The 72,089-nt window shown below is 27.5% G+C and overlaps 1 protein-coding gene across 2 annotated transcripts; it reads left to right on the forward strand.

Annotated features, from left to right (window-relative positions):
• The first annotated feature begins 888 nt into the window (after nt 1–888).
• On the forward strand, nt 889–38,427 carry LOC100212991 (lysine-specific demethylase 2B). Of its 2 annotated transcripts, XM_065807580.1 has the most exons (18): nt 889–1,068; nt 4,354–4,498; nt 9,104–9,182; nt 10,675–10,724; nt 17,849–18,021; nt 19,402–19,511; nt 20,453–20,546; nt 22,227–22,380; nt 22,541–22,656; nt 22,753–23,079; nt 35,045–35,143; nt 35,212–35,631; nt 35,966–36,157; nt 36,308–36,364; nt 36,502–36,621; nt 36,708–36,830; nt 37,056–37,103; nt 37,468–38,427. In XM_065807580.1, exons 1-18 carry the CDS (start codon nt 1,045–1,047, stop codon nt 38,293–38,295), a joined length of 3,159 nt encoding a protein of 1,052 aa, XP_065663652.1. In that variant the 5' UTR covers nt 889–1,044; the 3' UTR covers nt 38,296–38,427. The 2 variants fall into 2 exon arrangements, with proteins under 2 accessions (XP_065663652.1, XP_065663653.1); XM_065807581.1 differs by lacking the exon at nt 37,056–37,103.
• The last annotated feature ends 33,662 nt before the right edge of the window (nt 38,428–72,089 follow it).

Raw genomic sequence — 72,089 nt, forward strand, 5'->3', positions numbered from 1 at the left:
TAACAAGATAGGTGATGCGAAATCTAAATATGTAAAAATAAAATTTGCAATATATTGCAAATCCGTAAGTAAAAATTAGCAAAAATAGTAGTAAGTCCGTCAGAGATGAATATAAATACGTTAAAATACGTTAGCTTTTCTACTTTAATATAAAAAGTAATACATTACAATAGTTATTGTAATTATTTTCATCAAAACAATGCAATAGTTATTTTAATTTTATTTCATTAAAACAATACAATATAATACTTCTCGAATTTTATGGTATTGTTAAAAAAAAAAACAATACAATACTTATTGTAATTGTTTTTCATCGCAGCAATACAATACCAAAATAAAATTTTTTTATTGTTTCTGTATTATTAAAATACAATATTATTGTATTGTAATGTGTAGTTGTATTTAATTTTTACAATTACAATTACAATAGTCCTAACCCTAGTCTCCCCTACATAGATAATATATTAATTCATGATCTTAAAACACGACAGCTACTATGTAATTTATTAGAATTGAAGTGTTTTAATTTCAAAAATCATATGTTTAGCATCCAAAAAAGTTGGTCTTTTTAATTTTGTCAGATGGCACCTTTGTTTACTTAGCCGTTCAATTATGTTGACTTTTTTTAAAAATTTAGGTTACTAAGATATACACATGCATAATTTCATATGCCTGGAGTCGCTCTAAGCGTATTTAAAAATTTGTGCACTAGTAAAGTACTTAAAAATTATAGAATTTTGTTTGGATTTTTAAACTTTTTAAAAAAATGTCGTTAACTATTGTCCAGAGATGAAAGATGAAAAAAATTATGGAAGATGAAAAAAGAGATGAAAAAAATTATGAGATGAAAAAAATTATGGAAAGACATGGTGCGTCTATTACCATCTCAATTCACAAATCAAACAACCCGTAAAAGACGGCCCATAATACGGGCCACACACACAAAAAAAATCTAACAAAGAAAATGAAAAATTTAACAAAATATTTATTTCTCTTAACTCAAATAAAAATCTGATTTAACTATAATTTTATTCATATATCCACATGGATGGTTTCGGACGTAGTTTGGTAACTATTTACATATTTTTTAGTTTTATCATAAATTATGATAGAGTTGATTATAACAACGAAATTTTTTTAAATAGCAAAGGCTGCTTGAAATTAAAAACTTTCTAAATTTTTTTTTTCTTATTATTAACTTAAGTTGTTGTAATCAATTTTTCAACCCTTAATTCTTTACTGTCTAATATCAATTTTTTGTTGAACTTATTCATTTATCATTACCTCTTTGAAGGTCTTTATCTTGAATCTGAAAGCAAATATATCTTGAAGCAAATATCTTGAGTCTTAAAAAGTGTGTTGAGGCAGAAAGAAAATGTTATTGCTGAAGCTCTGTTGTTATGTTATCCCTTGGAAATTTTAAGGGCAATAAAAATCACGAAATAAAAAGCATATGTCTTCACTGTTGATTTATGTATAGATTATGTGCACTACTTATTAGAGACATAGCAGATCTAAATCAAAAAAATTATTTTATAGTTAAAAGCAATTTTTCACTTTAAATGTAACATAACCACTCACTTTAAGCAACTATTGTAATTTTTAATATGTTGTTATAATAAATCAGTAAGTAGTTAAATGTTCTTTAAAATAATAATTTTATTTTAAAAAAATCAAACCTAAATTGCTTGTTTTCTTTTTGTAAACAGCATAAATCTTCTCTTAAATATGTTTTTTTTTTCAAAAGCATATTAAAGAGAAGTTTTAATTGAGTAGTAGTAGTTTGAAAATTATTTAATTGAGATGTGTAGTGGTAGAGCGCCAATGGCCTTAGGAAGGTAAATCACTATTAAAAAAATCTGTTTCAAAAATTCATTATCCAAAATATTTTCTGTAATTTAAACATAAATCAATAGTTTTTAGTCACTAAAAGCATGCAGCAGATTTTTCAAATAAATCTACTGTGAGTTGGAAATTAATTATTTTACTCACGTCACAGAAAACCTTCAAAAATAGCAAAACTTGAATAGTGTCAGACACAACATAACCCTCCTACCTTACTTACTAAGATGAATGCTGGATGCTATGGGATTTGCTTGTGTCTCTTATAGAGACTACCTATTAGTACCTTTTAAATATTTTAAACACAGTGCAAGAAGCTGATTTTATCAACAAATGAATTAATTTCTGTAAAAAATGGAGTATTAACAGTGCCATGTTGTGTATTGATGGTATCCCTATTAGTGCTTTTAGTTTACATTGTTAATTCCACATAAGGAGTCCTTTGTCGCATCTTTACATTAGAAAAAATAAGCTGCTATATTTATGTAAATTATTTTTTAATATTTTGATGTTACTTTCTTCAAAATTCACCAGACCTAGCTTGTGAGAGTAGCTTAATTTATTTTTGAGTTGTTAGTTTTAGTGGGTAAATTGTCAAAGGTTCTAATAATTAGATGCATAAACTATAGATGTACTAATATTTCAATTCACAAATTTTGTGTGAAATTAAGCTTGAATCATCTGGCTATTCTTTTTATGTGCTTTTTTCTACATCTATTTTACTTAATCACCTTTCTCTTTGTACTTAAGCATTCTCCTTTTTCTTAAGACTACATTCTTTGTTATTTCTGATCAAATTGATCCTGCCTTTTCTCTTTATCCATCGACCAATACTTTTGTTATTAGTGACTTAAATACTCATTGCATTAAATAGCTCTAGTACCATTGAACCTGCCAGAACTAAAGCTCACAAGTTTATTTTGGAAACCTAATCACTTACTTTTAAAGAGGAGGCTGAATAAGTGCGAATTTCATAACTGCGAATCTGCATAAGTGCAAAGCAGTTGCAAAGACTGGCATCAAAGAAGTGCGAACTGGCACAAGCGCGAACTGGCATAAGTGCGCCGAAAGAATTTGCAAACATTGGCATAAGTGCGAACTGGCATAAGTGCGAACTGGCATAAGTGCGAACTGGCATATGTGCGAATCAATTGCAAAAACTGGCATAAGTGCGAACTGGCACAAGCGCGAACTGGCATAAGTGCGCCAAAAGAATTTGCAAACATTGGCATAAGTGCGAACTGGCATATGTGTGAATCAATTGCAAAAACTGGCATAAGTGCGAACTGGCACAAGCGCGAACTGACATAAGTGCGCCGAAAGAATTTGCAAACATTGGCATAAGTGCGAATTGGCATAAGTGCGAACTGGCATAAGTGCGAACTGGCATAAGTGCGAATTGGCATAAGTGCGAACTTGCCAATTCGCCACTTATGCCAATTTGCACTTATGCCAATGTTTGCAAATTCTTTCGGCGTACTTATGCTAATTTGCGCTTGTGCCAGTTCGCACTTATGCCAGTTTTTGCAATTGGTTTGCACTTATGCCAGTTCGCACTTATGCCAATGTTTGCAAATTCTTTTGGCGCACTTATGCCAGTTCGCGCTTGTGCTAGTTCGCACTTATGCCAGTTTTTGCAAGTGATTCGCACTTATGCCAGTTCGCGCTTGTGCCAGTTCGCACTTATGCCAGTTTTTGCAAGTGATTCGCACTTATGCCAGTTCGCGCTTGTGCCAGTTCGCACTTATGCACATTCGCTGTTATGAAATTCGCACTTATTCAGTCGCCCCCTTTTAAATAACCTTTTGGTTTGTATCTTGTTTCTGTTTTTTTTTTTTTTAATTTATTGTTGTTAAGTTCACCTCCCCAAGTCAAGGAGGCAACACATTTTATTTATATTTGTAACTCTCTCCTCTAAAACATAAACTTTATTAAACAAGGCCGGTGTACTGAGAAACAGGTTAAACTTGGTACTCCCAGAAGCAAAGAGTTGATTTGAACCTCAAACCTCTTGATTGTGTGCTGAATGTCCTAGAGCTAGTCTACTTTACATTTCTTACACTTCTTACAACTACATTTAGGCAGACTGGAATACTTTATATGATTTCCTTTGTGATGGTCTTTGTGCTGATCGAAAAAAAAGCATACGTACTTTATGGACGACCTTTATGGATCTCCTGAATCATTCTGACTGATGGGGTCAATAAAAAAACCAGTCCAAAAAATTATATGTGCATGTGTGTGCATGTGTATATGTATATAATGTATGTATATATAGTGGTATAATGAAATATTTGCATATAAAAAGTAGAAATAAATATTTATGCATTAAAGAAATATTTAATAAATGATTGTGAAAATTATTTTGATCGATTTTGAATTGATTTGAATTGAGTTGAAAAGCTTAATTTATAAAAAAAAAAAAACAAACACCCTTAAAAAATTAATGTTTTTTTTATAAATAAATAGTTCATTCAATAAATACTTAATCAAATGATTTTTTTGTTTCAGAGAGCAAGGGAGGCAAAAGTTTACAATGACACTAAAATAGATGATGTGATTGAGGGAAAGCGGCAGTTCTGTGTTGAAGAAAAACTTGTAGATAAAAAGTTTAATGAAAATTTGCATGATGTAATTTTAGAAATGGATGGTCAAAGTAAATTTTTTTTTGTTAATATTTTTCACTTATTAAAATAACAAAAATATACAATAGCTTTGAGTCCTTGATGATCTTTTTTCCAAACCAGACTAATGATTTTTCCAGGTTTAAAAAAATCATTATTCAATTAAGCAGGTTACTATAAGAGTTTAAATTTTTTTTTTTATTAGATTTTAAAATTATATAATGACACCAACAAGAATATTTTGGAAAATAACAATAACAAGATTATAATTATTTAGAGTAATAAAAATTATGATTATAATGTTAATGATAGTGTCACTCAGAAGGGCATTTCCAAAAAATCACACACAGAAACTTTAAAGTATTTTGTCTATTATTTTCATAAAAATAAAACTGGTGATCTCCAATTTACTCTCATTTAATTTAAATCTATATAAATATTTGGTAAACAAAAATTGTTATACATTTCTAATGTTATCAAAGAATAAATTAAGTTTAAAGCATAATCACGCACAGAACAGAAAAACGCAAGTTTTGCTTACTAGATAAATAAAATTTAATTCCTTGGAAAATATAAGTTTCAGCAGTATACTTTTTTTTTTTAATAATATTTCATACATTAGTAAAGATTTCTAGAATGTTACAGGATTGCGCTATGTATCATAGAGTCACAGCAATTGTTTAAATGCAGAATGATCATGCACGGAAGTCACTCACAGAAGTTGCGAATTTTTTTAATTTCATGCAGTAATTTTTTTTATGAAAATAAATTGCTTGTGAGTATCTCAAGTGAAATATTATATTTCTATGACTCATATTTAATTAATATATATAATTAATATATATAATTAATATATTTTTAATGAGAAATGGCAGTCATGAATTATTTCTAGCTAGAGTATAACGTTTTGAAAACGATTGTATATTTTTCAAACTGTAGCAATATTATCATGCAAAAAAAAAAAACAAATGATAAAAATTTGTATATTTAATTTATTCAGGTAGCCTAAAATATGATAAAAATATTTTTGTCATGATTGTTCTTTTAAAAAATCATAAATAGTATGCATATTGATTTAAGTCCCAGGTTCTAATTGCTAAAACAAAGAAAAATAAAAAATCACGCAAGGAAATGGAAATGCCCAGAATTCTAATCAAAAAAGTGACACCAATATATTAGAAGTGTGCAAATATAGTTAAACACTTTTTAAATTTTTTTTATCTTACTTGGTATCTATATTCATATTATACTTACGCCCTACATCTATATTAAAATATTATGCATATAAAAAAATAAAGTTTAATTTAAAAAAATAGAAGAGTGTTTGAGCCAATTTTTAAACAGTAAAGTACACATCCTAATGTCGAGCAGAGCCACATAATTCTGCTGCATATGCAGAACTAACCATATAGTTCTGCATATGCAGCAGAACTTATGAGGTTATTTTGTTGTTCTGTTATGTTCATTTCAATCTTTTATAAAGAGTGCACACAAAGTTATTCAGGTATGTTATATTAGTATTTAGCTAAATTATATAAATATAGCATTAGTCATTAATAAATTTGAAAGTGTCACCCATGCAAAAAAATATAAGAATAATTGTGAATAATATCTACAAAAATATTACCTCATGAAATGGCATATTGTCAATTTCTTTTTCTTAGTTAGCAATGTTATTATTATAGCCAATAATCAAACTACTAACTTGGTATTATTTTTTATTTTTATGTAGCTAATGCTATTATTATAGTCAATAATTTTAGTAGATTGTATTACTTTTCAGTTAAATATTATCGTTAGACTGTTTTGATTTTTAATTTACTATTATATTATCAATCATCAAACTTTCATCAAATTAGTTTTATAGTAAATAACCTCTGTTGAATTGTTTAGAAAAGTAAGTTAATTTGCTATTGATATAGTTCTGTCATAGTAGTTAGAGAAAACACACACTTTTTGAACTATAAATAATGGAATAAATATCCACTTAATAATATTCAAAAACTTCTTGCTATTGCAGACCTTATAACAAGGCCATGTGCCTTTAAAAGTTGGAGTTGCGGTTGGAGGACAAACAATAGTTGGTTGGCAAACTTGCAATAGATATATTCCTGTAAAACTTGCTTCCAATTAGTGATGAAGTGCTGAGAGTCTTGGAATAACATGCCAGGAAAAAACCCAGAAACCTGAACAAAGTTATATGATAAACTATGTTTAAAATCAGAGAGCAATGGGGAAAAGCCAATTTTTCCAACATTGAGAGTTTCCATATTCAGGAAAAAGTGTGGAAACTACATAATGAGTGCCAGCCCTTAAGAAATCCAAGTCCTAAGAGTATGGAAAGGCAATGTAACTCTGAATGTATTTTTTTAAGTCAAGCTGAAAAATTTGTTTAATATTACTCATCAGGATGCAATGTAGTTGAAGATCAAAGAACACCGCCACTTTATCAATCTTTAAAAATGGCATTGGTGAGAAGAAAAGATGTTAGCTACAAAGAATGGGTTGACAAAAAGAAAAGAGAAGGATATAGAAAATGATAGAGCAAAGATATTAAACCAGGAAAAAAATTATGTCAGGGCATAATTGCAACAGTTCAGTAGGATTCATTGCACACTTTATCAAGTACACTCTATAAAGTCCATGTAGGTCTCCAGTCAAGAAATTTTGCTGAAGTACAAAGATAGTTGTCATTACCTCGATTGAAGTTGCTGTAGCTCTTGATCTAAGTCAGATTAACAACTGAGGAGTGGGGAAGAAATAATCAGATATGTGTAGTTGTTTCATTTGCCTCAACAATAAGGTCTAATGTGGGGGCTAATATATCTACGGACATTGCATTAAATATTGTAAAAAGAAAGTCACTGAAATAAAAAGGTTCTTTACAACAATAGTTTCTCTGACTGTCCACCAAGATAAAAAGCTAATGCCAGGGCTAAAAAGCAGAAAAAAGCAGATTAACTCCCTATTGTTTCTGGAAAAAGAGTTCTCATTGGTTTTAGAGGTATGAGGTGGCAGGGCATGGGGTGGCTTCAGTTCAGGAGTTCACAAGAGGTAAGAGGACCAAGGCAGAAAGCCTTCCTTAAGTAGTTGATTAAAAGGAACAAGTACAATACTGCAAGAAAAAAACCATGGAAATTAAAAATGAAATTTAAACAAAAAAAAGAAAGTTTTTACAATTCAGAATACATTTTAAATAAAGGCTATATTAAGTTAAACTTTAAATGAAAAATAGGCATTAGGTATTTAGTAAATGACCAGGGCCCCGGTCATTTACTAAAAACCTAATGAATCAGTTTGGTTATTTTACATTTTCTGAATCAGCTCGGTTATTTCACAAAATATTCTTGTGATTTAATTCTAAATCAGCAAAAATGCGAAATGTGCTTTTTTTTCTAAAAAACATACTTGAGGTGGCTATTATGAACTTTTAGTTAAAATTTTCCAGATTTTACAATGAAAAAATCCAAAAAACTTCTAATCACTAAGTTCAAAAATAGGTTCTATTATTGATTTTCAAAAATCAAGTATTTAGCATTACTAATATTTTGCTACAAAGTTGTGATGTAAAATAAATATTTAAACATTTTATCATTTGTTTTGGAAATTTTTCCTTGTATATCATTTACATCATAATAGTTTTTAGAACAAAAACACAATGCATTTCTATTGCGTTTTACAAACAGGTAAGTTTTTACCTTGAAGTTTGCCATCCATGTTGAAATTACATTGTGTGATGAAAAAAACATCAAGTTTGAATTAAGTTTTTAAAGAATTATTTAGAAAATTAATAAAAAAATAATTAGATTGTTTTTTTTTTTTAATTTTAAAAGGTTTTTTTTATGCTTGTGTAAATCGAATTACACGAGTTTGTAGGTAAGTGGGTGAAAGCCTGCTATTCTCAGCAAAAACTGTTAGAATTAGAAAAAAACTGCATAGTTGTATATTTATCAGCCCTCTGAATCAGGGTTCGCATTCGGGAATGTCGACCTAACTGCTGATCTAGAAGTGTTTGAGTTCGGCAAAGTACCGCCGACTTCATTTCTATGTTTTATAGTAAAGCCTTTGTATCAAATTTTTTTGCCAACCTGATGCCAACTTCTAGCAAGTTAAGGTCGGCAAAGCATTGCCGATCTCATTTTTCCTTATTCTGATTTATAACATCCAAATTTTGTCATTTTGTTATTTAAATTATTCATATAATATAAATTATGTATTAGGAGTTATGTGCTAAATTCCTTTTAGTATATAAGTTATATAGTAAATGTGAGTATAAATGAACATTACTTTTAAATTTCAATAAGTTCTTTTAAGTTTGAATGTTTTTTAGAGAAAAATGAGTTTTATGATATAATTTTTTTTTGAATAACTTAATAATTAAAAAAAAACATTTTGTTCACCTAAAAACTATATTTTGAATATCTAAAACTACATTTTTTTTTCTCTTATAGAACCAAAAATTTCTGAAAATGTTCCATCGATAAAAATATTAAAAATCTATTATAAAGAAAATTGAATTTGTTTAGTTTAAACCATTGTTCAGTTTTACACACATTTTCTCTATTAAACACATTTTTCTCTATTATCTGTGTATTTAAATCCATATCAGAGTAATTACTTTTTTTTTTATAATAAAGATTTCAGTTTGAAATATATTCAAGAAAATGGTTTCAACATGCCTATACTCTTCAAACGCAAAGATGGTCTTGGACTCAAGTAAGATTTATAAATTTAAGCATAAAATCTTTGTAATTAAACTTTCAAGAATAAACTTTACGATGTTATATAATATAAGTTTTAAAATTTTATTTGCTATTAAAATTGAACTAAATAAAGATATGGTAATTAAAATGAATAATAAACTTATTAGGTATGTTAATAACAAAAAGTTTAAATTTTAAATTTTTGATATGAATTTTAATTATTTGTTGTTTTAAATTTTTTATTTGTAAGTATAATCTTTTAGTTGATTTTAACTATTCCAACAGTCCCCTTTGTCAATTTGTTGAATTTTAACTACTCCAACAGTCAACAATCCCCTTTGTCAATTTGTTGAATTTTAACTACTCCAACAGTCAACAGTCCCCTTTGTCAATTTGTTGAATTTTAACTACTCCAACAGTCAACAATCCCCTTTGTCAATTTGTTGAAATTTGAAATTTTGCCAATTTGTTGAAATGTTGAAAACTTTACTTATTAATTTAAGTAATTTACTGGTTTAAATATTTGACTGGTTCCATGTTATCTCGTGTACTCATTGAGTTTTTACTATTTTTGTTTTATTTGTTCTTGATTTTAAAATAAAACATCTAAAGTGATTTTTATATTGATGAAAAACACTAAAAACTAAACAGTAAAACACTATTAAAGTCTATAAAATGGAAAACAGTAAAACAGAAAGTATATAAAATAATTATATTATAGTTAAAGGTAAAAATGCATTTTTTTTAAAAATCTATTTACAAGAAAAATATTTAAATAGGATAATATGATCAAGTTTTGCATTAAGTAACCACTTGCTGAATTTAAGTATTAAGTAACCAACTGTTGTCCTAATAATTGAATATTAATTCTGAGTAAGAATTGGTTATTACTCATTATCAAGTTTATTTTTTTATTGCAAATATCAATAATAATAATACTTTTTTTTTATAAAATGTAAAAGAAAGTTGTTAATATACAGATTGTTAATTTTTAATTTATTAAACTTAAAATTACTTTTGTATTCCGTGGCTTTTAGTTAATATTTGCTTTTATGTATGATGTTATAATTCCTAATTGTAATAAACATTCTATAAGAAAACATGTCTACAATGTTATTCTAACATTTACTTGTAAAAGTGCATGCAATTTAGACATGTTTGCTTTTAGAAGATGTCAAGAAGGACTATTTATGATTTAATAAATTAATTCGAAAAAAAGGATTAAAAAGTCATGCACACACACAAAAAACCCGAAATGTGCAGTTTTTTAAAAGCAACTTGTGAAAAAAAAGTAACTTGTTGAAATATTGCTATATTAGTCAGTAAACTCCATCCTATTAACAAATACTAAATGATATTTTGTTAAAGTAAATCACTCCATAGTTTATCATTATATAGATTTATCTCAATATGCAGATTTGTATAAATATAGTGGTTCGTTGGATGGAGCTTAAACATTTTTTAATATTTAATTTATATAAAAAAGAAATTCAATTTTTATTTAGAATGCCTGATGCAAATCTTTTTAGTGTGATTGATGTGAAGAGTTACGTAGGTATTGTTTAATTTTTTATTAAACCTAAAGCTAATCTTTTTAATCTAATTTATTGTTCATTTAAAGTGTTTATATCATTGTTCTGAGTGTTCTTTTAAAGGGTTTATATTATTGTTCTGAGTTATTATTATTAGTTTATATCATTGTTCTGAGTTATTATTATTAGTTTATATCATTGTTGTGAGTTATTATTATTAGTTCTGAGTTATTATTATTAGTTTATATAATTGTTCTGAGTTATTATTATTAGTTTATATCATTGTTCTGAATTTTTTTCATAGCATAACATAGTTATGTTATGCATAAAAATTTAGAAGAGCTGGCATAAGAATAGAGGTAACTATAGATAAGAAGTAATAATAGGGTTTGGAACTTATGCACATATCGGCGAATATATGTGCATACCTTTCAAAAGTTATGTGCATAATTATGCATATAATATGCATATGATGGGCATACAAATTTAACAGATAAATGGTATATGAAATTAAATATTGTCAAATATAGAAGAAAATGTTTTTTAAATCAAACATAGGTGACTTTAAATTAAAAGAAATAATTTTTCATTTCATTTTCTGTAATTAATTTTATTTGTAAATATTTCAAATTATTTTCATGATTTTTAAACAAATTTTTATATCACAAAACTTAGCAATTTAAAAACTCAAACTCGCTAAGAACTGAGTAATTCTATGTCAATTGAGCCAGGCCATGTCACTATACATCTCAAATTTTTCTGAATTTTATACAGTTGAGAGTACTTAGTAAAACAAGAAATTCTAGAAAACTTTAGCTTCTAGCTCAAAGAGGATCCTGAAATATGACCATTTTATTTTCAACTGATCTTAGTCAGGCCCCTCTTGTCCTCTCAGAAATATGACCTTTGTTTAAAGGTTTCAAGTCACATAGCTTTAAAAATATTTGATATTTTGACTTAAAAATTTGTACCTGACCATTTTCAGGGTTGAAGAATCCAATGAAAAAATCAGTATTATAAAAAAATATTTTTAAGTACCTGTAATTATCAATTTAAATAAATTTAGGCAATTTTTTATATACCTGATTTTGATGCTCAAGAAACCCACGTGGTCTCGATGATATCAAAAAAAAGTATTTTACACATTATTCTAAATTTTATGATTTTTCACAAAACATAAGAATTTTGATCTGCAAGTATATGGATTTCTATATATGGATAACGGGGCACTGGCCTCACTTTTTTGTAGCAGAATCTTGCAATACATTTTGCACTACCTTTCAGACTAGCTAAAGCTATGAAAATTTCTGTATTTATATAGTGTCGATCAACGAGCATTTTAAAATTATAAAAGGGCCCAAGACACTAGGGGAGGGGGCTGGGGGCATGTGCCCCACATTTTTGAGCAGAATCTTGAGATGAATTTTTCACTATCTTCCAGACAAGCTGCAGCTCTGAAACTTTCAGCATTTGTGTAGTCCTGATGAACATGCGTTAAAATTGTTTCAGATCAGATGACCAGATAGTCCATGGGGCTGGGGCACCTGGGACCATGCCCCACTTTTTTTTTCAAAAAAAAAATTTTTTTTTTTTGAGAAAAAAAATCTATTTAAGATAACTTTAAAACTATTGTCTTCAAATTTTTTTTTAGATTTTCATTTTTTAACAATGTTAAACATTTCTTTGAAAACATTGCTTCCCAAATTTTTGTGATTTATATTTGTTCCATTTGGTTTTGATTGTTTTATGTTCAATAATCTTTCTTAAAATGTTTTAAGAAACTTAATGTTTATAAGAATTTTGATTTGCATGTATAAGATTAAAAACAGTCTAAAGTAATGATTTCAACAGAATTTTATTTTGTATAATTTAAAATTTGAATTAAAAAAGATTAATATATTTTGCTAACTCTAAAATGGTAACAGCAAGTTGTTAACAGAAACAAAAAACATCCTGTCATTACACTAGTATAGAAGAAATTTGTTACCTATTAAAGTCATCATTAACATTTTTAACATTAACAAATTGAGTATAATTAAACTTTGTGAAAAGGAAACTTTCTTTTTGTCAAAGTAAGATAAAAGAAATCAATCACTGTTTAGTTTTGTATTACCATGGTGATTGCTTAAGTTGCTTTCATTAAATTAATTACTGTTGGTTTCTCATTTTTAAATTAATCTCAAATTGTTTTTAGTGTTACAGTAAGTAACACTAAAAACAATAAGATTCATGTGATTTTGAAAAAAAGTTAAATGATACTTGTCATAAACTAAGTTATTGTAGAAAGATTGATTTAAAGCAATTTGATTGCTATAGAGAAGATGCCAGAGAAAAATTTATTTGGAGATCTGGAATAACAGATAATAAAATTTTAACAATCTGCCTTCATCATGCAAAGATTTTTGGTACACACTTTGAAAAGAAGCACACAAAATGTTGTAATTTATTGGATAAGCATAAATCAAAAAGAAAAGCAATCAAAGATAAATATTGTTGATAAAAAATTATTGTAAAATCTTTTTTGAATAATGAAATTAAAATCTACTAGTTTATAAAAGTTTGAAAAAAAGCTGATCTGGTTATGCATTATATATTGAAATAAGTACAAATAATTTTCTTATTGGTAGGTAATTACTAAAATCAAATTGTTCTTTTCATTTCAGGGAGTCATGTAATAACATTAGACATGGCAAAACAATTAAGAATTAATTTTCCAAATGTTGTGCCTGGATATCAACTTTTTCGGAGCTGCTTTGATGCTATAATCAGTAAATTTCATGAACAAGATAATTGTGAGCTTGAAGAATCTATTTCATGTGGTACTTCTGAAAAGTCACGAGAGGCATTAAATGTTAGTTTGGAAACAATAGGTGTATCCCCATAAAACTTCATGGCATTCCAAAGCAACAACGGTTATCGTGCCTTATTTTACATAATCTTAAAGAACTTTACATTTCTTTTAAAACTAAATATCCTCAAGAAGTTATTGGATTTTCTAAGTTTTGCAGTTTAAGACCAAAATGGTGTATAACTGTTGGAGCATCAGACACTCATTCTGTTTGTGTATGTACCCTCCATCAAAATGCAATACTCTTGACCAATGCTATACAAATAAAATGTACTTACAAAGATCTGATGACAAAAGTTGTTTGTTATGTGACAAGTAACGAGTGCATGGTTCATTGATGTCCGAACTGTCCAGGTATAGTTTCTTTAAAGAAGTTTCTGGATGCACAACTAATTGACAATGACGAGATGTCATTCAATCAGTGGCAGAAAACAGACAGAACAACATTGATCTATCAGACAACAACAATGGAAGAATACAAATTGATGTTATCAGAGGCAATAAACAAGTTAACAGCTCATTTCAACATTGCAAAATGTCAAGCAAGATACCTAAAGCAACAAAAGGAAAATTTAGCCTGACAAGACTGTCATATTGTCTTAGGTGACTTTGTAGAAAATTTCACTTTTGTGATTCAAGATGAAATCCAAAGTTACCATTGGTGCAAAAGTCAATGCACATTGCACCCCGTTGCCCTCTATTTATTAAACGAAAATGAACAACTTGAAGAAAAATCGTTTTGCTTCATGTCAGAAGATAATGAGCATGAAACTGGTTTTGTGTATGAAGTTCAAACACAAATAGCTAACTATTTAAAAGAATATCATCCTAAAATTTCAAAGATTCTTTATTTTTCTGATCCATAAAAATGATTTTGACATTGATGCAGAGTGGACATTTTTTGCTACAAGTCATGGTAAATCACCACGTGATGGTATTGGTGGCACTGTAAAACGATTAACTACAAATGCAAGTCTATAAAGGCCCATAAATGACCAGATATTGAATTGTAAAAAAATGTTTGACTACTGTACTAACAATATTAAAAGGATTATTTTTTTCAAGATTAAAAAAGAAAGACTGACAGAATTGCGCACCACTTTGAAAACATGTTTTGAGCTTATTCCTGGAACTAGCAGCTATCATCAGTTTAAACCAGAATCTATAAATACTATTAGCTTTAAACGAAAAAGTGAAGATGTTCATATAACAGGCATTTTTTCTTTTTCTGGTATTCAAAGTTCTCAAAATGATCAGCAAATTAACATTGATGCCTTGAAATTGGGTGAATTCATTATGTATAAATATGATGCGTTTAATTGGATTGGTATGATCAATGAAATTGATAATATAGAGCAAGATGTTATGGTAACGTTTATGCACCCGGACGTTCCTTTTAATAAACTTTTCTGGCCATCTAGAGTAAATGAGTGTTGGGTGCCAATTACCAACATAACTTGTATAATTGATGCACCTGTAACAACACATGGACGTTTTTATATTTTGACCGTTGATGCATCTAAGCTAACCTTAACATTATCTTGACTTTCTTTTTTTTGTATTTTATTTTGTAAATAATGAAGTAAAATGGAACAAGTATAAAGCAATAAAAATTTTTGAATACAATATTTTCAAAGTTATCTTACATTTAAGACATTTATGTGTTTAAAAAAAATAAAATGTTTTTTGAGAAAAAAAGTGGGGCATGGTCCCAGGTGCCCCAGCCCCATGGACCATCTGGTCGTCTGATCTGAAACAATTTTAACGCATGTTCATCAGGACTACACAAATGCTGAAAGTTTCAGAGCTGCAGCTTGTCTGGAAGATAGTGAAAAATTCATCTCAAGATTCTGCTCAAAAATGTGGGGCACATGCCCCCAGCCCCCTCCCCTAGTGTCTTGGGCTCTTTTTTAATTTTAAAATGCTCGTTTATTGACACTATATAAATACAGAAATTTTCATAGCTCTAGCTAGTCTGAAAGGTAGTGCAAAATGTATTGCAAGATTCCGCAACAAAAAAATGGGGCCTGTGCCCCGTTATCCATATATAGAAATCCATATACTTGCAGATCAAAATTCTTATGTTTTGTGAAAAATCATAAAATTTAAAATAATGTGTAAAATACTTTTTTTTGATATCATCAAGACCACGTGGGTTTCTTGAGCATCAAAATCAGATATATAAAAAATTGTTTAAATTTATTTAAATTGATAATTACAGGTACTTAAAAATATTTTTTTATAATATTGATTATTTCATTGGATTCTTCAAATAGAAAATAGCCAGGTACAAATTTTTAAGTCAAAATATCAAATATTTTTAAAGCTATGTGACTTGAAACCTTTAAACAAAGGTCATATTTCTGAGAGGACAAGAGGGGCCTGGCCAAGATCAGTTGAAAGTAAAATGATCATATTTCAGGATCCTCTTGGAGTTAGAAGCTAAAATTTTCTAGAATTTCTTGTTTTACTAAGTACTCTCAACTGTATAAAAATCAGCAAAATCTGAGATGTATGGTGACATTTTTAAAATTTTCTGGCTCAATTGACATGGAATTACCCAACTGCTACTTCTCTAAAATGTAGCCATTTTTGCCGTTTGTATCCATTAAAACACTATTGATATATATGAACGCGTAAAAAAACTAATTTTTTTACGTGTTCATTTGTCAAGAGATTTCTCAATTGTAAATGAGTAAATCGAAAAATCGACCAAGTTCTCTCTGCTGTAGCTGACGAACAAATCATTTCAATAATAGATTTTGCAACTTCAAAGACTGGACAGTTTTTATATATACCAATACTGTTTTGATAGATACAAACAACAAAAATGACTACATTTTAGAGGAAGTAGCAGTTCTTAAGCTATAAATTTTTCAGTTTTTTAAATTAGAGTACTTTAATAATTAACAACTTAAAGTTATGAATTATAAAAGTGCTTTAATTAAAGAGATTTAATAGCGGAGTTAGAAGTTGTTAACTTTTAATTCCACTATTAACACTGATGATTTTTTATTTGTTCCAAAAGCACATTAATTAAAAATTTCATGAAAACTAGAATTAAAGTTTGTTTTGGTCTGTCTGTCTTAAAACAATTTAACTGTTTTTAATGATTTGAAATTGAAAAAAGTTATGCGCATAATTATGCGAATATATATCGCACAGTTTATCGACAAATATCTGTGTAAACATATTTTTCTGAACCCTAAGTAATAAATATAATAACATAACAAGAAAAATACTGAAGAACAAAAGATGAGTTTAGATTTATAAACAATAAAAGGGCAAAAAGATGTTTTAGAATTAAAAAATAAATAAATAAAAAGAATATAATGTCTATGCAAATGTTTATTCAAGTATTAGAAAGGAGAAGATTTTGAAGTTATAGTGGAAGTTAGGAATGAAGTTTGCTTGCAATAAGGTAAATATCCTACTCTTTTGCATTCACACTCTTATTGGATGGTGCATTCTAATAAAAGTATTTATCAATAACATCTAGTTTGGTTATAGGCCAGAAAAAAAACAATAGTTTGCAATATTTATTGTAAAACAAGTTCAAAAAAGATTTAAAAAAAAATTGTGAATGACAAGGTCAATAAAACCTTGAAAACACTGTTTAGAAAATCAAAAGATATAGTGTGGTGGTCTTTAAGGTATTTTGGTGTTGAGAAATGGCTGGTAGCAGTTATGTGGTGAAGAATGGCTGGTAGCAATTATGTGTTGAAGAATGGCTGGTAGCAGTTATGTGGTGAATAATGGCTGGTAGCAGTTATGTGTTAAGAAATGGCTTGTACCAATTATCATCACTATGTATTAAAATATTATAACAGCAATCAAAATAAAGAAAAAAATGATAATTTTTAAGTAAAGGTTGATGTGCATAAGAGCCCAGTGCTTAATGCCCAGTGCCCTTTGTTTTTTGTTTTTGTCTAGGATGCTCAAATGAATTTAGTATTGGTTTACCATATAACAATACCAATATTACAAATCAAACTTAAAGTTTGTTTCAGTTGACTATTTATTTGTTTGTACTCAGATCTAGAAAGTTCATTTCAGTTCACTATTTATTTGTGTGTACTCAGAACTAGAAAGTTCATTTCAGTTGACTTTTTATTTGTGTGTACTCAGAACTAGAATTATTTTACTATTTTTATTATTCTATTTAGAAAGTTTTCTTTATTAATTTTTTTTACTTATTATTTTATTAAAAAGGTTATTTAAAAAGCATTTTTTTATATTTAAAATGTTTTTTTTTGTTAATCTTATATAAATATTGTTTAAGTTTGATGAAATTTTTAGGTGCTCGTCGAGTTTTAGATGTATTTGATTGTGACACACATGAGTCAATACAAATGAGTGTTCATCAATGGGTCAAATACTATATGGGTGTGGAGAGGGAGAAAGTTCTGAATGTTACAAGTTTGGAATTTAGTCACACAGGACTTGACAGGCTTGTGAAATGTCCAGATGTTGTAAGTAAAAAAAGTTAATTTTTTTCTAGTTTCTTGTTTCTATTTAAATCTTTTCAGTTTCAATTCAAGTCTCATTCTAACCCATAATTTTCTCCTTGTTGTCCAACAGTACTTTTTATTGCTGCAAGAAGTTTATGCAAAACGGTATTGTCTGATGCTAAGGTTTGTTTAAGAAGTTAAGTTTTAGATATTTTTGGAAAATCTTTACCTAAAGCAAGTCTAACATTTTATATCTCATACATAAGTCTGATCTTATTACCTTTTTAAAGAATAAGGCCAAACTAATTGCAAAAAAACTTTTGCTTATATTTCTGGACAAGTTATGTTCATAATACCTTTTAACATTGAAAGATTCTTTAAAGTATTGTTAAAAAAACTTATATTTTAAAGCTATAAAGAATTTATTAAAAAACTTTATTAAAAAAAAAATTTAAAAACTATTTTATTAAAAAATTAAAAAACTATATTATTAAAAAAAAAAAATTTTTCTTCAATTGTTTTCATAAATTTTAATAAAATTGAAATTATAAACAATAAAATGAAACCAAAGTACTAATTAGTTTTATTTATAGTTATAAAGTTTTTTTTTATCAAGACCTATCAAAAGAAAGCAAAATTAGCAATTAAGCAGAAAACTCATTACAATTGTTAGCTCAATGACTGTTATAATTAATAATTCCCTAAGTGTGTTATCTATGAAAAAATTAGTACTTTTTGCATATACTGTTATAGTTTTTTGTATTTAATTTAGTAAATTTATAATTAAAATGGTTAATTTTAGATTTAAAGTAAAAAAGGGTAATTTTAGATTTATAATTAAAATGGTTAATTTTAGATTTTGGTTGCATTTTGATCTCTAATTTTTACTCTAACTAGTTATTGACAAAACTGAGAGTTAAGTAAAGCTTGATCTGATATATCAATTTCAGATGATATGCTTAATTATCGTCTTTTCTAAATAAAATCCTCAATCAATTTAATATATAGACTTTACTATGCATATGTAACATTTATATACCTATGTGTAAGCAAGATTTGTTTACAAATTCACCTAACATCTTTCTTTTCAAGTTTTATATTTAATGTTTATATTAATCATTTTATATTTTATGTCCATTGATGAGGGACAATGGTCGCTTTTCTGTCCATTTTATTCCAAGTTTGTTGCTATACTGCAAAACTAAAATAAAACTATAAAATTAACTAAAATGCTAAAGTATAAAAGTTTATTACCTAAAAATATATTAAAGATCTTTAATTCTTAGAAAAATTAAAAGTTACAATGTCTGATAGCAACTTTTGAAAAGTGGTAATAATTAAAATATAAAAGCTTTTCCAATATGGTTAAAATGTAAACTATTTTATAAAATTGATTTTCAGGTCGAAAATGATCTTGATTGGGTGCAAATGGTTTGGCCAAAGCATCTTTTATCGGAACAGAAAGACACAACTAATGTTATTGAAAATATGAAGTACCCAAAAGTGCGCAAGTAATTATTTTTCTTTTTAGTTAAAATTCAATAATCCGTTTATTTTTAATTTTAAAACATTATTCAGCAGCTTTTTTATTTATTTATTTAATTTTTTGTGTTTATTTATGACAATAGTTCTTAGATAAATGTGTTACCCTTTGAATTTGATTGTTAAAAAATTTGTCTGATTTTAAAGAACTGTTTTTAAAAATGAAAACAATAAAGTTAACAAATATGACATATGACAAATACTTAAATAGCAATAAAATTTATATTTTCTACATAAAGATCTTTAATGGAAAAACCACAGGCCACAGCCAGTTTAAATAAGCTTCGAGTTTGCATAATTTAATATTTTTAAATATAAATTTCAATCTTATATTTTTAGAATATTTTATTTATTAGCTTTTATGTTATTCTTTTACTTTATATATAATTTTTACTATGCTTATGTATTATTATTATTTTTATGCTTATGGTCTTATATATATACATTCACCAACACTTACTAGTTTTACTATTATAGGTTGTAGCTTACATCATATAAGTTTATTATAGGTTGTAGCTTACATCATATAAGTTGTTATTGCTTTCTCTCTAATTTGGTTTAAAACTTGAGAATTGTAATTTTAAATTATATTTTTATAAATTGTACCTCAAGAATACTTCTCTGTTAACATTTCCCTTTCGTAGCAAGTGAAACCATATAAAGTGTCATTTTAACAAGCAGCATTCTTTTCCCATTAGCTTTTGAGCGAAGTAGTTTTGAAAAAGATTAAGGTTTTCTGCAGTTCTAACAATTTTGTTTTATAAAAATAATAATATTTTTATAAATAGTGAAAATCAAAATAGATAATTACAGTATCATGAACCAACCAGAAAGTAAATTGTTTTTGTATTAACAAATTTAACCTATTAAATGTGAATAATATATTTAAATTTAACTTTATTTAACAAAGGTACTGTCTCATGAGTGTTGCTGGTTGCTATACCGATTTTCATATCGATTTCGGAGGTACTTCTGTTTGGTATCATATTCTTAAGGGAGCAAAGGTAACATTATAGTGACTAAAGTTGGTTTTGACATTTTTTTATTGACTACTTTTTTTATGTGTTATTAAATGTAACACATAGTTTATATCATTATTTGTTAGTCTTGTTATATACACACCTCGTCCACAAGTTTAATCCCACTTATGTATCTTAAATTCAAGACATTTTGAATATAAAAAAATTTGTCAATACAAACAAGTTAACACCAAGTTTAATTAGGTTACGAAATGAGATATTTAAAAAACACACCAATGCTAATTTAAAAGTACAGTGAAAATGATAGCCTTTCAGTATATTATTATTAAATAGTATTAATAAGAAAGTTTGTTTATTTATTATTGAAGATAGTAATGCATTATGCAATACCACCCAGTCTTTATAAGCATTAATGACTATTCTATTAAAAATAACAAACATTTCTTTTCAATCAAAATTTCTTAGGGCTTGCTCTTAGTTTAAAATAATTTGACAATAAAGATGGTTGTGCAAAAAAATTTTTTTCAATTTACGATAAAGTTGAATTCAAAGAAAATAATTCCTTCAAATCAAGTTTTACGCATGGCCATAACCTAAAGTATTCTAAATATATTCTTCAAAGGTTGTGAAGAAAAAGTCATATCTGACCAAAGTTCATAAACAGAAACAATTGAGTTGGGCTGAAGAACACAAAAGTTGGACATCAGATGGCTGGAATAATGTTGCGACCAAGTAGGAAAACTTGTAAAAATTGATGAAAAATGATAAAAGAGGTCTATTTAGATATTTTGGAAGAACATGTTTTGGATTGTGGAACAGAACCTAATGGTGAAGTATTTGCATTTATCCAATAAAACAATCCAAAACATAGATAAAATCCTAAAAGAATATTTATGGAAAAAATCCGAGGACAGAGTAATTCAGTTGATGGCTTGGCCATCACAGGTCCTAATTACAATCCAATGGAACTACATTGGGATTGCCTACACAGAGAGATGTGAAAAAACTCTCTAAAAGGGAAAAAAGACCTATAGATATCACTTGAAAATATTTGGAATGCTATTGACGGCCAATATTTACAACTAGTGTCTAACAGATTGCCTCATATTTACTAGGCTACCATATTTACTAGGCTATCAAGGTGGTCATATTGGTCAAATATATATATATATATATATATATATATATATATATATATATATATATATATATATATATATATATATATATATATATAAAATTATATAAATAGTTAATATTCTAATAAATAAGACAATTTTTTTAATTTTTGTTAAAATCATAAATCGGCGTGATTTTCGGTGAAAGTGAAAGCAGCAAAAATATCATCTACATACCGTTTATAAAAGCTGGTTTTTCTCCGTTATATGATTTGAGCCATTTATCTTCAAAATTTCCCATGAAAAGATTAGCAAGAACAGGTGCTAAAGAAGAACCCATAGCAACACCATCAATTTGGTCATAAAAAAGGGATAAAAACTCATTTATAAACATATTCATTCAAATGAAAACTGTTTAAATAATTTAAACATGCTAATTTTTTAATTTTGGATTCGGCCTCTAACAAATTTATATTAAAACTCAAAGAAAGCATGTGCATAGAGTGGGAAAAACCCACTATTAATAAACAAATGAGCCATGTAAAAATGACATTTTCAATCTAGTTCCTTTTATAACACTATATAGGTTTTTTGGTTAATTCCACCTACAGATGAAAATTTAAAGTATTATGAATATTGGGTTTTGTCTGGTCGGCAGCAAGATATGTTTCTTGGAGATATTGTAAATCAATGCCACAGGGTTCATTTAATTGAAGGGGATACTTTTATGATTCCAACAGGTTATTTAACTTTGGTTATTAGTGAGTTTCTCTGTTGTATTTTTAAATTGGTTTATCTTATCCACATTAATAAGTTACAATATATAATGAAATGTTGTCATAATAGATTATAATATACCATTTTTCTAAGGTCAATAAATTGCAGCAATTTTTACTTCAGGTTGGATTCATAGCGTTTATACTCCAGTAGATTCTTTAGTATTTGGTGGTAACTTTATTCACAGTTACAATATATCTCTGCAGTTAAAAGCAGCCAAAATTGAAGAAACTACACATGTCAGTTATGATATTTTAAAGTTATGTGTTTGCTTTTATTTTTATAGTTTTTCTGTTTTATAAAATTGAATAATATTAAAATACAAACTTGTAAAGGTTCCTCGCAAACTTTGTTTTCCCTTCTTTGCTGAACTGCATTGGTATGTCATTAAGGCCTATGTTGATATACTAGAGCGAGATCTTGATGAAAGAAGAATTCTTGAGTTTGAAGCAGAGGATGAAGGTTTTTTAAAAGCAGTTAAGGATGACGCTCTAGAAGACACAATTAAGGTAAAACAAAAATGGGCAAATGTTTATCTGACAAATTATGAACTAAGTGGATTAAAAGACTTATGTAACACATTTCGCACATGGAACTTAGCTAAGTTCAATTTTCCCTCGGACTTAAAAGAGGATGGAATGTATCTTATTGATCGATTAGAAGTAAGTTTTTTAATTATAAAAAGATATATAATAATTTACTTGCGTATATATAATTTAAGTTTATTATACATTGATGTAATAGCTTTTTCGATACTAAAGATTTTTTTATTTTCAATTGTTTAATTTTTACAATTAAATCTATTAACCCCAGACAATTCAAACAAGTAACAGGCAATACATAGTAACAGACAATGTGTAATGATAGACAATACATAGTGACAGACAATGTGTAATGACAGACACTGTATAGTGAAAGACTACTTATTTTTAAATTATTTTAATTTAAAAAAAATAGTTTAGAAGCAGGTTTCTAAACGGCTTTTCATGTAACATTTGATATTTAAAGTCAAATAATAAAAAAAATAACGTTCTGCTTGCATTTTAAAAGAAAATTTTAGTTTCAACATCACATTTTTTTGCAACATCACATTTTTTTGCAAAATACTTCAATATACTATTAACTTTAACTGAATTTATATTTTTATTTAAAATCTTCAGTTTTACATGAAAAGATAGCTATAAAACAGATCTTCTTTGGTAAAATTTGAATTTATTTGGATTTTAAAGGTTGCTCTATTCACAAACGTTTGTGCTCAACTACTAGGTTTCGATAGCATGATGATAATTCACGTGTTAGATTTTAAGTTTTAATAAAATTCAGATAATATTTGTTAGATTTTCTAGAAGTTTCTACCCTCTTGCTCATTGGATAGCATATTGAGTCTCTCATATAATGACATATATCAAGGATCTCTAAGACAGTGTCGTAGTGAGGGTCATTAGCGCCCTGCGCCAAAATAGAATATAATTTAAATCCTTGTACGATATTCCAATTTTTAATTTTATTAGCAGGATATTTTATATCTCACTGGGTGTAGCAATAGCAATAAGCTTAGCATTAGCAATAGCTATATGCAGATTAATTTTATCGAAACCATCGGCATCAATTATTTTTTATTTATGTTTTGGTTTTTAAGTCAATTATTGTAATTCAAGTTTTTTAAATTCTATATCATTAAGTATCAAGAATCTTGGAAAAACCTTTCTGTGGACAAAATTTGTTGTGGACTAAATATTAATCTTGCTGAAACGTGCCTTTATTAACAAAAGGGAAGTTTTCCTAGAGTTTCTCGATAATTACTTTCTAATAAAGTACTATTCTTGAAGAAACCCTTAGGTTTTAATTATCTTTAATTTGCATGTAACAAAGGATCAGCAACATTAGCATTTATTAATCAGTCTATATGCTCAGTTGTTTTTCTTTTTCGGCCCCTTTTTTCATCCACACTTTTCCATTTTAATGCATTTCTAATCATCATATTAAAACAATTTAATGTTATGATGAAATTAATATTTTTTCCTCTTGTTTTAGTTTTACAATTAGTTTTTTTTTCATCAATGCAACGCTACCCATAATTTCTGTTTATGTCAAATTAAATTTGACTTAACCAGAAATTATGGGTAGCGTTGCAGTGAAGAAAAAAAGAACTAATTGTAAAACGTTGCAGTGAAATTATAAGACTAATAGTAGTCTTGATAAATGTAAATAAAGTCCGATAAATGCGAATAAAACGCATGCAAACATGTTGCTTCAACAAAACATCTAAATATAAAATTCGGAAATTTGCACAGTATCTTGAACGATGCTAGTTATGTTTTAACTCACAATGCTACCAATCAATGTCATAATTTTGCTGATCAACATTTGTACCACAATTATGTAAAAGATTAAACAAGATTAATATTACAAATATTTTGCTATTATTTTGTCCACAACTGTAGATAATATCTTTTACTCGCACTTCTAGAATGAGTTGTTTGAGTTCAGTTTTATTTTGTGATAACACTAAAAAAATATGAGTTTTTTATTAATTAAAATGGTATAGTTATTTGGTGTTTTTTATATAAATTTGTGTTCTTTATATCATTTCCACCAATTTGTAAAGTTTTTTTTTTTTTGCAAGTGTTATGGACGAATACATATATATATATAAAATATATATATAAATATAATATATATATATATATATATATATATATATATATATATATATATATATATATATATATATATATATATATATAATATATAATATATATATATATAATATATATATATAATATATATATATATTATATATATATATATATAATATATATATATATAATATATATTTATATAATATATATATTTATATATTTATATTATTAAAATATATATGTTTATATATATATATATATATATATATATATATATATATATATATATATATATATATATATATATATATATATATATTTATATATGTTAATTCAACTATCCAAGGCCGAGAAGGCCACTACAGACGAGGAGGCTACTTAATTGTGGTTACAACCCTCTCTCAACTCTATATCTCTGAAACACGAACCAAGTCCACTGCGCGAAGAAACAAGTTGAGCGCGGTACCACCAGGGACGTGGTCGGGATGGAACTCGGAACCTCTCGTTTATGAAGCGAGCGCTCTACCACTACACCACTACCACAATTAGATTTTGTTGATAATAATTTAAGATTTTTTTCTCTTCATAAAGTTATTAAAAAAAGCTAGATCTCATTTTTGTTCTATGTAACCTTATTAACCGTGAATGAATGTGTATCGGAGGTAAACGAACAAAGTGTCTAAATTGATCTTGAAAATACCATATCATTTTTTTAAGTAATTTTATATTACAAATTTTTTTTTTCAGTTAACATCACTTGAGTATATAAAGTTGATATATCGTTGATAATACGCCTTCATCGTGTCCAATCGCTACTTAGCTAACTCAAAGCTGTCCCGAGCCGAAATAATGTAGTTTACCTCCGATATATAGATATACCAGAAAGAAATGCTTTATAAAAAGAAACGAAAAATTTTAGAAAAGAAGAATTTTAAATTGGTATTTCTTCATTCAAGTTTAGCAAAATTATTGTGACTAAATGATTTCAATTTATCTTTTTTGATATCTGAAGAAACCTAAATTCGAAATCTTTTTTCAAGTGAAATTATACAAATTGTTTTTCAATAATACTAACTCATAAGATTAATAAAAAGTATGTATGCAAAGTATTGTCGCATTTATATGTAACTTATAGTATGTTATTGAGAGAAGAGAAAAGCCATTTTTGTGTATAACATACAAAAAAATGTAAAGACCGAAAAAAGGTTTGGTTTGCCGCAAATGAATCTGAGCAAGATTAAACAGTGGTAAATATTTTATTGTATGCAAAATATTACTACATCCGAGCAATTATTTAAAAATGCACTTTAATCGTTTGTTGGATTTTTTTTACTTTCAGAGTGTAGAACTTCATCAAGCTAAATAAAAAACTGTGTTTGTAATGGTAATAGATGCATCTTAAACTATTTAACCGCAAAATGTATGCTTAGTTGACATGTTTTACACATAGAGTGTTTTTTTTGCTAAATGAAAAAGAACAAAAATCCGCCGATTTAGTATTTTTATTATTGTGTTACAGAAATGTTATTCTTGCATTGTCAAGGGCACCTACCAGTACTTTTTAGCACCTCCTAGAGTCTATTACTCAAAATGGCTATTTTAATCCGTTTTTGTGCCTGCGATGTGGGATCGATAATATTTTTCTAAACATTGATATTAAATTGTTTAGGAATCAGTATGTTACGCTTAAATTTGGGTAATATACAACTAATAATATACAACGAGGGTGATATACAACTATCAAATAAACTCAAAACATAAATGCGTTTTCACTGGTGTCAAATGTTGCTTAAAATTATTATGATGATTAAAGCCATTGTTTTATATGATTTTTTTTAAAGAACAACAACAAAAGGTAGCGGTAGTATTTGCGTTTACTTGTGTTTTAGTTTTGCTACATCATCATTTTACATGTGTAGCATGATTGGATAGTTACTTGATGCAAGTATCCGCATTTTTTAAAACAAAGTAGTCATAAAAGATGATTTTTTTCTAAAATCTAAGTTTTATTTTATGAAAATGATTTAAACTGATTAAATTTAATTTAAAAAAAAAAGTGTCTCTATTAAGGGTTACCTGTAGACTTTTATATTTTTTATTAAGTTTCTCACTATTTCCTTTTAAATTGTAAAAAACAATTCAATTAAATTGACAGATGATAAAATTATAATTTGCATCTCAAAGAATTTTTTACTTTGTGTCATGCGAAAGTAGGAATAGCCATATATGTAAACGTGCACTACCACTAATCGGCATTTCTTTAATATAAACTGTGACAACCTGTTGGTAATAAAACTGAATATTTGTTTATTAAATAGGTATCTACAGAAATTAACTCAAAACAATAAGCATGCTATACTGGAGTGGTCCTTTTTAAACTTTTTTTAATTTTTGAAGGGTTTTTTACCAGCGATGAGATATGATCTAAAAACGTTCAAAATTCAAAATTAAGTATTTATAAAAATTTTCGATCACCAAAAAGACATTAGAAAGTTAAGTAAACGATTGCTCAAGTATTGCGTAACATTTTATGACCATATTCTCCTTTCTCAATAGTACAATATTTATTTAGTACAATATCTTATTATATTAAATACTGACGAACAATCCTGCAGATTTTGGTTAATTTACGCCTATTTGTGCATACCTAAAATGGTAGTAAATTTACAATTAATCACGTTACTGGAATATTCTTTTTTGGTTTGTTGAAAATTTATTGCTATTTGTACTATTAAAACAAAAGAGTTTTAAATAGTCATCAATAAACGTTTTTTACTCAGATCAGGTAAAAACGTTTATTACATGCAATACATGTTCCAGTTATAAACAATATTGCCGCTTAAAGAAGACGTTCTTCTCGTTTAAGTCATCGGGTTGTTGGTTTTTCCTTAAATAACTTTAAAGGACTAAAAATACTATTGAACAGATTTGTTTTACAAAAATATCTATCTATGAGTGACACCATCCTAATAAATCATTAATTTATTATTATAAACAATTTTATGCTTATAACTACCGTTATAATATTATTATTTTTTCATTGTAATTATTATAAACATACTTAATATTACTATTACTATAATTTGTATTAAATTATCTAATTGGCGGTATCATTGAAAACATTTGGTTTCCTGCTTTTATTTAAAGTCTAGCAGGAAGGACCAGGATTGATAGGCTTAAACCGTTTGAAAAATATCAATTTAAACCAAAATAATATTTTTTAAACAACTTTAAATTTACAAATCGAACTATATCTTTCATGTAAATACTTAATATGAATGCACCTGTTTAAAAGCATAAAGATGCTTCTGAAAATTAATTTCTAATTTATATTAAATTTACAGTATGTTACTTATTTGACACATGCCTATTTATTTTTTTAAACGCTGCAACAGGTCAATGAACAGTGGGCCAGAATGCACTTTTACTGGACAAAATTCATAACTAATTTAATATTAGAGCTATATTCACTAAAATTAGTATGAGTACTAATATGATGTCTGCGCTTTTTATGAAGGTAATATTTTTTTATTTCGTTGCTATGGATACCTTTATTTTGCTTAGCAACAACCTACTTTTGTTATCTGCAGATATTATATAAGTGCTATATTCACTAAATTTGGCATGAGTACCAATATGAGATCACACTTCTTACAAAAGTGATAATTTTTTTAATTTAGTTGTTATGGATACTTATATTGCTTAGTTACCGGATACTTTCCTTAGTTACAAAGTGGTAAATTGATATTTGAATATCTTATCGGATTTTTGACCCACCTATATTAAATAAAAATTGAGTATTTAGGTAAATAATGTTTTAGGAATAATAAAAGCAAAAAATAGTGCAAGAAATCGTTATCAATTTTAAATTACATCAAAAAATTATAAAACAATAATATCGTTTGAAGATTATTTAAGTAATTGTAAAACATCTGAAGGAAATGCTTTATTATTTGTTTGGTGTGATGTTGATTTACGCAATGATGAAATAACAGGATCACTGGAAACTAGGAGTCTATTGATAAGATCAGTATTTGTTGCTTTTCTGGATGTTTTTCGGCTGAAATTTTCGCGATTAGATTTAAAGTCTTTATTTCTAGCCTCTTGAGCTTCCTCTGATATAAGTCCGATGGGTTTTAAGGCTTTTAATTATGTCATGTCCATGTATCAATACTTTGCGAACTGGTTGAGCCATGTAATACCATGGATAAAGGGACACATATAGTCTAAAAGTGTCAAAACAATAATCCTTGAACTTTAAGCAGTCTATTTCATATCCTGAAGAGAGCGTTACCAAGATAATGTAAAATCTGAATATAAGGTTTTGGTCAATACCCAGAATTTCAGCTGTTTGTTCATATGCTGCAAAAGCACGCCTTGAGGTATTGCCATCATTACTTGTTCCAGAACCACCACTTTTAGGGAAATCAACAACAAGTCCCATTTTGTTCATAAAATCAGTCTGAATCTTTTGTTTAGCCACAGATGCCTTTTCTTTGTGTTCTTTAGATCTTGCTTGCCACTTTCTTGTTTCTTTTTTATATGCAATGTGCAATAACATCTCAAAAAATCGAATCCATGCATGAAGACTGGAAAGACCATATTTGAACTCTCTGTTAGTATAATCTATATTAAGGATATCAAGACTATTCATATTTTTTGGAGAGACACCACACACACTGAACAGCATTGGTATGAGTTATTTTTTTCAGATAATATTGTTTGAACCTTCCCATCAATCATTGTAAGTTCAATAATACAATTCACTTCAATAGAAGATCCGCAAACCTCTAACAAAATCATACCCAAGCTTTCTATCTCACTTTTAATGTACTGATCTTCTTCAATCACAGATTCCTTGGATTCCATTTTGTATGCAAATCTTATGGGTCTACAATAGGCTGTGGAGGACGACTTTTGATTTCTCCAAATAGGCACCTTTTCGTTGCTGTTGTTAAATCCAGTCAAATCCAATGGGACAAGACAAGTAATAAATAATGATTCTTCACGCTTTAAATCTCTGTTAATGTCGGGTTCTGATAAAACTTGTTTATAAATGCTTTGGCCAGTAGCACCATCAAAACCAGCCTTACACGTTAGTGTCATTGTTTTTATTGCTTTGTCGTTCAATATCAAGTGCCTTAGCACAGGTTCCTGAACTGCACAGATTCTTTGCAAAGCATGAGTCATTAAATCTTTTAAAGGAACTGAAGCTGAATAGTCCTCCACTGTTATGTTTGCAGGATAACATTTCAATTTTGCATCTCTGACATCATTGTAAGCGGGGTAGATGTTATATTCTTTCTCCAAGGCTCCGCTTCTAATCAATTGATAGGAAGCTTTTGTCAGACTTGCATCAATTATTAAAGCCAGTGCTTCGTCTGCTGAATATTTAGTTGCTTTATCTGTATTTGATATATTTAAAACATTCTTGGCAGCAATAACAACAGATTCATCTCTAAATTTTTTATTAGCAGCAAAAAATAATTCATTGGATGAATGAGATTCAATTAAACAAGATACACGCCGTTTTTTAGTTTTATTAGAACTATTATCAAATGCAACTGGTTTTCGACCACGTCTACTTGCAGTTGGTTCATTGTCTTTTTTTCTGACAATTAAATATTCATTAAGCCAGTTCACAAACTTCTTTTCAAAATTTTTCACAGTATAGTTTGCAGATTTGCAATTTTTTTTTTACAAGTAAACAAATCGTTGAACAGCATGTCTAAAATCAACGTCTTTAAAATCAGCAAATTTTGGCTGAATAAATTTTAATATATCTTCAGTAATATTTTGTTTTGAAATACTAAGATTGTTTTTTTGGAGAAAATTATGAATGTCTAAGTTTAACAAAACCATATCTAAATAATTATTGTAACAAGTATTTTGTATTTAAAAGTAAAATGTTATAATATATATGCCGCCTGGACTACTAATACTTGTTAGTAATTAAGTTACTACAAGTGTTAGTAATTAAAATTAAAAGTAATTAAATTACTGTCAGTGTTAGTAATTAAATTACTAACAACTACCGAAAATATGTTGTTGCTATGTTATGCAAAGTAAGGTATCCATAGTAACCAAAATAAGTTAACCTCATAAGAATTCTGAATCTCATTTTAATACATACCCCCAATATTGTGTATTTAGCGCAAGTAAAATACTGTTAAAACAACGTTAATGTAAAAATGAGTTGTTGCTATGCAAAATTTAGTACCATAGCAACCAAGTTAAAACATACATAAAATCTGAACGGGGATTTAAGGGGACGAGCAATCAATTAAAACTCGATTGAAGCATCATATAGCTCAAATAAATATAAGACAACACATGGCAAATTGTGGTAATTATTAGTTATTGTGCGGCAAAAAATAAGTTTCTTAAGAAATTTTTTTTTTTAATCTGTGATTTTCAAAGTATAACTGAGATAACATGCTATGACAAATTTATTTCACACATTGGTTTTTTCTTATCTCTAAATACTCTAGAATAACATGTACTAATTTTTTGTTTCAAAAACGTAGATGTAATTGAAATATAACACAACGTTGATGTCACCGTTAATTACTTATTTATAATTTTTATTTTATTTTATTTTATCTCAATATTCAAATGCTTAGAGTCCTGGTAACTAAGGGATTTAATATAAATAAATTATCAATAGATTTCTCCTAATATATGTAGATACTAAAATTTCAATAGGTTTTCAAGATTAGACAACTAAAATTTTTCCCATTTTGTCCACCTACTGGCCCACTGTGCAATGTGATATTATATATATGCAAATATATATATATATATATATATATATAAACAATTTTAAAATGTATTAAAAATAAAAGAACAGAGCAATAGATTTCACAGGAATTGATTTTTAAATGCAGGCACAAAAATAAGTTTCTGCTATAAAAGTAAGTGAACTAAAATAATAATTACATTAAATCCCTCCTTTTAAAAAATATTTTTTATAAAAAAACAGAAGTAATCAGTTTTAAAGAATTCTTTTTATAATAGTGTTGACATATTCCATAAATGTGTGAAAATTTACAGTAGTTAAGACATTTACGACTTCCTGAAAATTAATTTTTGGTATAAATTGAAGTTTTATTAATTACATTATTTCTGATGAGTGTTATTGATGAAACACTGCGTTAAATGAAAAATTTTTGTCAACTGATTTTCTACTAATTTATATATATATATATATATATATATATATATATATATATATATATATATATATATATATATATATATATATATATATATATATATATATATATGTATATCTATATAAAGGGTGATTTTTTTGCTGGTATCTTTTTGGCAACACTGGTTTTGACAGATCGCACGTGCATCGTGTCTTGTGTCATTGTCAAATTTGTTCAGGTCTATAATTTAACCATGAATCGTCTCACAAAAGAACAACGCTTGCAAATTATTGAGTTTTACTATCAAAATTCATGCTCGGTTAAGAGAGTGCATCGCGCACTTCTTCCAATTTGTGGGCAGTTTGGTCGGCCTACTGAGGGAGCTATTTGGAAGCTTGTAACTAAATTTTGAACCCAGTTTACATTATTGGACATTAAACCACCAACACGCATACGTAGAGTGAGGACCGAAGAAAATATTGCAGCTGTATCCGCCAGTGTTAGTGATGAACGTGAAATATCGATTCGCCGTCGTTCGCAGCAATTGGGCCCCTGTTACTCCACTACGTGGAAAATTTTGCAAAAGGATTTGAGTGTAAAACCTTTGAGTGTAAGATACAGCTGGTGCAAGAATTGAAGCCACACCACCTCCCACAACGTTTAACATTTGGTGAATGGGCGCTGGCAAAGTTGGAGGAAGATCCACATTTTTATCGAAAAATTGTGTTCAGCGACGAAGCTCATTTCTGGTTAAATGGATACGTTAACAAGCAAAATTGCCGCATCTGGAGTGAAGACCAGCCAGAAGCATTGCAAGAGCAACCAATGCATCCTGAAAAAGTCACTGTTTGGTGTGGATTATGGGTCGGTGGTATCATCGGGCCGTACTTTTTCAAAGACGACAATGGCCGGAACGTTACTGTGAATGGCGAGCACAACGGTGCAATGATTATACACTATTTTTTGCCCAAAATGGAAGAACTGAACTTGGCTGACATGTAGTTTCAACAAGGCGGTACCACATGTCACACAGCATGTGTGACATGTGGCCGTCAATTGGCCGCCCAGATCGTATGATTTAACGCCTTTGGACTATTTTTTGTGGGGCCATGTTAAGGCTAATGTCTACAGGGATAAACCAGCAACAATTGACGCACTGGAAGCTAATATTGAAGCATTAAATCGTGAGATACCGGCCGATATGTTGGAGAGAATATACCGAAATTGGACTTTACGCATGGGCCATCTAAAGCGGAGCCGCGGCCAACATTTACATGAAATAATTTTCAAAGATTAAATTATATCGACCGTTCTATTGGCTCAAATAAAGATTTCATCAATTTTTTCAAATTTTTTGTGTTTTTTTTTTGAAGATCAAATCCTATAACTCTTAAAAAATCACCTTTTATATATATATATATATATATATATATATATATATATATATATATATATATATATATATATATATATATATATATATATATATATATATACTTATATATTTATTTATATATATATATATATAGGGCTCAATTAAACACACACACAAACATATATATACATATATATGTACACATATATGAAGCCTGTATGTATATATGCATATATATATAGGCTTCGGCAGAAATGGCGGGCTATAGCCTTTGTCCGTCTCCTTACCTGAGTAAGTCAGTTTACACGGGCAAAATAAAGCCTGCGCGTAATGTTAAATATCTTTACGTTTTTTACTTAGTTATTTTTTAAAGACTCCTCACATAATATAATTTCTTTTTTAATGTTTTGTCGTTCTCCCGCGTGTTTTTATAGTGCTTTTCAAAATTTTCTTATTTGATGACATTTGTATTCATTATAACATAATTATTGATTTTACACAAAGAAGAAGAAAAATGAACTTACTTTTATAATAATACATAGAAGTATGGATCAATTGCTTTTATAAAATTACAATATATAACAGTATTTTTATGTTAAGATAAAATAGAAACATTTTTTTTAAATGCCTGTTTTTCTGCCTTTTTATCGCTAAATAAACAAGTACCACGAATGACGAAGGAACAAAATAAAAATTCAGTGGAATATCCATAATTTATCTATATATGGAGTATCCATAATTTATATATAGTGGAATATCCATAATTTATATATATATATATATATATATATATATATATATATATATATATATATATATATATATATATATATATATATATATATATATATATATATATGTATGTGTTATAGAGTTGTACAGAGTTATAGAGTTGAGAGTGAGTTTTAACAACAACTGAAGTAGCCTCCTCGACTGTAGTGGCCTTAATGGCCTCGGGAGGTGAATTATAATAAAATTTTTTTATTAAACTCCACCTCCCCAATTCGCTTACCTCTACATTTCGGCAAAGCTATAAAAGTGTTTCAATACGGAACATTAAATAATGATAATCGATTGATGAATTATATCAATAATACTGATAGAAGATATAAATTACTCAAGTGAAATGCCTAATGCTATTTTTTTTTATTGAAAAAGTTGATTAAACACGGCTTATTTAAAAAAACGGAGTTTAAACCAAAAAAATCATGTTTTAAAAAAAAAAAAAACCGTGACACTTTCGATGCTTTGTGGGGATCTAAAAATTGTACTAGATTCGTAATTTTGCTATTAGCGTTTTTAGATCAAATGTCATGACTGGTAAAATGTTTAGGCTAATAATGAAGTTTTAAAATCTATTAATACTTAATCTTGTTAATTGTTGGGATTGTTTTATTTTTTTATTTAACAGTTAAAGTTTATATTTGTTATTTATGAAGAATAAATAATTGTCTAGGAGTTGCTGCAACACCATGAAGATGACGATCAATTTCTAGCCTGTCAAGGTGTCAATATTTTTAAGCAGCTAAACGATCATGTGAATCCCTCTGAACAGGTTTGATTTTATTTATCTTTCGATGTTAATGTTTTTTTCTTTTATTTATATATAAACTTTTAATTTAGGAAACAGAATCTCCTCAAAATAATATTTCTTTGGAAAATATAACACCCAAAAAAACGACGCCAAAAAAGATACTGACTGAAGAAATTCCTCTAAAACCAATATTTAATGAAAAGTTTAACAAATATTTACAAAAGAAAAATATTTCTCTAGAAGGTATTACTAAACCTTCCACTAGAAGTAAACTAAAGGCTGAAATTCTATCTGTTCCTTCAAAAAACAAACGCAAGGCTCGAATAGAATCCGAGGAGCTAAGCGCGCATGCTAAGAAGAACAAAACTGTTGTACGTCGCGTACGTTGTCGTTCATGTGACGGATGCTTACAAAAAAATTGCGACGAATGCCGGTATTGTTTGGATATGATCAAGAACGGTGGTCCCGGTTTATTAAAGCAGTCTTGTGCGAGGAGATTCTGTCAAAATGTAAGTCTTGTAAATATAAATATTATTTGTATCAATAAGAAACAGTTTACATATAGAAAAAAATATATATTTTACTTTAAAATATTTTTTATTTCTTTGTTTTTCCCCATGGTATATTTTTCTTTGACTTTAAACTCACAAATCGGTAAACTTAAAGAATCGTGAAATAAATCAGTTAAAATTGCACATCGTGTAAAAAAATGTTTGGCTAACCCAACAAACCTAAATTACTTAAGCCAGAATAGTGTTAAGGTCTTTAATGACTGGTACATTTTCTTTACTTTGAACTACGAAAGAGTTTTAAATACAATGCAAAATATTAATTTTTATTTAGCCCAAACTCCCTGCATATGTTGAATGTTATATCTGTCATAATGGTCATAAAGAGGACGAGCGTATACTAATGGAATGTTCCATATGCTCTGAGATAGTTCATCCAGAATGTTTAAAAAAGTCTTCACCGTGTAAAATGTCGAAGAAAGTAAACAATTGCTGGGAGTGTCCAAAATGTTGTACTGACAAGAAGGTGATTTTTATCATGCCTATAATTTTTACAATAGCTTTTACTGTAATAAAAACACATTACCTACGTTTTTTCTCAAAATAAAAGTTGATTTAAAAAGAAAAAAAATTAGAAAAAGTTTCCCGTTGAGTCTTACAATTTACTTTCTTTTAGGCTGAGAAATTTTCTCCTCAAAAAGCAAGAGGTCACATGAGCGATTTTAAGCGAAAGGTACAACTATTTTTCAGTATTATAATATATAAAATGAAGTAAAATGCTTAAAATGTTTATGTGGATTGAATGCTTATTATGAAAATACTAATAAAACTTATTAGTTTCGGGAGTTTAAAAAAATAAACCATCTTTAGCAAATGGTTTTTAAGCAAGATTTGTCAAACGAACCTAGACCAGAAGAAAACCGGCATCAGCCTATAAAATCTTTAATATCGAATACAAAACCCTTATCTAACAAACAAATGATAAATAAAGTAAGTAAATTTTTTCCGAAATAAAAATTTAAATTAAAAAAAACAAACTATTTTTCTGTTTAATCAAAATAAGATTTTGAATTTAGGTTCAAAATTTGAAGGAAATTTTAAATAAATCGAAGCTGTGTGTAGATAAGAAAATTGTTGTTGATATAAAAGGTAAAAATGGACATAACAAAGAAATGGTTTCTAAAGGAAATAAAAATAAGGTATGAATCTTTGCGCAGAGCCTAAACATGTGATCCCTCTTGTCAAAAAATGGTTCCTAATTATATACATGTCTTTAAAAATGTTTTAAACATCAAACATTGAAAAATTTACCCTTTAGAATCGTCCCACCAAGACATGTGTTTCCCAAACCGCTGTTTTGGCTCTGTCTTTGCGCGATACTGTTAATAGGTTTTGATTATTTTACGATTAATACTTTTGTTCAGGTTACCTGTAACGATTTAGATAGTAACATCGAATTACGGAAGCTTAAGGTAGTTTTTTGAAACTTATTTTCAATTTTCTTTTTTTTTTTCAATTTTACCAGGAACTTTAAATTAAGGACTATAGATAAAATAAATGCGGCAAAAGCCGTTGTAATCCCTTTTATACTTTGTTACCGGCAAACCTCGAAGCGGTTACATTTAATTAGTAGAAAAAATATTAAAACAGTTTCTAATTTTACAAAAATATATTAGATTCGTGATAAAAATTTTTACTTAAAATACAAAAGGTTTGACAAAAATTATTTTTTTGAAAATCGAAAAAAGCATAAAAAGTCTTTGAAATGCTTTCCTGTTATATATATATATATATATTTATATTTTTTTTCCCACTTATCCACTTTTTCCATTTAAGGCGCCTAAACACAAATCGTTTGACAAAGTTACAGAAAATATACGAAGTACTTTGACCACTCATGCTCCTATTATGGTTGTTCGTCCTGGACCATTTACTCAACTCGAAACTTGCATAATGTCTGACGGTGAAAAACATCCTCTTAATAGAAAACTCTGGGTTCGCGTGTTCGTCTATTTAAATAAAAATGACATTTCAAATTGCATGCTGGTCTCAAAAGCTTGGAATCAATGGTGCTTAGATAGTTGCCTCTGGAGCGAAATAGACATATCTAACCGAAATTTAAGCATATCAATGCTTTGTGGAATTGTTAGGCGCCAGCCTTCCTTGTTAAAACTTTCAAGCACAAATCCAACAGCCAAACAGTTGGAATGGCTTTTAAAACGCCTGCCTCGTTTAGAAGGTTTAAATTTAAGTTTAAGCACTGCACCAGCAATATCAGCTTTAATGAGAGTTGATTGTTCGCAATTAAAATACTTAAACCTATCTTGGAGCAGTGCTATTTATGATAAACTTATGATACAATTACTTGGTCCAATTAAACTCTACCCTGTGTATTGTGTTGAGAGAAGATTGCCGCGTTTATCAGAGCTCATTTTAACTGGATGCGATATTTCAGACGAAACAACTACTTATATATTTAATAATTTAAAAAATCTGCGTCGTTTGGATATAAGCTATTGCTTACGTGTAACCGTTGTCGGTGTGGAAGTACTTATTAAGAATGAACATGTATCTAAAGATGTTTTACAGGAAGTTTTATGTGAAGGATGTTCTTTCTCAGAAAATTTAATTTTGTTTTTCAGAAGGTTTCCTCAATTACCATGACAGAATATAATATTTAAAAACTTGTTCGTGTACAATTTTTGTAAAAATTTCATAGTATTATAAGTGGGCTTAAGTTTATGAGAAATAACTCTTCTTGTTAATAAAGTTGTGTACAATACTTGGTATCTCTTAGACCAGTTTAATTTATATTTTTTCAAATCAAAATTTCATCTTGAAACAGAAAACTATTATTGACAACAAATTGCATATCTAAAATTACAACATATCTATAATATGTATTTTTAATATAAGAGTTGTAGTATGCTATTTAAAAATGTTTATTATTACTTTTTTAAATATCTTACTTATCACAATTAATTATATCAAATTATAAACACAATTTATCACTATTTTAATTTTTTAGGTTATGGGCGTTAGGGAACAAGGGAGAATAAATAAGCTTGCCATTAATAACAAATATTTCAAAACAGCTTTTTAAGTTTTCTAACGTTGCAATTAATCTCTACCTGTAAAAATTTAAAGTCGATCTCTTAAAAGTTTGGAAGTTTTTTTTTATTGTATTCATGTTAGCGAAAAACAGTGTCGTAATTTTTTGACACAAAAAAATCATATAACATATAAAGTCTACCATACAACTTACAAAACTAGCATATCCCATATAACATCTTGCATAACATTTAAAATCTATGATATTTAAAAGAAATCTAGCTTTTACCATGTTTTTCTTTTAATTTATAACTATCTTTTCACTAATTAAAAACTTTTTATGAAAATATTAAGGTTTTTAAAATACTGTTTAATAGAGTTTTTTATTCTGAATCTAATGGTAATGTTTAGTTTTATGTTTTAAAATAAAAGAGTTATTTGATAAAAGTTAAAAAAAGATAATACTTCGCTTATGTCGGTCAACTAACAATATTATCAGTTATCTAAGTATTTACTTTCTCAATTACTTAGGTCAATAATTATCAAGTAATAAATAACTAAATCATCAACTGCACAGCTTTTAACATCAACAAAATGTTATATTATAAAAAAACAAAAAAATTACAAAATTTCAGTTAAAGTTAGTTTAGAATCTGCCACGAAAGCATCTCTGCAACAAATTAATCCCTCTAATAAACATTAACAAATCAAAAAGAAACAACACAAGAATTAAAGGTGACGTTTTTACTAAAGTTAAAGCAATAAAGAAAGTTCGAGCAGTTAGAGTGAAACAAAATAAAAGGCTACAAAGCGTAAGATACACAACTTAGACGAAAAAGTATTGCAATGTAAAAAATGTAAATACTTCCATGATTCAGTTAATTAGTATGAAAACAATTGGTGCCAGATATGTACTTCAAAACAATATCAACAACTCACTAAGCTAAAGTGTTGACTTATTGATTCCTTATTAACTTATTCTTTATTGTGTTTTATTTATGTAAATTCGTTTTCTCCTTCTTTATTATCCATCTAATAAGAAAAAACTTTTTCTTTTCATTATTTTTCTAATGGTGACCGACTTTATTTGAAAAAGTATAAATCCAGTCAAATAAAGTTTAAATATAAAATAAATTTTTTTTTTGCACATTCATAAAACAAAATTCTCTATCTAAAAACTCTCATCAAAAATGTCCATCAATATTGACAAATATTCGGCTAACTTACCATTTATAAATGTATATAATATAAATTACCCCATTAATAAATAAACATACTGTAAAATAAGGCATCGTTCGTGAGGTTCACTGTTCCACAGGTATCATCTCGAATACACAACACGGGTTTATGTTTAAAAAAGCGCGTGACTAACTTATTAGAAACCTTTGACATTACCACCGAGGTTTTACATCGAGTATATCCTGTTGAAGTCATTTTTACAGACTTTGAAAAAGCTTTTGATACAGTGCCTCGAAGAAAACTACTGCATAAACTTTATGCATAAGGCATTTGTGATCAGCTTATATGGATTAAAGCATGGCTAAATAAAAGGTAGCAAAAGGTCAAGTTGGATTGAAATTAGATCAAATTGGAAAGATGTATTTAACTGCTAGATAGTTTGACACACAAAATTATATGCTGATGGTAGCAAAGTCATTGGGGTTATCAGCTCACCATCTGATGTTAATTTTTTGAAAGCTGTAATCAAAAAGCTGTTGAATGGTCATGAATTCGGCTGATAAAGTTTAATATAATTGAATGTAAAGCTATGATATATCATATCGGTTTATAATTAATTGAATCGAATAATAAGTAATATATGTAGAATAACAATAACATACAAGTCACATTAGCTGTTGCCCATATTGAACGAGATTTAGGTATACTTATCTCAGATGACCTTGAAGTTAAAGCGCAAGCAGATTCAAGCTACTATGAAGACCAATCAAATACTTATTGTTTTTAAAAATCATTTTAGCAAAGAGGTTTAAATCTGCGGAAGTTGCAATACGCAAATCAGACCACATTTAGAATTTCCAGTTCATTCATGGTCAATCAAATAAGAGAAATTTAGGTTTTAGAACGCATTCAACGAAAAACTAAATTTTTTTTTCAATATCAAAACTCCCATACAAATATAAACTTGAAGTATTTACTACTCTGATTGAGAAAAGGATCAAAAATGATATAATACAGCAGTTTAAAATGATACGTCATATTATCAGCTTGTAAAGCATTACGAACTTAGGCGAGTTTCTTTATAAATTGTATAGTCAGACACTGGAACTCATTGCCAGGGAAAATTATTAATATTCCAGGTTTAAAAAAGTTTATTGAACAATATGATAGTCACGTTGTTATGAAGAAAAATAATACAAAAATATTGCCTAAGTTAGTGTTATTTATTTGACAACAAGAATATTGTGGTATTGTTTTGTAGCTTGCTTGTCATAATATTTAAGTTTTTATAATTGTACAATGTACATAAACGACTTTCGGTTCTGTACAGGAATGTTGATTTCTGTTTTCTTCTTTGTCTTTTTTGTAAAATTACTTGTTCAGAAAATATCCATCTATCTAATAGAATGTGCAAGCTAAAATTTTTACATACTGGAAAAAAATTTTGTACAAAATTTAATGTATACCGGAAAAACACCTAACTACGGATAAAACCTAAATACCAACGGTTTTATAAAAAGCTTCGTATCTCAGCGCTGACGACACTGGGGGTGTCAAGGCGGCATTGGCTCCCCCACTTTTTTTCTAAAGGACATTTTTTTATATAGAAATTTTTTTTAAATTGTCAATTGTTCCTTCTCTTCGAAACCCGTGTCATCGGCCCTGTATCTTATATATTCTATCAAAATTATAATTTTATATATATATATAAATAAACTTTAATACAAGACAAATCGAACGATAAAAAAAAATAATTTGAAAATCTATTTACAATTGTGTTAGCTTCCAACTTAAAATCTAACAAAATTAAATTAACACAAAAAAAAGAGAAAAAAACATAGTTTTGCAAATAAAATGAAAGCAGTATTTTGTGCTAAATTTGGCGCTAATTAATATTAAACAACAAAAAAAAAAAAAAAATGCAATATTGTTAATATTTAAAAAAATAAATTAAAAATAAGACAGAAACAAGCACAAAGAAAAAGATACCTAATTCCGAATACAGGTAGTTATCATTTATTCACGCATAATCTTGTGTATGTAAATTTGTTAATTAATTTAATTTCAGATACATGTAATTATTATTTATTTACCTATAATCTTGTGTATATAAATGAGTTAATTTATTTGTTGTATTAAAAAATGAATGAAGAAATTAAGAAATTAAAACAAAAAATAGAGAAAGAAGCTTGAATACAGTTAGCGCTTCAAGCCATTAATGACAAAACAAAGACATGAAGAAGCTTCTAAATGTTTCAATGTGTCGAAATCACAACCTAGCAAAAGACACATACAAATCTGTTGGAGCTGGTGCGCCAAGAACAATGAGTTAAACTGTCGAGGAAATTATTGTTGATCTTTTAAAGTTTATGAGCGATATTGGTTTTGTTTTGAAGAGAAGTGACGTTTTGATTATTGTTGAAAACTATCTGAGTCAGAACAAAACTCTATTATTCAAAGATGGTAAATCAACTAAAAAATGATAAACGGATTCATGAAAAGTATGAAAATAAAATTAGAGCAAGAAAAGCTAGTCACATCCAAGCTATTAGAGCAGTGACTACACAGCCAAAAATAATTGACGACTGGTTTGATCAAGTAGGCGTCATCTAATCTTGAGCGCAATCTCAATAATAAGCCATTTTGTAATTTTATGTGGGATGAGTCTAGATTACAATTCGACCAAGGCAAAGTTAAAATCGCATGCAGAAAAGATACCAGAAATCTAAAAAAATTAGCTCCAAACAACGACAAGAAAATGGCTACTACATTGACATGTTGTGATGCTTATCAAAATTATTTGCCACATTAAGTAATTTACAAAATAATTTATAAAAAACTGGTGCATAGGTGACGCTGAAAATGTTTATTTTAATAATAATAATAGCGAATCTGGTTGGATGGAGTCAATAATTTCTTGATTGATTCAAATCAGTTTTTTTGCAAATAAACTTGAAGGGTTTTAACTGCTCTTCTTGATGGTCATTCATAACATATTAGTTTAGAATTGAAAAAAATAGTATTATACTTTGACGCTTGCCTGCTTATACGAGCCATTTTTTACAACCTTTAAAAGTAGGTATCTTTAAAACAGTTTAAGGTGAATGGAAGCGAACAGTAGACGATTTTTTAACATGAAATAAATTTCAAAATAAAACGAATATTGAAATTATGATTGAGAGAAACATAATTAATACCAAATACTAACTTTACCTCATTTATGACAGAATTTTTATATTCATAACTACTATACTATTAGACGTAGTAACTCTTAGATATCAAGAATAGTAAAATTATTGAAAAACACCCTAAGAAAATTTTTATTTATTCAACTACCTTAAGGTGGCTACCCACTATTTAGATAAAATTTTTAAATAAACCCTTTTATCCCCCCATATTTAAACATTTCTATTGCATTGGAATCAAATAAGACAAAAAAATGAAAAAAAAAATTATAATTTTATTATTACGTCATTAATTATGCGCATAATTAACTCAAAAATAGCATATTTTCTAACAAGGATAACTAGTTGCAGAGTTTTCCAAATTAAGTGAAACTTTTCAAAAACCTTGCTTCTTATATGAACTGTGTGCTGAGTCAAAAATAAAACTGATACTTTTATTTAATTCTCTGAAATTTACAATTTAGTATAAATCCCTAAAAAATGACCCCATTGACCCAAATTTTAATTTGAATGGGATACCATAGTATATATATATTTTTGACTCAGCACATTCATCTAAATAAGTTTTACCTCTGTAAAAAATTTCAAACAAAAATATTGAACAAAACCAAAGATATCTTTGTTAGAAGGTAGAAAATCTTTAAATGGAGAAAAACGCATTGGAAAAAAAAATTTCAAAAATAAAAAGCTACAAATTCAAATAAGGTCTGATTTTAGTACTTTTGACAAAAAAACAAATTTTGACAAATGTCAAAAGTACTAAAATCAGACCTTATTTGAATTTAATGTCATTTAGCTCGGGAATAACTTAACAGTGTAGATAAGAACTTGGTTAAAGGTACAGTAAAAATATGGAGAAAAAGTGCATATTAGTTCTGTCACTAAGGTCGTTGCTAAGGAACTTTTGTTTGCCCCTTTTTTAAGGAACAAAATTAGGGCAAACTTATAAATTTTTCTTCCATTGTCATATATTTTATTGTTTATAAAGGTTAAAACTTCCAAAAAAAAGAAAGAAAAAATTTTTTTTTTAGACTTTTAATAGTGGGTAGCCACCTTAAATATAAAATTTTTTTGCTTTCTTATTCTCAAGTTGTGCAATTATTTCATCATATTTAATTCAACTGTCACAGGCATTGTCATCAATAGCAATATTGATGTGTTTATATCTGAAAAGTCGCACTCCATATAAATGTATTTGATGAGCAGTATGTTTGCTAAATCTTTTATTTTAGTTTTTCTGATATCATTTTTAATAAAAGTGATTGCATTAATTATTCGGTTTAGAAAATTTTTTAAAATCGTCTGGGTAATTCTGTTGTAATGATTTAGCTGATTAAATTAGATCATCTTTCGAAAATTTTATTAAGTTTTGAGGTTTCTTAAAATTAAAAAGATTTGACATTTTTTCCGTTTCAGTAAATCTATTATATTATTCATATAAATAATTTCCACTTACACTTAACTTATCAAAATGTCTTTTATATATGAATTCCCTCTTAAACTTAAAAGTTGGTTTTATTTGCCACTTACTGCAAATAGATGTAGCATCTAGTTTAAATAACTCGTAATTTGATCTTGATCTTTTAAATTGATTACCTAATAACGTTTATATTTAACTATTTTTTTTTTTTAAGTTTTTGAAGCATAATTTACACTCCGTGACGTTATAATAATAGGGTTCTATCTCTCTTTTGCATTGTTAAGAGAATTAAACAAAATTTGTTATACTCATATAAATTTTTAAAGTTAAAAGTAAAAATTTGTTAAATTCGTTAAATTAAAAGATCAAAATATCAAATTTGTTCAATTTATTGCTTAGAATACACATTATTTATTATTTATTAAGCAATATAAATATAAATTAGTATAGGACAAAATAGCATATCGGTAGACGAGAGTATTAAGGTTCTATCTCCAAATATTCATGGTAAAAAAATTTAATTTTCTGTTTTTAATTATAGTAATATTTTTGTGTTCAAAATGATATAATTTTAATATATTAATCTTTTTATTATTATTTATATATATATATATATATATTTTATCAATAGAAAGAACAACTGTAAAACATTTAAATAATTAAAAATCGAAAGTTAAATTGTAACAACGTTAAAAAATGGAGATAGAACCCTATTATTCTAATGTCACGACTCTAATGTTAATATGTGATAGAGAGTTGCGCAAATAAAAACAAATTTAAAGTTTAATATTTTGTCTCTAACTTTTTAAAAAAACTTTACTAAAGTTTTAACTATTGCTAAAAAGCTTAACTTTATAGCTGAAAAAAGAATTAAAGTTTGAATAATATGATTAAGATTAGTAAATCTCAGCAGGACTCCCTGAGTTCCAGGGCCCCCCTGCCTTGCGGGGTTGTGCTTCCAATAGTTACGCCACTGAAATCAACCAATCAGTTTCAATGTTGCTTAAAGATCAACTTACACGTTTAGATAATAGAAAAGAGAAAGGTGAAAGAATTAAACGGCCAGCCAATTATAATATGACCTCTGCCAATCCATATATAGGATTTTGACGAAGCCGAGCAAGAATCAAAAAAAAAAAAAACTAGACAATCAAGCTGCCAAAAAAACATAGAGAGAGCAGGAAAAAAAAAAAGTCTGCTGCGTCTCAAAAAGAGGAAAATGCAAAAAAAAGAAACGAAAAAAAACTTTTAAAAGCAAGTCAGCCATCTAAAACAACCGAAAAAAAAAAAAAAGATTCAAGACTTTAATAGAAGATCTCGTTCGTTCATGTTATTCTTGTGGTGTTGATTGGGTTAGTAGCACAGATGCTCAATTGCTTACATGCGAACAGTGTGCTAGTTGGTGTTGCGTCGTTTGTATGATTGACTATGATCCTACTATGGAATTAGTATGCATGGAATGCCAATAGAATATTTTTTGCTATAACATAATTTAAAACAAATCCATTTAATTATTATTATTCGTTAATTAGTTTAATCAGTTTATGCGTGTGATTTTTCTATTTTGTTATTTTTTCTATTTTGTATCAGGATAGAAACAAGGTTTTTTAAAACTTTTTTTTTAAAACGTCCGTAATTAGGTGTTTTTACGGTATTTTTGTCCTCTTTTAATTTTTTTTTTTAATTTAATTTAATTTAAATTTTTACTGAAGAAAGCTAAATATTTCAAGCGATCAAAGTTTGTGCATGTCTCAAGTTTGGTAATAGTGTTGACTCTCGATCTGAGGAATACTCTCGAACTTTTATGCATGTAAATTTTCTCAGTCTCTTGGTCATTACGCACTTGTTTGGGCCAAAATCTTCTCGACATCTAAAACTTTTGGTATCTCGAGTAATATTTTCGGTTCCTAAGCAAATTTTATCTTGTTATTTTGAACTTTTCAATACCTTTTTTATACAAATGTTTTAATGGCATTCCATTTTTTTATAATTCGAATTTTTGAAATATATTCTATGAAAAAGCTAAAGGGCATTTCCATTTCTATGCATGATTTTTTATTTTTCTTTGTTTTTACAATTAGAAGATGGGAAATATACATACTGGGATAAGCTGGGACTGGCAATATACTTACTATTATAATTCCCTAGTATGTATATTGCCAGTTTATAAAAAAAATCTCTAAAAAAATATTTTTTTTATATTTTAGGCTACCTGAATAGTTAATTACATATATTTTTATCTTTTTTTTGTGTGTGTGTGTGTATTAATGTCGCATTAGTTTGAAAAATATACAATAATTTTCTAAACGCTCTACTCCAGCTAGAAATAATTGATGAATGCTATTTCTCATCAAAAATATATTAAATATGAGTTGTAGAGATATAATTTTTAAATTGAAATACTCACAAGCAATTTATTTTGATCATACATAAACTCCATTTAAACAATAGCTGCGTCTTTATGATACCTAGTGCAATCGTTTAATTTTCTGGAAATCTTTATTAATATTTCAAATATTATTAAAAAAAAAAGTATACTGCTGAAACTTATATTTTCCGAGGAATTAAAGTTTATTCATCTAGTAACTAAAATTTGCGTTTTTCTGTTCCGTGCGTGATTTCGCTTCAAATTGAATTGATTCTTTGATTTCCGCTTCAACCTGAATTTATTCTAGTAATGTTGCTAATAAATACCATTCTTTCTATACAAAATATTTATATAGATTGGAATTAAATGAGTGTAAATTGGAGATTGCCAGTTTTATTACTATTAAAATAATAGACAAAACATATACGAGTTTTCGTGTGAGGCTCTTTGGAAATGCCCTAAATGAATGTTTCTATTAACTGCAAAAACGTGCCGATTATTTTTTCAGGCATTAAAAACATGAAGAAAATGATGTTATAATAAACATGTTTCCCTAAAGTATGGTTTTCAAATAGCACAACTAAGCTAAGGATAAAGTAAAATTATCTGGAAATAAATGCGAAAAAATTTAAACTGAAAAAAATACTTATTGGTAATTTTGAAAACAATGCATCGAAAGGCTAAGCCACACATTGAAGAGCTAAGCTATACATTGAAGGGCTAAGCAACATCAACCTGATGAAAAATCTTTTTTCTTCTTAAAATGTAAAAATCTTGTTTATTCTGGTTCGTTGTCAAAGGAGACTGTCGTCAATTATTTTCAAAAATGAAGAATAAAACAAGTCAAACCAACAGATGACAGGCTGATAATGATGATCTATTCAAATCTTTGACAGAAGAGCTTGAGCGTTTGTGAAAAATTAGATTTCAGAACCGTTCAAAAACAGCACTCTGCAGAAACTTTAATTGATCAAGATTACGATTTTATTTTGAACATGATGTTGATGAAGTTGAAGATATTGTTAATGTTAAAGTTAGGTATTCTTGAAGCACCTTAATTACAATAAAAAAATTAGAGCATGCTTTTGAAATGCTTCAAGACGCTTTGTTATATAGCCCAAATTGCGTTTAATATATGTATTAAGTATTTTGTTTACAAAACTTTAAAATAATGGTCATACAATAAATATTAAATTTTTACGTTGTAAACAGAGGCGATTTTAGGAATAAAATGAGGGGGGGGGGGCGGAGAGCAATCTTTAGAAAGTAAGTAGTAGAAAAGATTTTGAAAAGGTTTTTAAACACTCTCAGTTACTTGTTTGTTGTGCTCTTATACATTAGTGTAAAAGCATAACTACATGTATTATTTTAGAAAAATAGCTTTTAGTTTAAACAATTTCAATCGTTTACTATACGTTCCACAAAAACAACTGTACCTTAAAAACCACAATGTCGGCTTAATTGGCCTAGAATTTGGCAAGAGACAAAAATTTTGATATATTAAGGTAGCTAATACGTTTTCCTATTAAATAAGGTTTGTTTTAATAGTTTTTTATTAGCCAAAAGCTCATTTACTCATAAAATTTAACAAAAAAGATCGTCGTTGTTTTTGTTTTGTAGGAGTTCTATCTATTTATGGATTGTTGCTACATGTCGAAAATCACAAACATGTTTTATAAATTCAAATTCATTTTTTTTTTAACACGCAACTAAATATGTTTATCTAAAAACAATATTTTAAAACAATAACGAAAAACGTCTAAAATGGTTGTAAACTGCCTAATATACCATTCATATAACAACAGATTCTTACAAATAATACTTTTTTTATTTGATTTCTTTTGCTCAGAAAAAAGATTATTATTTTGCTTTTGTCACAATGATCGTCTAAATTAGTTTGTTGTGAGAACAACCTTTTAGAAGTGGAGATCACAGGTTTTACATCATTAACTTTGAAGAACTTTACACTTTCTTTGTTTGCAAGTTTATTCACTTTTGCATTTAATAAGTTTTTCTTTAGTTTCTTTTTCTTTTTAGCTTCCTTCTTCACTGTTTCTTCTTTTCTTTTATCTCTTTTACTTTTGCTGCAATATCTTTTGCACGCAACGAACCGTAGACTTGAGTAACACGTGAAGATATTTTTTCCTAATTTAGTTTGATATTCCTAATAGTTAACAGGCCAGGAAGTTTGTTAAAATTTGAGTTGACTCAGCTTTTTCTCTAATCAATGACTGATCAAACTTGTCTTTCCTGTAAGTTGCTGAACCTTTCCTTTTTCAAACTGGGCACAAAATAGTCGTTTCAGGTGGTTAAAACGAAGTGACGCTGGTGATGACGATAGATTCTCGCTCAAATTTATTTTATTGCGTTAACTTAACATTTAAAGCTAAAAAAGTTATTCCAACTCTTTTTGCATTAAAAACAAGGACCTGTTTCGATGCTCATTTCTCCCATATGTTGCGTAAAATGCGTAAACCCTTCTTTATTGATTGCTTGGTTGCATTCGGTTGAAAAGAGAGTTCTTAACATTATTGAGCTCGTGATGAAGATTTTTATTTACCTGCTTGAGTTACGTTAGTAGTGTCCGAAGGAGAAATAAATTAATTTGTTTCGAAAGGAGGTGCATCAAATAGTCGTAGCTGAATCGTGAACTATGCCCGTTAGTAAAGTAATTGTCAAATTTTTGACAAGCAGCCTTAAAAGTGCTATTATCTGACAAGTTTGACCTGTTTTTAGATGTTCGTAACAATAAAAAAAATTTGTCTTAATTATTCGGTAAAAATTATCCTAAAAAAGAAGATAACAAATGAGTTATGCTGATTATGTAAAGTTAGTCCATACAGCAAACATTAAAAAAAATAAACAAGTTAATTTACTTTCCCTTTGCCAGAACGGATTTTGCATTAGGAGACAACAAACTTCTATCTTTCTTTACATCTTATGTTTACGTAGTCCCTTTGATTCTCGATTCTGCGATTTTCGTAGCAATAAAGATAGCGATTTAGCCACAAGAATCGCTACATAAGCTAGCAACTAGTTAGCGACAACTCATAACAATAAAAACAGCGATTTGGCCACAAGGGTTGGTTAGCTACAATAACATTATGACAATAGCACTATATTCGATATAGATTTATAGTTATGTTTTAACAAGCTTCAAACCTACGATATGTAACTACCAACATATTGTTATAAAATCGCTAACTAAAAACTTGCAATATGTAGAAACATAAGGAGGCATCCATAAAGTACGTACGCAGTAAAAGCACTGATTTAGGACACCTTCCCCCTTTGCACGAACCTGTACGCTTTCAAAGATCCCCCACCCCCCTTCGCGTACGTACGCATTTTTTTTTCTTCAAAATAAAGTCCCCCTCCTCCTCCTTCCCCAACGCATAAATATTTCAAAACGTTAAAAACAAAAAAAACATTTTGTTTATTTGACATTTCTCTGCATTTAATTAAAACTTGAAATGTTACAATATATTTTAACATTTTAAGAGAAATGATAAAAACCAGTTTGCGTCCAGTAATATAAATGAAAAAAAAAATCCAAAAAAGTTTGCTTTTATTTGACGTCTTTTTGCTTTTCATCTCGCTACCAATCAAATTAGTTGCGAAAAATAAAAAGTATTATTTGGAACGATTTCTTTTTTTCTCTCATTATTTATAAAAAAAATAAAAAATAAAATTGTGCCTGAAGTCAGAAAAAAAAAAAAACAATACTGATTTGTTACACATGTGAAATTCAATGTTTTAAAATAAATAAATAATAAAATCAAGTTTCGGAGAGATAGTCAAACCGTGTACGTACTAACTGTCTTTAACACCTCTTCCCCCTGGTACGCGTTTGTACGCTTTTGGAAAACAACCTCCTCCCCTCCATACCTGCGTATGTACTTTATGGATGGCCCCTAAGTATATACATATCGCTATAGCAATAAGTGGCTACAATCACAAAGTAGCTGTAAAACTGTTGTTATGTAGTAGTTAGCGACAATATATATTGTAACATCATTGCTAACTAAAAAGCTACGTTATGCAGCCATAAACTTGTTTTAGTATTATCGTTATGTTGTAGTTAGCTACATACATACGATCTGTAGCCATCGACATTTCGTAATAATATCGCTAGATACAAATTGCGATATGTAGCCTTAGATTAGCTACATATTTGTTGTTATGTTGTAGCTAGCTACAACGCTACGATATGTAGATAACGTATACTAAACTAATATCGATAGCTACAAAGCTGCAATATCTAGACGGTGACATGTCGTATTAAATCGAAGTATTACAAGTTCAACTATCTCTATATAGCAATGCTGAACTTAATAGTATTGCTAATAGTGCCCACTCGTTATCAAAAATATATTAGATCCAATATTATAAATCGAATTTTTTTTAAGACGTAAAAAACAAAATAAAACAAAGTGGGAAAAAAAAGCCATAAAGCTAACCATTCGCTAGCTAGTCGCTAGCTTGTTTCCCACAGGATTATCTATAAGATATCAAAAAAGAAGTTTGGTCAACTCTGTCATGTTTATTATTTATATAATCGACATTTTCTTGTTTTACAAGTTTCATTGACAAAATATAAATAAAATAAAAGAACGACAGGAGCAAGACAAAAGTCTTGTCATCAAGCCTCTATACGAAGCGTAAAGTATTTTTACAAATTTCTCTTAATATAAATTTACAAGTATTCATTATAAAAAGCAAGTTAATAAATAACTACAATAAAATTAAACACTGGCATTACCGCAATTCGATTAACTTCGGTAGTGCCGTAAATTTAATAATTAGATGAGAAATCGGGGGTGCTTAGTTACGAATGCGATATTTAATTAAGTGATGACGATGCTGTCATTTTTATTTATGTAAATTTTGTAGAGCAAATCGCCCAGCATTTCGCTTTATAAAATTTATTGTGATTTTTTGTGAGTTGATTTTCATCGAAATTGAATGCGAATTTATCATTTTTATCGCATAATTGAAAAAAATCGTTTTTCTGCAAACCGCCAATGCGGTAACTCCAGTTAATTTTTTATATAAAATACAATAAAATTGCAACATTAAAATAAATAAACATATAAATTAAGAAATATAAAAAGGTTTATTTATTTATTATTCTTTTATTCTTTTAAGTTAAAAATACAAAAATATGTTTCTGTTAAGTCAAGTAAATATTAATAACTATATTTTTAAAATAGTTTATCGAGGTTATACTTTTCATATTTTCATTAAAAGCTATGTTTCATAAACGACCCAGCCGGCATTTAGTCCGAAAAAAGACGTATTTTAAACGTCTTTTGAACTTTCTGAACGTCTTTTGAACGTCATTATAGATGTATTTAAGTGTGTCAAATTGGTTGATAAAGTATTCTATGCATAAGTGTCAAATGCGTATACAAATTGTTATAAATAATAGCGGTATTCATAATATATACTTTTCTTGTTTGTTAAATGACATTTAACGAACAAGAATTGAATAATGTAAAGGGTTAATGTAAGAATATATACCCTGAAAAAATATCCGAAGAAAATAGTAAATGTAAGTTAAAATAGTCTGAAGATTCAACAAGCAATATTACTTTGGCATTTGAAATCTGTCCATAAAATATCTTTTTAAGTTTCGTAATACCTAATGCAGGGGCGAATCTAGGAATAAAACGAGGGGCGCGAATCTTTAAATAGTACCAACTGGTTTGCTTTGCGTGAAACTCTGAGTTATGTTTAAAATAAATCAAGTGTTGTAATTATTTAGTTTTTTAATTTTTACTATATTCTATTTATATCTGTATCTAAATATATATACACACTTACACATTCTCACACACACACACACACACACACACACACACACACACACACACACACACACACACACATATATATATATATATATTTGTATATATCAGAGCCGTAACCACAATTTTGATATTGGGGGGCCTGGGGTTTCTTCGATTAAAAAAAAAAGGTAGGGGGGGTGGAGTTATGATCTAGAAAAAATTTGAAAATAATAACTTATAATAACTAAAATAAACCTTTTTAAATTAGTTTTAATAATAGAATGCTGATAATAATTTGAAAAAAATGTTGATAATAACATTTTTCGATTTGACAATCGAATTGTGATGTGAAAAATTAAACTTCTGCATTACGAAAATTTTACTTCGAAAAACTTCGAGATTCGAAGTATTTTTCGAACTTCGAATTTCGAAGTTTAAAAATATGGACTTCAAAAACACGGTATTCGATTTTTTCGAAGTTGAACAAAATGGTCCTTATAATTGCGTATACAGTCAAAGTATTTCGAAGTTAATGAAATTCGAATTTTAAATTTTTGAAGTTTACATTTTCAAAGTTCATTTTTTTTCAAAGTTTTTTTAATTAAAAGTTTGCTATTTTTTGCTTATTGCACATTGTATATTGAATAAAAACTAATTAATTTTGAATTATTTTTGTTACGTAAATAAATTTTAAATTAAAGTTAATATCAAGGTTGGCAACGGTTGGAGCGGTGTTTTTTACAAATGAGTAGCCGTTGGTACCAATTTTGTTTACCGTTTCATTGAAGTGATTTTTTTTTTATATATATATATATATTAAATTTAATTAGGAGTTTTTTGAGTTTTGTTGTAATATTGTTGCAACCAATGAAAAGTAATTAGTAAAATGTTCAACTTAGTTTTTAAAGTACAATCAAAGTATTTCGAAGTAATGAAATTCGAATTTTAATTTTTTGAAGTTTATATTTTCAAAGTTAAATAAATGTTTAGCAGATAGTAAGGTTTGTTGAGCACTAATTTATAGTTCTAGATTTATAATACAAGTTTTTAACAAAAACAATAATTTACGACTTTAGCTGATTAAATATCAGAGTAAATAAATAAATATTCAATATATTATCACGAATCATTTAGTTGTGCAACTTGAAAAAAAAACTCTCTGCAAGTTAAAAAATGGCTCCTTCAACAAAATCATTGTGGAAAGAGTTTGACAAAATAAAGGCTCCTGATGACGCACCTCCAGGTGAGCGTGATCCTTCTGGAAAGTGTAAGGAATGCGGAAGAATTCTAAAAATGAAAAACTCATCAACTGGCGTTTTAAAGTCTCATTTAAAGTGTCACAAAGGAATTCTTGCAAGAGTGGTAGCCTCTGAGCTAGCAGAAATTGAGCAAGATGACGCGAATTCACTGGAACTTCACCAAGCTTTGGTTAATGTGGACGAATATGAAAAGAACCGTGACGTTAAGAAAATTTAAAATACAGGCGGCCCTTGTTATGTGCGATCTTCTTATTTAGCTTTAGATGTTCATAAATAAAGTTTAACTGTTTCATTTTAATTTTTTTCAGATTTCATCAACAGTCCATCAAACAGTGCTCCTCTGAAAACACACAAACAGAAGAAGTTGTTGCCAGCCCAATCCACACCTAACAATTCAATTGTTGGATACTTTCAGCCCAAAGTTTCAATTTTTGACAAGCACCAACTTGACTATGATTTCGACCTACTTGAGCTGTTGGTGAGCTGTTCCCTCTCATTCAACATTGTTGAGACGGAAGGATTCAAAAATTATGCAGCCAAAAGGGAACCCAGGATGATGGTCAAGTCTGCAACAACCTTTTCAAGACGTGTGTGTGTAAAATTTTTTCCTAGTACAGCATGCTGCTGTCAAAAACATACAGCTGCAGCCTTAGTCAAAGCTTTGGATAAGGTTATGCAAACAGACCGTTCTTTTCTCAGAGCCAGCACTCAAAGGATTGCTGTGCACGATTCAGTACCTAATATAAAGGCTGCAATTCCGAAAACAGTAGAGATTACAGACTCTCTCCTTTGCGCTGATCACTTGATTAACTTAGTACTGCAAAAAGCCAACGAAAAGATAATTTTTAAGTCTTCAAGTCACAATGGAACGTCCCAATCTTCTGAGGAAGACGACAACGACATTTACAAGGCAATCAAACAAGCCCAGGATCTCTCTGCAAAGGTAGAAGTTCAAATTGTCAAAATTTCATCAAAAAAAAGTGTCAAGAAAATGAAGGTAATATTAATAATATTTTGGTCTAATATTGAAACTTTTAATTTAATAAAAGTATTTGGTAAAAATTAACATTACACATCTCATAAACACTGTAATATTGTCCACCCCCTCCTCCTCCTCACACATGCAAATAATTGTGACACTTAATATCTATTTTTTGTTTTTCTATTTTTAGTTTCTTACGTCAAGATCATCACAGACTGCTTGACTAGATGGAACTCGAAGTCCATGATGATCACCTCTGTAATTCGGTTGAGAGAAGTCCTTGAAGAATTGAGAGACAGTAAATGTGAATTTGCTGATGTCATCCCGTCAGAGAGTCAGTTTTTACTTTTGGCGGAAGTTCAACCCATCTTGGATTCATTCCGGAAAGTTAGCAAGGCCTTTTCTGCTGACAAGCATCCTACACTTCATCTTGCCTGCAGCCAACTGGCCAACCTTCAGATGAAGCTAAACTCCATTGCTCAACTAGACATACAATCTGCCACAAAAGACTTTGTCCAAATTCTGATTGGTGAGCTGAATAGGCGATTTCCAAACAGTGGAACAAAGAATCACTACCATGCCATGGGAAATTTTCTCCACCTCTTCTTCAAGGGTGCATTGGTAAAAAAGTATGGTGATTTGGAAGGGCTCAAGCACAGGTTGGTGAATGAGCATCTAACTCATCAAGAATTTTTGTCCCAAATCAGGAATGCTTCCCTTAATCTGACAGAGTCTGGCTTTGACCTTGACGAAGCTGAAAAAATGGCATTAGAAATGTCTGGAGAAGAAATTCTGTTCAGGGATGAAAAGTCAAAAATCGAAATTGAGTTAGACACATACAAAGGTCTCCCTCGTCCCGATTCCTCAAACACTAATATCTTAAAGTGGTGGGAAGTCCATGCAAAAATGATTCCACTACTTTCCAAGTTGCAAGAAAATACTTGACCATTCCTTTAACTTCTACATCAAGTGAAAGGGTTTTCTCAGCTGCAGGCATTGTGGTCACCGATTCAAGAACAAAATTGGATCCCCAAAATGTTGACAAAATTATTTACCTCAAGACCAGCATTGGAAAGATGAATAATGCACGATCTGCTTTGACAATTGAAATAGCAGAAAAAGAAACAGAAAGGAAATCCAAGACCTACCAAAAAGATCAATCTGCTGTCACTCCACTACGACAAAACAAGAGGATCCGAACAAACAGTGGTTCCATTGATATTTCTGATTATTAAACTTAATTTGTACATCTGTAAATTGTAAGACAAATCAATTACAAGCAATAATAGTTGTTACAAAGAATAAAATCTAAAAAAAGTTTTATATTTACTTTTCTGTTTTGCATAATTTTTACACTCTTAAATCCATTAAAAATGGTCTAAAACTGGCCATTAAAAATGGTCTAAATACTTCGAAAAAATTTCGAAAAAAATTTGAAATACTTCGGAAAAAAATTCGAACATTTTCAAAGTCCGAATTTGCTTTGATTGACTTCGAAACTTTGACTTCGATTTTCGTAGTTACAAATGTACACTTCGAAACTTCGACTTCGAAAGACTTCGTCACCCGTAATGCAGAAGCTTAGTAAAAACCTCACGTGTATTACAATAAATACTTCATTTTTTGCAATAAAATGCAGTATTGAGAAAATGTAAGGTTTTCGCAGATTTTAAGTTTATCTCAAAAAAATAAATGCTATAAAGTCATTCTATATATTTTACAATAGGTTTCTTATAAAAAAAGTTTTTTTTTTTAAATTATGGGGGGGGGGGGCTCGGCTCCCCGGCGGTTACGGCCCTGTATATATATATATATATATATATATATATATATATATATATATATATATATATATATATATATATATATACATATATATATATATATATATATATATATATATATATATATATATATATATATATATATATAAATATATATATATATATATATATATATATATATATATATATATATATATATATATATATATATATATTTCTATAGTAAATATACTATAATTTTTAAATAAATCATTATGTTTACAATAAACATTTAAGGAATCTTACATGTTTATTGTAAACAGTCATTTTGGTTCAGACTATTATAAACGTTTAGCTATTGTAGACGAAAACTGTATTTTAAAGCGAATTACGCAACTCAATAGATACTCAAAGTATCAAACTTATTTTTTCAAAGTTTTTAAATAAAAATTTTCTTGTGAAAAAAATTCGCTACTCGATAAAAAAATGTTATTCAAATATTAATTTTTTTAATTTTTTTCTTTCGTATTCTCGAATTATTTCATTTTGCGTTTCTACTTTTATATACGTATAAATCAGTTTTCTTTCTGATTATTTTGCAAAAATATATTTTAAAAAATATTTTTAGTGAGACACGTCCATATTGAATAAATAAGACTTTGTGGTTATCTTCCCATAACAGCTTAGACTTATATCAAGAAGTTTAGTGATTGAAGTTTAAACTAAAAGCAATACTGTTAATAATATTTTGACACAATTTAAAGTACAATTAAAATAAATGGTTACAGCACTTACAGCACTTTGCCTATAAAAACTATACGTCCATACACTCATACACCACACAAAAAAAAAAAACTAAAAAAAACTTGTGTTTTATTATAAAATACCCCTGCTCTGCTCTATTATTAAATTGGTAGCTACTATTATATTCAAAATTAAACAAAAAATATTATGAATCACACAAAAAATATCCTGAAACTATTTGGCAACATTTTTGATGAGCTGGCTTATTTATTAGCAATATGCTAATCTAGAGCAAACTTAAATATGCCATATTTATTAGCAGCTTTTCTAGTTCTAAGTTCCTTTTTACTCACAGCTAAAACTACTTCCCATTTTGGATGATTGATCATTCTTATATAATTTCTTACCATCTTTGTTTACATTAAACACTATTAATAATCAGGTTAAGTTATAAAAATAAGAATTTCTTTGGATTTATTACTAATATTGCTTTTTTAAATAAGGAAAATAATACTTCAAATTAATAATAAAATCAATAAACTGTAAACAGCATCACGAAATGGTAGTAATATAACCAATTATATAAATAACTTGTTGTCCCGATACGTCTCACAAAAGTTATTTTATTGAAATTAACACTATTCAAAAAGTTTAGTTCCATATATTTTTTTAAAACCAGATTCAAAAAGAGGATAAAAAATACTCTCTGAATAATATAAACTTTTTATAAATAAAGCAAATTGGGAATAGTTCAAGATAAATCTTTTATCGTCGTATCGCTTAAGAAAATACGCAAGTTTTGTTTTTCGCAAACTTATTGATGCATTTTAGTACTTTTAATCTATTTTTGTATTTCTAAAATTAATTTTTTTTTCACAATAATAAAGCGCAATAATTAAACATTTTTTTTTTTAGCTGAGATACAAGACTTTAGGTATAATTATATCGTTATACCCCACTGTTCTAATATACCCCGCTCTACCCTATTAATATATATTTTTTAATTAGTTATTTAGGTGCTCCAAGAAGTCCTAATGGTCTTACCACACAGCACCGCGGAATAGCATTAAAACAGGAAGTTCATGCCACCTTCCTTACCAATGATGCATATTTGGTTAGAGCTTCGAACCACTTTTTAAGAATCTACTCTGTACATCAATAGTGCGGCCGTGGCACAGTGTTTAGAGCGCATGCTTTAGAAGCAGGAGATCCAGGTTCGAAACAAACTCTGGACATATATTCGCGTCACGGTAAGGAAGGAGGTGTGAACTTCCTAGTTAAATGCACTTCCGCGGTGCTCTCCGACAAGACCATTAGGTCCCCTCTTGTGGCACCTAAATAACAAAAATAAAAATAAAATATTTTTATTGCAGTGTAAATGGAGATTTGGACTTTTCCAAAGCGCAAATCTGGGTTACAAGAGAAAACTTGCCGAAGCGCAAATTTTAGTTAAAGTTTTTTAAAAACTACAATTTATTCTGAAATTAGTTTTTGAATAATTTAAAAAAAAAAACAGTTGCAGTTGCAATAACAAAATATAGTTTGTTTTGTGACTAGTTTTTGAATAATTTTAACTAAAATTGTTTGTGGTATAACAAAAGTACATAGTGTGGTGTAGGTAGTTGACTATTACATAGTTTTATCGACTTTTTACTTTATCAAAATATTGAAAAAAATATCTTTTAGTTTTTTGGAATTATTTTAAATAATTTGCACTACATGGTTGGCAAAGCTTATTAACGAGTATTTTGTTGACGCAAATCATTTTTGTAAAGACTTTGTAAAGTAAAAAAAAAGTTTTTCAAGGCTTTTAAACATAATTTTTTATACTTTGTTCCTTAGAATTAAAAAAACATGCAGATTCATTAAAATGTTTACTGATTCATTAAAATGTTTAATATGGAATTAACAGATCATTTTAGGTCAGTTTTTTCTTGGCCATAAATAACAATTAAAAAGCTTTTTATTTTGTGTTGATGTGTCCAACGTAAAACAACGTGTGGAAACCTGTTTAGTTTACAGAAAGTAGTCGCAAATGGTACAAAATCTTATTTCAATTTTTTAACCGTCTATTAGTTGTGGTTTTCTTATTTAGATTAACATCTGAGTTTAACATGTTTTTGACTATAAAATGTCAAAAATGCTTTAACTAACAATAATAAGGACAATACCAAACCATGAATCACAAAATGGAAAAACATTACATGTTGTAGAGCGGAACTCGGGTTTGCCATTTGAACAAAATTTTGATAAGATTCAATAACTTGTACAGTTAAAAATACCTAACAAAATTGTTATGCACACTTGTAACCTTCTTGTCGAATGTTGTTGTTGTTGATCTTGTGATAAAAATTAGTTTGGTAAACATAACCTGCATATAACCTTGGTTTATTTTTACATTATGTGGTTTTATTCTCACAGCAATTGTTACCTACAGATTTGTTAATAATTGGCCTTAATGTTAGGCAAAAATTTAAGTCTTTGGTCTTGAAAATGTTTGCCTAGGCTTGGCGTTGAAACTCTTATTCGTGGCCTTGACCTTAAAACTCTTGGTCTTGTTCTTGGTTTTGCCTTAGCCTAGTAACTTTTGGCTTTGGTTGTGGCCTTGCTGCTTTTGGCCTTGTTAACAACTCTGCTCACCCCCTGCCCTATTTTGTTGATAAATTAATGGACATTTAGTTATGTTCAATTAGTTTAAACAACTTCTCACTATTTTGACGATTCATCAATCTAATTTCAGCAAGAAGGTTGTTCTCCCGTATTAGAGTTTATCTTATTATATTACATTTTATACCAATATTATTATTAGATCATTATTATTATTTGTGTACTCTATATATTATTTCTACACTTTTCATTATAAGTATTCCCTAATTTAAATACTTACTACTCTGATTGCTACATTTGTTCCGCTTTGTTTTTTATACTGTTTGAATCCTTTAGTTAAATAAATGTAATTTTCAAAAAATCCTATTAAGTTTTGAAATAAATAAGTCAGGTTTGACACCCATAAAATCGAAACAAATTAGTTAAAAAGTTCCTATACAACTTCTTGACTGACACACTGGCTAACGTTGATCTGTTATTTACCTATAATATCTACCAACAATCTCAAAATTTGCAGGTTGAGATTGTAAGAAAGAAGAAATTTGAAAACATGTTCTGACAACTTGTCACAACTGCTCAATTAGGGACGCTAGACTTGATATTTCAATTTGCTAAAAAACTTTTTTGAGGGTTTTTTTTTTACATACCAATAGAAGTTCAAAACGATCGATCTTTAAATCTTGGACTAAATCTTTGCAATTTTATTTGTTTAGAGTTCCTTAATTTCTTTGCAAATTAAGGAACTCTAAAAAATTAAAATTTTAAAGATTTATTACTTATTAAATCATTAGATCTTGCAATCAAATATCAAAATTAGGTTGCAAATGCATAAAGGGATTTATAATCTAATTTTGATATTTGATGGTATGAATGAACATTTTAAAACAATTTTTTTATTCCAAAAGTTTTTTTTATTCTAAAAATTTTAAAGGTTACAAATCTAATTATAAGTTATATAGTTTCGACAATATATATAAGTACAGTAATGACAAAATATTGATAAATACCGATATATTTACTGCGGCTTAAAAAATTACAAAATCGAAGATTGAACAACGGGCTATATATTGCGAGATCTAATGATTTAATAAGTAATAAGTTATGCTACAATTGCCTCTCTTACATACAATTGCCTCTCTTACATACTGAGCTACAATAAGGTCAATATTTTGCTAAAGCACATAATAAGTGTAGAAAATCTGTTTGTCTATTTTGCCTGATGAAAGATCTCATTTTAATCGTGTAATTATATATTCAAGACTAATCATTACATGTTTAGAGGCGTGTCTATAAATTTATCTCCCCCCCCCTTCCTCCTGCAAAAAAGTGACGGGGTCCTTCCTATGAAATTTTGTTAAATTTTATTTAAAAATAAAATATGCATTATTTGTTTATTTATTTGATTATATCTTTTTAGTAAAAGATGATTAAGTACTTAAATAATATTTGTTATAATTAGGGAAAGATCTAAGTATCTCATGTCTGAAAATTTATAAAAAAGAATAAACATTGAAATTATGTTTGAGGGAAATATAAATCAAAAACTAATTTTACCTCATTTATGACTATGACAGAACTTTTAAATTCATAACTGCTATACTATCTTTAAGAGATATGCTATTTTTAAATAGGTTTTAATTAGTTTTAATTTGCTCAAGGATCTTTCTGCACATGCAACTGTCATCAGTATTGTCATCAGTAGCAATATTTCTGTTTACACCTGAAAAATCGCACTCCATAAAACTGTATTTGATGAGCAGTATGTTGACTAAATCTTTTATTGTAGTTTCTGGGTTATCATTTTTAATAAAAATGATTGCATTAATTGAGTTGAAAAATTTTTTGTCTGGGTAATAATCGTTCTATTGTAATAATTTAGTTGATTCAATTAAATAATTTTTCCGAAAATTTTATTAAATTGGTTGCATAAAATTAAAAAGATTTGAAATTTTTTCCATTCCAGTAAATCTATGACTTATTTGCACATAGTCAATATCTATGGTTCTTATATAAAACATGTAACATGTTTTTTTTTAATATAAGAAACCAAGCAAATGGGTTAGTAAATGGGTTAGAAAGTTGTTTTTTTTTAACAGCTTTATTTTTCTATTTAATTAATATAAATAATTTTCCTAATCTTGTGCTTAAAGTTTCTAAGAGTTTCTTAAGTTTGTTAAAATGATTTATGTCATCGATCGAATGGAATTCCATTCGATCGCGCGTGTGAATAGTGGAAAGTAACTGTTTAAACATTTGTTCTCCATTGTTGGTAATGCTTTTTTCTTGTTACGTTGATGCGATACGTGAAAAGTTAAAAAATACTTTTGGAGATCCTAATAAATAAGTTTCTTTTTGAAAAGTAACTTAGTACCCCCACCACCAACCCCCACCCACCCCACCCACACACACCAAATCGTCTCTGCTTAGTACTAAAAGTTATATAAGCTTTTAGGGCTTCTAGTACAAATTTCTTGTAAACAAGTTTCTTATATATATATATATATATATATATATATATATATATATATATATATATATATATATATATATATATATATATATATATATATATATATAGATATATATATATATATATATATATATATATATATATATTTATATATATATATATATAATTTATTATTGCTCTGTTCTTTTAAAACATTGAGCACTCTATTTGTAGAATACACTAACATAATTTACAATTTATATAAATATATATATATATATATATATACATATATATATATACGCATATATATATATATATATATATATATATATATATATATATACATATATATATATATATATATATATATATATATATATATATATATATATATATATATATATATATATGTATATAATTTATTATTGCTCCGTTCTTTTAGAACATTGAGCACTCTATTTGTAGAATACACTAACATAATTTACAATTTATATATATATATATATATATATATATATATATATATATATATATATATATATATAAACGAGTATGTAAAAAAGATTTTAACTTTAAAGATGCGAAGTCCATTAGGAACTGGGTAGATGAATAAAAGAACTAGAATCATTTTTTTTTTAAAGTTCAATATTGAAAAAGCTTCAACTCTATAACTTTGACTCAATCATAATGAAGCTTTTAAGAGTCTTTTTCAACTTGCTCTGTGATAAGACCGTAAGGATTTCTTGGGGCACCTAAATAAAAATTAAAAAAAAAAACAAAAAACAACTTATAATTTAATAAAAGTGCAAAAAATATATTCAGAGAACTATATAATGTGCTCTTGTGATTTGAAGCTTGACAACATTTTTTGTGTAATTTAATCTACAGCAGCAACCATCCATGCAGTTTGTGTAAACTTGATACCACAATACCTATTAGTTAATTGTTTATACTTTATTTTATTATTTAATTTTTTATTATATAATTAATTAATTACAACGACACCCTTATACAATAATTGCTACAACACCCATATAAAAGTCATATCAAACCCCTATACAAATTACAAACTGCACAATTGCAAAAACATATTTTCATAAGAATAAATTTTGTCAACGAATTTTCAAAATTTAATATATATATTTTTATTCATTTATTAAAAAGGCATACAAAAATAAAACTTAAAAAATTTTATAATTTTATTATTTTGCAAAAGCTAATACTAAATTTAGAACGAGAAGAATCATATTTACAATAACCATAGAATCATAGTTAAAATGATGCCCCGGCCCCCCCCCCTGCGTCGTCGGCCCTGACCATAGAATCATAGTTTAAATGAAAGCTGTACTAGGAACTAGAAATATAGTTGATGCAAATAATCATAAAAAAAATGAAACTATGATAACACAGTTGATCAACTGAATGATGAAAAAATTGAATTTAAAGTTACAACCCCGGTGCAAACTTGGAAAATAAATTCGGATAATCATTTTAAAAAAGAAATGATTTTAAGGCTAAACAGTGAGACGGTCTAATTACAACGATAAAAAAAAAAATTGGAATAAAAAAAGCAATCATGTGCCACGCCCGTCAAATCGGAGGCACCACATTCCACTTTTTAATTTCACGAATTCTGGTATAGTCTCATAAAAACATCATACCATAATAGTACAATGTTTGCAAAATGCTGACTGAACATGAAACGATTATTATTTTCCATTAGTCGATTATAAATTAAATAAGTTGCGCAATTACAAAAAAAACATTCCTAAATATTTTTGTTTTATTTTAAATAGTACTAAAGCGACTTTTTTGTTAATCAAATTTAATCTTATAATCAAATGTTAATTTTTATTTTCAACAGGTAATAGGATATAGGTAGGTATTAGTAGGATATAGGTGTAGATACCCTTACTTTATTAAAATTTAAAAAAATTTATTATATTTGACGTAAAGTTTTATAAGGAACACAATATTTTAGACATAGCAATATCCTCAGCAACCACCTTGTTACTCATTTTGAAATGATTTTATTGAAGATTTTAATACCAGCTTTTAACAACGGTAAATTATTTAGATGCATGTTAAGCTATTTATCACACTTTCAAATTTCTAATTTTATTATTGCTTGTTCTTTAAGAATATCGAGCACTCTATTAGTAGAATACACTAAACTATCTTACATATATGGTATAATATGTATATATTGTTTCATAATACAAACTGGATGAAAATATTTGGCATGTGTTTTGTCCATGCACCATCGACAGTTGGTGTTTACGGCAGCCTTACAAATTAACTGGTAATAAAACAGAAGACAAACCTTATAATTCCAATTGCAATTAAAAAATTTGTATCTCCAGTATGGTATCAGCAAAATCGTATTTGTTAAAATGTTTGTACGGCCAAACTCAATTAGAAAGGAATGCTTAAACAGTATAATCCGGAAAATTGTTCAAAGGAAATTTTAAAGTTGAGAAAACTTCTTGAAATAAATATTTCCATTTATTGTATTTATGGCTTGGTTTTCGTTTAACTTCTGCATTACTACTTAATGAAGAACTGTTGAAAATTTCATGACTTAAACTATTTTATTTCATTAGTTATTTTGTTTTCGATATGACATCAAAATATCGCTTTTCAAGAAAAACAAAAATATCGAGATAAATGGGCTTGATTGCCAACCTTTTAAATTCATTTTTCGAAAAATATTTTGTTTATAATAAAAACATTAGAAAATTTCCTAATTCTGTATTTTTTTTTTGTAATTGGTATCACTTTAGATTTATAAACTTTTAGATTAAAAGTTAAGTATAATTTTGAATTTATAAATTAAAAAAAAAATTGTTTGAAAACTATAAATTGAAAATGAGAGATAGAAACCCTTAGCTTTTTTAGTTAGCTTTTTATACTTTTCGGATATCATAATAAAAGAGGCATTCGCTTCTATACATCACTATACAAAGCACCCACTTATGCAACTTGCTGGCGTCCATCAACTTTTACTTACGTTTAATTACGTTTGCTTTAGGTATATTTATAGACATATCAAGCATTCTATACTGTTAATTAACATTTACATTGTTAATCATCACACTGTTAATCATCACATTGTTAATCATCACACTGTTAATCATCACATTGAGTTAAAAAAAGTAGTTTATAGTTTATCACTAATCAGTTAATAGAAAGCACTTTATAGGGCAAGTCAAACAATATTGTGAGATTATTCAATCTTAAAAATATGGGTCAAGCAGGGTAATTACGTTAAAAATATGGCTCAAGCAGGGTAATTACATTAAAAATATGGGTCAAGTAGGGTAATTACGTTAAAAATATGGGTCAAGTAGAGTAATTACGTTAAAAATATGGGTCAAGCAGGGTAATTACGTTAAAAATATGGGTCAAGCAGGGTAAAATTACATTAAAAGTATGGGTCAAGCAGGGTAATTACGTTAAAAATATGGGTCAAGCAGGGTAATTACGTTAAAAATATGGGTCAAGCAGGGTAAAATTACATTAAAAGTATGGGTCAAGCAGGGTAATTACGTTAAAAATATGGGTCAAGCAGGGTAATTACGTTAAAAATGAGTACAACAAGACACCTCAAAAACTCTCAAAAATTATAAACAAACTTTTTTTTGTCTTCAGAAAAAGTAGTTGAACTGTCAAAGTATTAATAAAATTATTTAAATAATTCAAAAGTCTGAACTCTCAACTCAACTGAGTCAAAATTAGAAATTTTTGTTAAAAACTGAATTTTTGTTAAAAACTGAATTTTCCTTTACTTAAGTTTTAATGAAGATATAATGAGAGCGCGTTAAGTCGGTCATTGAAGCTAACTTGATCACTAACTTAAAATCTCTAGAGATGACTAGTAGCTCTATATTTCCGAAATTGAATGGGGCAATTAAATTTCTTTAAAAATGCTTATTTACTCCGCGTTTAAAAACAAAGTTTGGGGTAATTACGGGACACCAATATTTTTATGAAATACATTTCGTCGCATGAGAATTAAAGGCTTCTATCTGCATTTTTTTATGTTAAAAGAATCTATCAATTAAAGTTTTAATTAATAATTAATAATAAAAACAAACAACTTTAAAAATATTATGAATAATAATATATTTTTAATAATGAAACCATAATAACATAAACGACTTGTAATTTATAACTATAAAGAATAATACTACTAAAACATTTTAAAATTAAATATCAAAAGTTAAGTTCTCACAACATAAAAAAATGTAGATAGAACCCTATAATTCTCATTGGAATTTAATTTGTAATTACTTTGTATTTTTGTACTTTGATGCCTGTATTTATTTTGTAGAGACGAGGTAACAAGAATGTACTTTGTGCATTATTCTTCGCTTTAAAAGAAAAAATATTTAAGGCCAATTTTATTATATTGTTAATAATTGTGTCCAAAAGTTATGATCAACTATGATATTTCTATAACCTGTTCCGTTTTATTTTATGAAGTTATTATTTTTTATTTGTTTTAGGTGACATTTTCAATTTACATATAACTATTTGCAATACTTTTATTCTGGCTCTATGAATCTGATACATATATATATATATATATATATATATATATATATATATATATATATATATATATATATATATATATATATATATATATATATATATATATATATATATATATATATATATAATATATATATATATATATATATATATATATATATATATATATATATATATATATATATATATATATATACATATAATATTTTTTTAGTGCAGTGTAGTTGTAACAATGGTGATCAGATTTTTAAAATATTCCTTTTTCAAAGAAAGAAGCATCAGCAATATGCTTTTTTCTTGCTTTGTCCATAGCAGGCATATAGAAGTAGACAAAGAATTGATGCATTGGAAAATGCATCAAATTTTTTAAAACATCTCCCTTATCTTCTTTAGCCATTAATTTTTTATTTCCGCCTCTATTTAAGTCTGTTTAGAATTAATGGACCATTAATAGAACATAAAATTAATCGTTATATTTTTTAATGAAATAAAATTTTAAAAATAAAACACTGCATTAGCCTCATTTTCTTTGCAACAAATTGTCGGTTTAACAAAAATATAATAATTTTTTTTTTTGTTTAGCAAAAATGAAATATAAGTTTTATTATTGAATGCTTTGCCTTTTTAATATATTTTCCATCATTATTCCATAATCAGTTCAGTTAAACAAAGTATGAAAGTATAAACAAACACTAGAATGAAGAAATGCTTTTTCTTTTTCTTGTTTCAAGCATTTTATCTTTTTTCTATGTGAAATAGGAGGTTAGATAACGAATTAATCTTGTCCATCGCAATCCGCCATTTCATTAACGCAACTTTACAAGGTTTGCGCTTGCGCAGAAGTAATGTATACATTTGCCACGGATTGGTCACAATTAAATACCGTACTTTGAAAATAAATTAAAAACTCCATACAGTGTTTTGAAAATAAACGTTTTTTAGAAATAGAAAAATACAGGGTTATACTTCGCTTAGCATATATTCGGACACAATGTCTGTTAGGTCCTTATAAACTAAAAATAAACCACACAATTTCTACATTTTTTTTGAAAATGGCGCTCACCGCGTTTTGAAAATAAACTCTTCACATATATATATATATATATATATATATATATATATATATATATATATATATATATATATATATATATATATATATATATATATATATATATATATATATATATATATTTATATATATATATATTTATATATATATATATATACATACATATATATATACATACATATATATATATATATATATATATATATATATATATATATATATATATATATATATATATAAATATATATATATATATAAATATATATATATATTTATATATATATATATATTTATATATATATATATATATATATATATATATATATACATACATATATATATACATACATATATATATATATATATATATATATATATATATATATATATATATATATATATATATATATATACATATATATATATATATATATATATATATATATATATATATATATATATATATATATATATATATATACATGCACACACAGAAGAACCCTTTTTGTTGTTTAAAGTTTTCATATCTACAAGAAATAGCTCATAGCGTAAAAATTGTTTTCTCAAGTTTATTGCACGATCTGCATGTTTCTGATAATGATAAAAAGCTTTAGGTTTTATTTTTTGAGTGCTTTCCTGCATAATATTTGCGGAGTTTGTATTAGTTGACAGTATAAAAAATAAATATTTATGTTAATTGATGTTTATGATGTTTTTAGCTTCATATAGTATAACGATGCCTTTATTAACTTTATTAGAGTTAATATTTGATGATTAGTTTTTTAATTTGAATTTTATTGTTAATGGTATTGAAAGGCTTTTGATAGGTCGGTAAATACTTCGTAGAATGAGATTTTTTAAAAGATTCTAAGATTTTTTGCGTAAGGTGAAAAATAGCATGTTTAGTTGAATTGATTTTTTTATATTTTATAATTGACCAGGTATTCGATAATATTTTCTTTTTAAACGATGCTCTAAAGATTTCTAAAAGTTAATACCATTGAGTTGCTTTATTTCTTTGTAAAGATCTAAAAGCAGTTTCAAATTTCTAAAAAGTTAACTTAAAAAAATCGGTATTTGGAATTCTGCAGACTTATTATTTATATACGATATTGTATAAGACTTGTTAATTCGTTAGCAGTATTATTTAAGGTCGTTTATTAATTTATTTAAATTTTCTTTTTTTAATTCAGATTTATTAACCTTGCTTAAAATATTAAATCTTTAATTTTCAAATAAATTTTTTTTTTAATAAAGTAAATTTCAAATAAACGTTTATTTTTTGTTTTAGATATTAGTTCCGCATTAACTAATATTACATAATAATACATAAATAAATATAAAATATATATAAATAAAATATAAATAATAAATAACTAAATGATAAATAAAGTTTAATAACTCAATAATGTTTAAACAATTAAATATTAAATAAATAGTTAAAGCATTGAGTCTGTAAAGTTTGTCATAAATAACTTTAACAGGTTTGCTTTTCAAGCGTAATTCCTACTATTGAAAATAGCTTTTTTCTGATTTGCTCTTTTTTTTTTTTTACTCGTTACTTTCAATCGTTTTCTCGCCTAAAGTCTTCGTAGATGTAGAATTTCTGGTTCCACATTTTTTGATTTCATTTTGAGGTTGTTTTCATTAAAATAAAGCAGGTAAATCATTTAACTCCATTAAAACAAAACAAATAAAACTAAAAAATTTTAAAGTGTTGGTTTTAAAGTGTGTGTGTGTGGGGAGGGGAAAGGGGCACAATTCTCAATTTCGAAAAGGTTCTCTAAAAGGTTTACCCACTCTCTGTTGGCAAAAGAACTGTGGTTGAAAATCAAAATAATGTTTGCTAAATTTTTTATATTTTTTAATCACAAACATTTTTTTTTGTTTTGTTTAGAAATTTGTTGAAATCATACTCCAACAGTATTAAATTGTAAATTAACAAAAATGTATTCATTAGAAAAATGGTACATCATGATGTGAAACTAAGATTTTGCACTGTAAGGCTGTTCACAAATATACATTTTTATATTTTACTGTTGAAAACAAAAAACTTCTTACAAAAAAATAGAATTTTGCTAAATCTTTTGTATTTCAAAGTAGGATACAATAAAACTTCTTATAAAAAACAGAACTGTTAAATCTTTTATATTTTAAAGTAGAAAATAACAAAACCTATGACAAAAAACTATTAAAACTTTTAATGATTTAATTCAAATGTTTTATACAAAAAATGTTATTTGAAAAATTAAAAAACCTAAAGTTATTGACACACGGAAATTAATTAAATTTGAAAATGAAATGGAAAATCGTATATGCACGATTTTCTTTTTAACTTTAACCGAAGAGAACAAATCATTTAGCTAACAGGTAACAAACATATTCTAGCACCGTCTTACAAATTACACCGACACTTCATTTAGAACTTATATAAACGACCGTTTAAACTTTAACTTATTTAAAAGTATTTTTAAAACAATAGCTTTTCAACTTTAAAAAAAGTTTAAAAAAAGACAAAAAAAAACTTATTCTGAATTAGTCAGTTTCAGTCAAATTTCTTTATATTATATCAATTATAACTAGTTTTAAATAATTCAGATTCTAATATTGTGCAGGCATAAGTTAAAAATAGAATAAACATATTTTATAAATTTATTTCTTAAAACACCGAATTAGTGAACATTAATTGTTTTAAAGTTTTAACTTTTTCAGGCTAAAGTAAAGGAGGAAAACGTTGTGGCATCATCATGAAAAACATTTTGTTAATAAATACTTATAAAAATTAGTATCATTGCGTTGAATCCTTATTTTTTGTAAATAACTTCTTTAAATTATTCTAATAAATATATAAAAATAAAATGATAGTATCATTGCGTTGAATCCTTATTTTTCGTAAATAATTTATTTAAATTATATTTATAGATGTTTTAAATAAACGCATTTTTTATTAAAAAAAATTTAGTAATGCAAAAAAATGTGTGTTTATATCTATATATATACACACACACACACACACACACATATATATATATATATATATATATATATATATATATATATATATATATATATATATATATATATATATATAGATAGATAGATAGATAGATAGATAGATAGAGAGAGAGAGAGAGAGAGAGAGAGAGAGAGAGAGAGAGAGAGAGAGAGAGAGAGAGAGAGAGAGAGAAAGAGAGAGAGAGAGAGATTATTTTCGAAATCAAAAATCATTAAAATTTATTTAAGATTACCAATAGATCTTGAAAATACTTTTCGAGCTTTCATTCGAGAAAATTTTTAAATATTTAGCAATTTTATTTTCAATGGAAATGGTTTCAAGATTGTATTTAATATAATTGATATAAATTATTTAAGAATAACAATAGGCTATCCTAGCCCATTGGTAATCTTAAATAAATTTTAATGATTTTTGATTTCGAAAATGATCTCTAGCTACTGTTATTATGAATGTTAGAAGATTAACAATAACGATATCTCAATGCAATAGATACATTTGCATAGATTTAATTCGAATTGTTTTCCGGTTTTAAATTTTTAGTAAAATGAAGAAAAAGAGACATTGATTCAAAAGTCAGTTCCTTGCCAGATAAATCATTTTTCCAAGTTTTTTTTTAGTTTAGTTGTTTAGTTACCTATGCATTGTAGGGGCTAGTTGGCAGCAGAGGTAAGTTGACAAACTGCGTTTAGAGCCTTTCATCAGAAAATGACAAAAACTACACAGAACCTTCCTAATTGACCATTTTATCATTCACTATAGTATTGTTAGAATTCGCGCATGCGCGTGGGAGATATTAGGATTTATGAGTTTTTTGGATTAAAACGTAACTTTTGGAATATCGCTTCCTTTTTACTTTACAAAGAAAACAGTTAGTCGTATGAAAAAAAAATTATTCTAAAAGTTCCAGTCACAATTGGTTTACTATTTCAAGTCAGACTTTTTTTCAAAGTTGCCGTTTTTCAGGATCAATAGACTGTTTATTAAAAAAAAGGCTTTTGGGGTAAGCTGGCA

Source organism: Hydra vulgaris, chromosome 10 (genome assembly GCF_038396675.1).
Source record: "Hydra vulgaris chromosome 10, alternate assembly HydraT2T_AEP".
Lineage (NCBI taxonomy): Eukaryota > Metazoa > Cnidaria > Hydrozoa > Anthoathecata > Hydridae > Hydra > Hydra vulgaris.

Coding starts and splice junctions, on each gene's coding strand:
- LOC100212991 (XM_065807580.1), top strand. CDS start 1,045: ATGGATGGTTTCGGACGTAGTTTG. Junction 4,499..9,103: donor TTTAGAAATGGATGGTCAAA/GTAAATTTTTTT, acceptor TTTATAATAAAG/ATTTCAGTTTGAAATATATT. Junction 36,158..36,307: donor AATGTTGTACTGACAAGAAG/GTGATTTTTATC, acceptor ACTTTCTTTTAG/GCTGAGAAATTTTCTCCTCA.